The sequence below is a fragment of the Rousettus aegyptiacus genome, unplaced genomic scaffold (assembly GCF_014176215.1).
Source record: "Rousettus aegyptiacus isolate mRouAeg1 unplaced genomic scaffold, mRouAeg1.p scaffold_m13_p_13, whole genome shotgun sequence".
NCBI lineage: Eukaryota > Metazoa > Chordata > Mammalia > Chiroptera > Pteropodidae > Rousettus > Rousettus aegyptiacus.
The window spans coordinates 40,185,123-40,257,211 of record NW_023416288.1 but is presented as its reverse complement, the minus strand read 5'-3'; the positions used below and the strand labels follow the sequence as shown (position 1 = coordinate 40,257,211).

The following is a 72,089-nucleotide window of genomic DNA, read 5'->3' as shown; positions in this document are numbered from 1 at the left end:
CAGATGACATGACTCTCAGAAGTAAAAGTAAATGCCTCAGAGGACTCCATCTTGTGACTTGTTTTGGTCACCGTTCAGAAACACGAGGATGGACATTCCTGGCCAGTAGCTACAAACTAATCTGTCTACAGTCTCAAAGCCAAGATGCTAAATTATGTTTTATTTTATTTTATTTTATTTTATTTTTACAAATTTAGTCATATTGCTCTATTATAATGCCTCTCACTGGATAAGTGGATGAACTACTCCAATTAATAGACAAAGATTGTCAGACTGGGTTTGAGGGGGAAAAAAATTGTGTATGCCTTATTGGATGAATACCTGAAATATAAGAAACAAGAAAGATAGAAAATAAAAAATAATTATATATAATATATATAATATTTATATATAGTCTATGAAAACTAACCAAATGAAAGCCAGTATGGCTACCTTAATACTAAATTAAGTAGATTTTAGACCAAAAAAAAGTTACTAGAAATTAAAAATAGACATAATAATAAAAGGTTTGTTTCACCAATATGTACGCAACTAAAATTATGACCTCAAACTATATAAAGAGAAATTTTGACAGAGCTAAAAGGAGAAATAGAGAAATCCACAATCATATTTCTCAGAAACAGATAGTTTTTGTGATCATGTTCTTGGAATCTTCTGTATGCTTACACACAAAGATATGGAAAAACATACATATTAACAATACAGTTACTGACTTTAACCAATTTTCATATGTGGGACATGGCCAAATTCATGCCTTTCAAGCACAGATGGCATGTTTTTTAAAAAGGAAAGTATACTAGACCATAATGAAAATCTCATCAGAATTCAAGTGTTTGGAGTAATGTAGAGAATGACCTCTGAAAGCAGTTAAGTAAATCTAAAAATTAGACAATACCCACATGCTTGGAAATTAAGAGATACATTCTCTAATAATTGGGGGATCAAAGAAGAAATCCTAATGAAATCAGAATTAAGTATGAATGATACCCCCAAAAACCTACATTTAAAAACTTGTGAGCTGTAGCCAATTTTTAAGAGAGAAAAACATAGCCTTAAAATGGATATATTAGAAAATAAGAGAGAGAGATCTCTTGTTTTTCTTGATCAGGTTGCCAGTCAATTTCTTAATTAATTTTAAAAGTCTTTTCAAAAATAAACTTTTGGTTTTGTTGCTCTTTCCTATGGTATCTGTGTTTTCTATTTTATAGATTTCTGTTCTTTATTTCCTTTATTTGAATTTATTTTGCTGTTCTTTTTCTAATCTTCAAATAGGTGTTGGTTCAGGTTTGTTTCCTAATGCCCCCCTGAAAATAATGTGGTCTCTAGAGGAAGCCAATTGCAATTCACCTATCTGAGAACTAACTGAACCACATGTTGGTTCAACTCAGGTTAAAAGTATTCATCAAGAATTTTATTCTTTCCAAAAATAATTCTATTTTTCTAAGAAAGGAAGATAAAATAAGTGATATGAGAAGACTAAATAAATTATCCTTCATTCTAGTTTGAAAAAAGATTAAATCAGAAAAAAAATAACAAGGATTAAAAAAAAATCTGACAGGGAACATCACTGAAAATATCACTATTCCCAATGAAGAAACAGAATTCACCAGTTTTTGCACCATTGGGTGGGTATATCAATGAGTCTACCGCAGTGGCTTGAAGAAGCATACACTCTCTCTACCTCTCCGGGAACGTGGAAGTGAGATGATTTGGGGGCTCACTTGTGATTTTACAGAGACAGCCATTGACAGTTTAATATGAGCTCAATTTGAGAGTCAAATGGAATATTACCCACCTATGGCCTTCTTAATCATTTTCTAAGCTAATGATAAAAAAAGGAATCACCAAAAGCAGATGAGACTGTCTTTTCCAAGCCTATTAAGTCATTTCCCTTGACTCTTAATAAGTTTCTAGAGGTAATTAAATATTGCTAAGTTCCTCCATGTCTTCTAAGAATTTTAAAAGAAAATAGTTATTGATAATTGTCTAAGTACCCATCAACTGTATATGAAAAAATAAAAATACATGCTACCGTGAGAGAAACTGAGAAACCATAAGTATGACCATGTCCACAGCTCGTCACTTCAGCTTGGCAAAAGATAAACTTCTCTCTTGTAGATATTCAATAAGAAAACATTTCTTGGGTGTCTGTGGAGATAAATAAGTTCTTCTTAAAAGATGGCATGTCATTGAGAGTAAGGATGGAATATTAGAAATCTCGTTTTCAACTTTGTCACCACCAAATTACTCCATCCGTGTGTCAGCCAGAATAATTCCACGAGCTGCTGTAACAAACAACTCCCAAAATCTTAATAGCTTACCACTGTATTTCTCACCCACATCACAGTCCAACCAGGTGTCTAGACTTTGATGTGATACTTAGGGGTGCCAGGTCTTCCATCTTCTAGGATTTCCTGTGTCCATCACAGGATCTTTTGCATTCAAAAAATGAATGAAAAAAGAGGATTGTGCCAGGTTTAGAATTGCACATACCACTTGTGTTCGCATCCCGTAGGTAGTCATTTAACCCTAATGTAAACACAAATTTGGTAAAGGCAGTCTTCCCAGGGACCCAAGACAAAGAAACGAGACAGACAAGCATCTAGGCCGTCTGCCATAGTGAGGAAGCACATCATTCAAACACTCGGGCACTGACTTTATAATGATATATAAGATGAGTTGATGGACCAATAAGAACTCTAAGTTCACTCCCAGTTCTGGCATTTTATGGTTCTCAAATAGGAGACTATCCAGCTTGGTTTCACAGATATGCTCTGCACATTAGAGGTGTATTACCACTCTGCTATTACCTAAAACATTTCTTCAACTTCTCGATATTGCATTTTTCTTTAGAACTTTCAATGGTGTCCAAAAAAATAAGGGGAATGCACACGATAAAACTGAATGAGCAACCAACAGCAAATCAGGGGAGTTTCTAGTCCTAATATTCTATATAGTCCATTGAGTCAAGCTCCTCATTTAGCAGAGAAGTTGTCCAAGAATTCCTGAGGTTGAAAAATCCATGCAGGTGTTTTTCAATGGCTTCAGCTTTTACACGAGCAGAGCAACATGGTTATTGCTATGGTTGGAAGAGAAATTAAGAGACTAATGCTATAACTGGACTTAATGTTTGTGTTTTTCTGAAGATTTCCAAAGCCTGATCATCTCCATAGTTGGGACACATTGCTGAAATAAGCATAAATTAATGACGTGTCATCGATGTGGTTCTGAACATTGCCAGCAAGATCCGAGTAAGCATTTGAATCAGTAACAAATTTGAAATAAACTGTTTAACTACCAAATAAATCAGCCCAATGCCATCTCCCTTCATATCTTATTTCTTTGTTTTGTTTTACATTATTAAGATAAGAGATGTAGAATATAAGTCCTAATGACTTTTTCCACTTTACTTTATCATAACAGTTAGTCTAGCTCTGTTGTTTACATATTCTAAAAGTCAATATAAGAAAAAAGTTTAGATAAGATACCACATCGTTTAGCTAGTATGTCGTGATAAGAAACAGCAATTACATTTGTTAATAGAGATCAGATGTGGCATTTTCACAGCTAGAACTGTAACTGTGTCAGAAAAATGATTTTTATAGACAAATATTTCATTATGTGAGGTTAATACAGGAGAATTTGCAAATGATAATTGCTAATGTATCTTTTTAAAATCTCCTTTTCATTGTTTCGTTTCATAATTTGACCTTAGAAAAACAATTCTTTCTATAACATTTTTTATTCCAACATCTAATATATATGAACTGAGGTTTGCATGACAATTTTCTTTAGACAACCCTCTCTGGAGATTGTGCATGTTTTATCAATTCAATCAATTCTATGCACACATTACTGAATATTCCAGCGGATTAACAATTGACTGATATCACCTTGAACCAGAGCTGGGCAGATTGATTACATAAGGAAACCAAAGCACCCTGGCATAATTTGATGAAGTCCTCAACAGCACAGCTCTTTTAAGGATTTTTTTTTCATATGTGCATCTACTTACAGTCAGCTAAAAGTCAGCAATTATATTCAGCTAAAATTCTGAAATAAACTAAAGCATCACAGTATGTCATGACCAAGTTACCATTATCCTAAGAACGTAAGGGCGATTTATCAAGTAATACAATTAATTAAATTAATAATTCGAAGCAAAAAGGATAACATGATTATCCTCGTAGAGGCAAAAAAGGATTTTATTAAAAGTCAATCGTGCTTCGTGTTAAAAACTTTAAAAACTAGAAATAAAAAAGGTATTTCCCTGACAACTAGCAAAGAACAGCTTTCTCAGATCAATAACCAACATCAAATTAATGGTGAGACACTATAGCATTTGCATTAAAGTCAAAAGCAAGCCCAGGATTCCCACTATCACCGCTGTTACTCAACATTGTCCAATGGTTTTTTGCTATAGAAATAGGACAAGAAAAAAAAACTAGGTTTAAATGTTAGAAAGGAAGAGAAAAATATCAGGCAAGAGGACATAAACCCAATAAACGCCATCTCTTTTCCATTTGTCTCTGGGTCAGTGGTTTGTTCAAGTCGTAGCTCCAACTTCTAGTCTTTGAAGATTTTATATATATATTAATTTTATAATATAAAATTATATGTTACATATATATAACAATAATATATAATATACATATTAATTTTAAGGTACTTGGGCCTAAGTTGCCTAATGTGGGTTCTTTGGAGCACTAGTATTAATGAGTGTGCTATGGAAATGGGTTTTATGGTTAAATAAGTTGGGTGAATTCTACATAAAACCGACATTTTTCCTGCAGGACCTCTCAGAACCTACAATGTGCAGCTCTGTGTTATGAATCCCCAAGAGGGAGGATTACAGTGTGCAGTGTTCCCAAATGTATCTGACTGCAGAGACCACTCCCCCTTTCCCTTTCCCAAGAAAAGTCTCAAGGGATCAATATGCCATGAAATATATTTTAAGAAACACTCTCCTAGACTCATCCCCTCATTTCACATGAGAAAACTGACGTCCAGGGAGGGGAAGTGACTTGCTGAAGGCTCTTCGCTGACTCGATAGCCAGGCAGGGGCCAAAAGCCACGTTTCCTGCTCCTGGGCTGTGTTCGCTCTGCTGCGTCCTGCTGCCTCCCTGTTTGAGATGCTCCTGTAACAGCTTTCTGCCCCCACGACCCCACCCAATGTGCTTAGGTGCTGAATTAGTCTGCAAAGCACCAGAGACCGTGGGGTTTAAGCGGCAGGTTATTTTCTAATAGTTCTGAAGGCTAGTGGTTTCTCCTGAAGCCTCTCTCTTCGGCCTGCAGATGGCCACCTTCTTGCTGTGTCCTCACATGGTCTTTCCTCTGCGTGTCACGTGTCGGGGGCCAATCTCTTCTTATAAGGGCACAAGTCGTACTGGATTAGGACCCAACTGTACGACTTTATTTTTACCTTCATCACCTCTTCAAAGGACCTAACTCCAAATACAGTCACATCCGCAGTGGTGGTAGTGAAGACTTTACCATAGGAATTTTGAGAGGACACAGTTCACACAACAGGTGCCATTTCTCGGTGTTTCACGTGCCGTGTGCATCTCCCAGTCTTAGCACACATGTCATTGAGTGTATACAAATATGAGATGTGTCTCCTTTATTAATTCGTGGGATTGATTTTGTCAAATTCCTTGCAATTCGAGGACAAGAACTGTGTTCGTATTACTACAAGGAGTAGAGCTCCTGGAATACTGTAGATGCTCAATGAATGTTTGCTGAGCACAAGAATTATGAAGTCAGAGGACCCGGCTGCAAGCCTGTGCTCGCACCAGCAGTGTGACTGCTGAGACAAATGGGAATAATAAGCGTTTCCCCTGGTTTTGGTACAAATTCAATAAAATATGTCCCTGGCAAAGTGCCTAGCATATTAAGGAACTCCATAAATGTTAATTGAATCTGAGATTGTATCTTCTTCCAAGGTACCTATAAAAAACTAATTAATAGCAGTGATAACGAATGCTTAGTAATTAAATTGCTTTATAAAAACAATAATAATGAGGCGTGCTAATTGAGGCCACATATTACATAAAGGATTTGCCATCAACAACAATAGTCCACAAATTTTATCTCACAGGTTGAAGTCAATTTCTAATCTAGGTAATTAAAAGCCTTTTAGTCAAGGATTAGTTTCCTCCTGGCACACGATGGAGGACACTGTGTGACATCTTCCTGGGCAAAATAATGAATAAAATAATGGCCTGTCGGGGGATGGAATGTTGGGTGTCTTGCATTCTGGGTGTAGGCGCTGTAGTTAGCAAACAACATTTTAAAACTTTGATGTTATCCAAGGAAAAGTTTCCACTCTAGTTTTAGTCAAAGGGACATGTTTATGGTGAAGACAGGTAAAGTAAGTTCAAGACACAACAAAAACCCCTCCCTGGAGGCACGAAAACCTATTTGCCCATATGTATGAGTTATTTGTTGCCCCAATAATACCAGGCAACGAACCAACCTGAGCCACTCAGGTCTCCTGCAGTGGGGAGCAAAACTGGTTAACGGTCCCAGGGGCTGCCCTGCTGGACCCATCCCCAAATCAGTGAGGCCACACTTTCGGTGACTGAGCACAGTGGGAATACTAATGGAGGCCCCCTTCTCTGATATATGGGGCTCTTCTCATAGTGACTTGAGCTCGGACTCCCCGGCAGGCTGGCCAGGACTTCCTTAGCTCTGTGCTGCGGTCTGAGACTGTAACTAGTCCATCCTTCCTTCTCCCTTTCTTCTATAGGGGTTGGACCTCTCAGTCCGAAGTATCTCGGTGTGAAGGCTCTCCCCACCTTCTGTCTCCCTCCTCTCGGTTCTTCAACAGTGTTTTCTTATCCAGTCAATCTCCTGAACATCTAATGCCATCTTGAATCTGCTTCTCAGAAGACTTGAACGAACACACACCTCAAAGTTTAATCACTTAAAACAATGAGCTTTTTTTTTTTTTTTTTTTTTTTTTTTTTTTTTTTTTTTTTTTTTGCTCATAAGTCCACAGAGCGCTTCTTCTAGTCTGAGTCTGAGTAGGCTGACCTTGGCTGGAGCTGCTCATGCATCACGGTCAGGTGGCAGGTCACAGAATGATCTAGGATGGCCTCACTGAGATGCTTCACCTTTGATCTCTCGTCCATCCTCGTTGTATTCTCTCAAATAGATGGAGTATAAGCACACACTTATACTCTCACGATCTGGGCTTGGAGTGGATGTAAACTCATTTCCAGTGCATTGAATTCATCAACACAAGTCAAAAGGCCAGCCCATGTTTAAGGGTGGGGAAACAGACCTCCCCCGCCCTCCCCCCCCAGCATAGGAGAAACACTGCGACAGGCATGGCCATTGCAATTAATCTCTTACACCCCATCTCCCAGCGTTATCCCCGTTAACACATTGCCACATCTGTGCCAATAACTGCTTTGGCCTTTGGAGAACTACCCAGGCAGACTTACTTGGCCAATAAGCATCGCTGGTCTCTTCACTGCGGCTTAGCTGCCCATCACCAAGGCCAGCACTCTCCCGGGCAGAACCCTCAGGCCGGGCGAGCCATGTTAATTGATAAACACAGCCCTTAGAAGATGCTCCTAGCAGTCGGGTCTCCCTCATGGGGGACTCGAAAAGGTTTACTCTGAGTGCCACGAGGGGTCTCTTTCCCGTCTGTTCCCTGTCACCCCGCATCAGTTTCAGGTCAGAAATGCTAAAAGAAAACAGGGCACATAAGCATTTGAACTCAACCTTACTTTCCTGAGGAGCAAACTGACAATTAGGACCAGGACCCGCATCAGAAAAGAGCAACCCAGCGTGAAGCCCGTCTAATTAGTCATATGAACGGAGAACTTCCCCTCTGCTTCCTCTGGAGCATACGCTTGTCAGATCTCATAAGGGAGGCTTGGCTCCCTGACGTGGTGACTGAAGGGGGACTAGGGACAGGTAGCTTCCTGTTAAGGCCATGAGCGCCCCTCTCCGCGCCGCGGAAGTTTCCTCTGAAAAATCACTTTTCGATTTCCGTTTGGCCTTTTCAGCCGGACAGGAAGTTGTGGAGCAAGGTTTTTAATTATGCCGCCAAAGATGGACCGAGCACACTGTCCGGGTTCAAAACCTGACCTTTTTAATACCTTGTCTCGTGTTAATGGGAAACTGAGCAAGATGAAGGATTCAAGGTGAAGGCTGGACATGGTCTGCTAACCCTGGGAACGGGGGGAGGAGTTGTTTAAGCTGCCGCGCTTTAAAATTTTCTTCCCTTTAAAAGTTTGGGTGCCACCGAAGGTCACCGGGCCTGTCATCAGAAAAGATTAGAGAGGACATCTGCACGGCACCTTGCTCCGGGCCCTGCGGCAATGACTCCTACCTCGGAAGGGTCGTCCAGACCCAGACCTCGAGAAAGACAAGCTCTGCTGGGCGTGGTACCCCGCTGCCACCTGGACGCCCCCAGCGGCCTGGCTTTCCACCGTGCGTCTGCCTCTTCCTCGTTTCAAGAGTTGGCTTCTGGGCCAGCCACGTCTCTCTCTGCAGGCGGCTCCTGGCCCGAGCACCTTGTGACCACACGACTCTTCATGTGATCTGAGTCGTTTATTTCCCCATTTGGAGTTCATGATCATCTGTGTAAAATGACTCTTTACACACACACACACACATGCACACATGCACGCGCGTGCACACACGCACGCGCGCACGCTTTTCTATTAGGTGGGCGACGTGTTTGCTGCTGTCGGGCCCCTCTCCTGTCTCGAAATGCTCTCATCCCAAGACTGTGACCTTTCTGTGATGTAGGAGTTAACTTCAGTCTACACCCTAGTTTGTTAGCAGTTGAAGAATCCTGGTCAGGAATCCACATCCCAGAAGAATTGTGAGTGTGAGTGTGTGTTTGTGTCTGTGTGTGTGAAGCACATCTAGTATTGTTATTTAAATCTACATTAGAGAGTGTTATTTTGCACAAGGGCTGTTAAAAATCACTTAAATCTGTGAAAGAAAAGCTATAGGTAGTATCTATAAAACCACAATGGACAGGAATAAAATATTTCTGATATTGGAAAAATATTATATGTATAATCAAAATAGCATAAGTCATACTGATCTTATGAATTATGACATTAGAATAATTATTGTCATTATTAATGGGGACCATCTATTGAGCATCTCTTAGGTATTTCAGGCACTTTCTATGTATCATATAATTTTACTCATCACTACAACTCTGTGAGATAAGTCTTTTTATCCTCATTGTACAAGTAAGACAATAAGGCTTGGAGAGGTTAAATAACTTAGTTACGAAGATTCCAGTGGAACCAGGATTCAAACTCCATTGTATCTAACTTCATGTTCTTTCGAATGTGTCGTTCATTATTGTTAATTATTGTATTTTCACATTATAATATGAAAATGTATCAAATGACATCTTAAAAGTGTTAAATAAAAAAAAGTAACTCTGCCAACCTCGAGAAAATAACCTTCCAAAATAACAATGAAACTGTCAGTTCCCAGCCCCGTGGGCTTCCGTACAAGGCCACTCACAACGTGGCAGCTTGCTTCTCCCAGAGGAGAGACAGACAGGCATGAAAGCTTCCGTATTTTGTAACCGAACCTGAGAAGTGATTCACCATGACTTCTGCTGTATTCTATTGGTCACACAGGCCAACCCTAGTACAATATAGGAGGAGACTACACCAGGGTGTGAGACCAGGAGGTGGGTTTATCAGGGGGTGTCTTGGAGGCTGGCTACCCCAGAATCCATGATCAGTCACCAAGAAAGATCCGCTTCCTTCCGTTTTTGATATTACAAATATAAATTTTACCTCAAGAAAGCTGAGGCTAGAAGGGGAAAGAGGAAAATGGAACATGATTTGATACTAAAATAGTCATGTAATGTTACAGTCTCAATAAACCTATTTAAACCTTCTAGCATACCTTTCCTTAGAATTTATAATTTTCAAAAGGGAATTTTATATCCTCTATTTCATTTGGGCCTCACAAAGTACCATGATTAACTGAAAAGAAAACAAATACTGTGAAGAATGCAAGGCAGACTTTTTCCCCACCTTCCTAGATGAAAAAAATAGCCTAGCAGGCCTGCTGAGGTTACCCAGATAGCAACAGGAGAATTTGGTTTTTTGACTCTCAGTCTAGCAGGCTCTTTACTACAGTTTGCTGCTTTATCTTTGAAATGTAAACAGCTTCCAAATTAGTTTGGTTTTTGTTTTAAAACAACACCTTGTGAAGGATCCAAGATGGTTATTTTTACTAGTGTAAAATCGCTAATGTAGAATAAGACTCGTAATTGGCCTCGTGAATTCTCTTTCCAAAGCAACGGTTAAAGTGGTTATCTCTCTTTTAAGGGGGCCAGTCTGTGTACTTAGCAAATCCACGTAATTTATTCTAAGAGGTCTAAGGGGATTTTCATTTTCAGGTCTCTTTTACTCTGGGGCCTTTTAAGCTAGAAGGCTAATCATCTTGCATTATGGTAAGCCTCAAGTCAAGGATGGAAGGCTGTCTGTACTCATGGCCCCAACCCTGACAAGTCAGTTTATCAGAGTGGTTGTTGTGGGTCCCCACCCTCCTGCCAAGGAGAATATTGCTTTTCTCTATTGAAGCTAGCCCTTCTAAAAACCATCATCGTTAACTTCCGTCAACTTGATTTTCTCTTTTTCCTCAGAAATCCTGCTAATTTAAATGAAAATAAAAAATACCCATCAGGGTCCAATGGAAAGCAACTAAAATTTAAGTTAGTAATAGAGTCGTGGTTTCTCAAGGTGCCCTGGGCGTCTCTGCAGCCCGTACACGGAGCGTGACGGTCCACCCACCGCGTCCTCCCCTCACGCCCGGTGCCTCTCCCAGGAGCGGACGGCACTGACAGGCCTGGCTTGCATGACCAAGCGCACAGATTGAATTATAAAGCTGGCTTCGAGTCATTAGCAAGTATAAAAACAGAAGGAAACAGGTCGCGCTTTTCCACTCATGTGACCCGCAGTGCCCGCACGCTGTTTGCGCAGCGTGTCTGACACGCCACGCATCGTACCACAGATTCCCCGCCAATTAGGGGCAAGACCGTTGTGTTTCTACGGTTGCTCCGGCTCCACCTTTCTGGGCTCTCTGAAAGCCCCGAGTCCCATGTTCAGTGAAGGGTCTTTATCCCTCTTTGTTTTTTTTCTTTGTTTTTTTTTGTTTGTTTGTTTTTGTTTGTTTGTTTTTCCCCCTTGGCTCTAATATAAAAACTACATGCTTTTAGAAGTTTCATTTTTTGGAAGTGTAAAGTTGGAAAAAAAGATAAAAAATTTCAAGATGGATGACCTATCAAGAAAAGGAAAGAATGGGGCAGGGGAGAAGGAACGAGGGAGTCAACAAAGAAAGAGTTTAATGGGGTTTTATAGAAGGTTTGCGTTGCTACTGCATGAAGAAGAGATAAAAACCTAATCCTTGCTCTTTACACCTATCTGTATGTTAATAGATGCAGCAGGTCATAAATGCATAACTGAAATGCAGAAGACGGAGGGTGGGACCAGTTTGCTAGCAAACAATATATATACCTGGATCACTGTCTTCATGTGCAATAAAGATGCTGTGAACAGCATTCGCTCCCTGGAGATTAGCCAACGAATAAACAATCTTTACGCTGCAATAATTAGATGATTAATGGTATTTTTAAAATATCATGCTTTGTTGAACAAAAAGCCACTCAAATCCCACCAGCTCTGAGATCAGTTGTTTGGCTAACACCCAGTCCTCGATGAATTTGTCATTGAATCTCTCTGTTAATGCATCTACATCAAGGGATCTCAAACAGGATCACAGCGTAAGAATCCGCTTACATAATATGCAGATTCCTGTCTCCCTGCAAACATGAATCTGATTCAACGAGTGGGGGTAGGGAGAAAAAGTTCCTCTGAGGTTTATGATCAAGAATGGACAAAGAAAATGACTTTTAAAAATCCCCCAAATGTGGTCCACCTTGGAAATTGTTGAAATGTGGAATCTCTGGACTGACTCAAGCTTACAGAATCCGAATCTGCATTTTATTGAGATCCCCAGGTGCTCTGTAGGCAAGTGAAAGCTTGACAAGTACCATCCTAGAGTAAGGGCCAGCCACATTTTTTCTGTAAAGGACCAACTGGTAAATATTTTAGGCTTTGGAGGTCACATGGTCTCTATCACAGCCACTCAGCGCTGCCTCTGTACTGTAAAAGCAGCCAATAAAACCGGGGTCTGCAAAATACGGCCTGTGGGCCAAATCTGGCCAGTCACCTGTTTTTATACAGCCTGCCAGCCAAGAATGATATTTACACTTTTAAATGGTTGAAAAAAAAAACATATCAAAGAATCATATTTTGTGACGTGCGAAGATTATACAAAATCCAAATTTCAGTGTCAATAAATAAAATTTTATCAGAACTCAGCCACGTTCATTTGTTTACATATCGTCCATGGCTGTTATTATGTTACAAGGGTAGACCTGAATAATTTTGACAAAGACCATATGGCCTACGAGTCTGAATATTCGCTGACTGGCCATTTACAGAAAAAGTTTGCCAACCTCTGCAATAAAACTTTATTTTTGGACACTGAAATTTGAATTTTATATAATTTTCACAGGCCACAAAATACTATTTTTCTTTTGATTTTTTTCAACCATTTAAAAAGGTAAAAACCATTCTTTTCTCTTAAAATATGCAAAGACAAGCAACATCTTAGCAACCTGTGTTCTGTAAAGCTTCATTTAGGAAGCACAATCCAGGTTTCCTGAAAACGCACACAAACACACACACACCACACACACACACGCACACACACAACCTCTTATTAAGCAAAGTTTCCCAAGCTCAAGTATGGCCAATAGTAATCTCATTTCTCCTAAATGAAGTCACCCCTTTCCTGGTCTCAATTGTGTGGTTTGGGAAGACATCCACTACTCTCAAACTCCAGAGTGGAGCCCTGAGTTGGTTAAGCCAGTCAGTGTACCCCAATTCTTTGATCGTGATTTGGGGTCCAGGGTACATAATCCTAAATGGGGGCCGACAAGATATAAAGACATTTCCTGTGCTTTTTTCTCTGCAGGTGCTACTGAAGAAAAGAGACAATTTTCTAATAGGCACTAACAAAGAAGAATACAGCCATGGGACCTGGTGACAGCCATCCCGTGGCCCTAGGAGAAAGCCTGCCTAAAAATAGCACCAACACCAGGAAGCCAGAGATGAGAAATGGAGATTTCCTTCACACCATGGATCACGCTTCACCTGAAACTATACCAAACAATTTAAGTGGATGGGCCAACAGATTACTTTTATTGTTTAAACTAGATGGAAAAGAATTTCCCATGATTCACACCATCAACTATTAATTGATGCACACATTATCACAAAATGCTTTCCTTAAAATTTTGTTTCAAATACTTGCATTTTATGGGGTCATATGAAAATCCCCTCCCCCGCAAAAAAAGAGCAAATCGATCCTGCAGGTCTGTTAACCTTCAGATCCAAGGTGATTGTTACGCAACCCGGGTGACAAGGAACTCCTCAGGAAGTCAAATCCCTGATGTCAAGGGAAGGACTCCAACTTTTTTTCACTGCTCATGGCTAAATGAGGACATGTTGCAGAATTCAAATTTAATTCTGAGAGCAGTTGCATGGCCTCCTTCATGATCATCACCAAAATGCCCAATATGTGTGGGTCACGACTCACACACTGCATAAATCAGGACACCATGAGAGATAATGAGAAGCCTTTCTGACCCCCAAGGAAGCTCTTGTGTAAGGGGTCAGCGTTAATTCAAAGTCAGGCAAACGGGGTTCAACCAAGACATGGCCAGCAGCATGAGTTTGGGCATGTCACTTCCAGACCCAGCCTTCAACTTTCAATTTCCTCATCTATAAGATGGGGGGCAGGGGGGATGAATTTTAGCAATCCCGCTGAACTTTTCAAACATTCTGAAATGCCTTGGTCCCTGCCGTGGTCCGAGCTAAGGACCTCATATCCAACCATGCTGTCTCTGTGCCGTGTTCCTGCAGATTGTGGGGAAGGGACATGCTGGTGGCTTTTCTTTCCTCAGCTTGCAGACTCAGTCATACCTTTCCAGTTTTCACCCTTGAAAGAAACAACAGACATATCAGAACCAGAATCCACCCTTTCTGGTTAAGGGTGTGGTGAGAAATTAAGGAAGTTATCGGTTTCAACGTGGGACTTTCTGATTCATCACAGATGGCTTCTCAGAAGAGGTAGGGTGTTGTCATTTCAGTTTTGCTTTGGTCAAATCCAAAGCTAAATGTGGCCAACAGGAAGACTGTAGTGCCACAAGGCGGATGAAAACTTGGGGAGTTGTCTGGTTCTAAAGTACACTCCTTTCCATCACCCTCCCTGTAAGGCACCAGGGGCCGTGAGTCCAGTCACTCTGGGCGGAGCCAAGACATACACAAAATTCTTAGTTCCTCTGGATTCAGGTAGACTTCGAACCACACACTGACAAATCACTGTCGAAAGAAAATGTGCTTTTTCCAGAATGTTTAAAATAAACAATAGCCATTTCTAATAAAGTCTTACTTTTTTGATACTTCCAAATAATGTGGCTCATGGGATCATCACAAAAGCCCTGCGAAGCAGACAGTATTTATCACAAAATGAAATTTATTTAGTTTACAATGAAATGATGGATGTAAAGGCGCCTACCACACAGGCTCTGACATGTTAGGTCTCACTGTTAGTTTTACAATATAACTAAAGGCTATACAATATAAGGAGCATGCAATCCTTTTACAAAGAATAAACTGGCACACAGGAGAAGCAAGAAGGCACCCTGAATAGTAAAGGCTCTCGGGTCTCTGCTAAGGTATTCCAGCCTCTATCCTTAGGTGCCTCCTTAGAAGCAGAGAACTTTCTGAAGTTTTCTGTTTGTTCTCCTCTGGACTCATTGAGCTACCATCAGTTTCCAAGTGTTTTTAGAGCTGCAGAAGAGAAAGGGCTGAAAGCGCTGGGAGATGGGGACTTAGGGGCCTTGGAGAAAGGAGGATAAGAATTCAAACCTAACCTCCACCACCTATTAGCTGTGTGATTTATAGTAAGTTCCATGACTGCTCTGTGCCTCATTTCCTCATCTGTAAAATGGGGAAGATCAAAACGGATAATACAGGTAGGGTGCTTAGGCTATTCCTAGGCAAATACGAGCACACAAAAAAATAAAGTTCATCATTATTATGAGCCATGTGCTTTACACATCGGAGGAAGGAAACCGGTCCGAACCTAGGACTGAGCTTGTGGGGAGGCTGGAGAGCTGGGGTCAGTGCCCGCTGAAGACGGGCAGAGCTCTTAGGGGTTGGGCCGTGTGCCCAGCACACCCCACGCAAAGACTATTCACAGACATTCGCTATTTAGAAGGTCACTTTAATAATTAGTCTTGCTTTGCTAATTACACCTTACTGATTAGAAACTGCTGCTGACAATACTGGCGTTGCTGAGACTGCTCATCTTTTAGCAGCCATCTGCAAAGAACGGTGACTGATTTGGCTGCTGAGCTTTTATCTTTACATGGACCGTTGTGATGGGCATGCAAACAGGAAACTCCGGAGGCCCTGACGACGCTGTTGGGTGATTCACACTCCCTTTTCCGGAGTTCCCAAGCCTGACGTTCAGCCCTAAGCCCCTACCCCATAAATAACCCCCTGGCTCGTGAGCTTGCTCATAGGGAAATTTTTTTAAAAAAATCTGAAGTCTGTAGTTTGTAAAAACATTTTGTTAATAACAAATAACAACCAGCCTGTGCTTAAGGAGAGCCCACTCTGCACTCAGCAGCATCGCACCTCACGTACGTAGACAGATGACGTGAAATAGTCAAGGTCACACGAGTAGCAAGCGGCAGAGGCGACGCTCGAACCCAGAAGGTTGTGAGTAAAACCAGCAAATCCCTGAGTAATGGTTGAACTTCTCTGAAACATTCGACCTCCATCTTGCTCTTCGCCTCCTTTTTAATTAAAAAAAAAAAAAAAAGCCTTAAAAAAAAAAGACACAATTTTAGCGCCATTTGTGCGCGTCAGGTCATCCGAATAACACGAATGCTCATCCTTTTAGTTCAGAGTCACAACTTCGAGTTAAGCATCTATCCAGACCCATTTCACAGATGAGAACCTGGGGCGCAGAGAAATTCAATGATGTGCCCCAGTTCTGCAGAGTTAGTAAAGGTCGAATTGGGAGCTAGGAAAAATAAAAAAAAAAACAAAAAACAACAGTCTGATAAACTGTCAGGCCGAGAGAGGCTGGGTTGAAAAAAGGCCCACGCCGCCCCCAGACCTCGCGCCTCGGCCTTTCTCAAAGCGCCCCGAAGCGCTACAGCTGCGTCGCGCGGACAGGCGGCGGTCTGGGCACCCAGCCCCCACCCCGGCCTGCGCTAATGGGGGTAAAGCTCCGATGGCGCCATCCTGCAAGCCGAGTCTGATAATGGCCCTGATTAAACGGCGGAGCAGCCGAGAGCAGGCCTGCGCCGTCGCCAGCGCCGCGCCCGCCAGCGGCGCGGGCTCCGGCTGGGACGTCTGCGTCCCAGCCCCAGGGGTGGGAGCCGCGTGGGTCCGAAAGGGGCCCGAGAGCCGCGAGCAGAGAAGCGGGGCTGGGTCTGCCTCTCCCCCAATGCCGTCTTCCGGCGGGACCCCGCCGGCGGTGCGCCCGGAGGGGTCTTCCTCAGGAGTCAATGTCCTCCTCTAAAGTCACCAAGCAAGGGGACTCAATGGAGCCGGCCGTACGGCAGGCACTGTTGTCCCCGATACTCTGGGTTGACTTGGCCTCTCCAAGGCGAAGGTCTGGGGCCGCCGACGGCCGCCACGGATGCGGCGGGCTGGCGGGCGAGAACCAGCGGGTCCCCGATGGGAGGACCACGAGGGCGCCTTGCGCTCCGCGCGCAGGCGCCGCTCAGCTCCGGAAAGAATCCGCTTCCTGCGGTGTCGCCGCCCTAACTCGGGTCGCCGATTGCAGGGCGCTCAGCTAGCGCCGTACACTGCGCGTGCCCCCCTCTTCCCAGCTAGGGAAACTAAGGCACAGAGCAGTCTAAGGCCAGGGTCACACGGCCACCAAAGGACAAATCTGGCTTCGAACTTCCAGAACTTGGCAGCCTGACAATCTGCCTCCAAAACTTGGGGGTACGCGGGCGGTGAGCCGCACGCACTCCTGCGTGATCCCCTTCTCTCCCTGGGCGACCCAGTCTCCAACCGCCCTGGCCTGGGCCCGCGGTCCACGTGCGACACTGACTTTACTTTCTGCTTAGCGCGCCAGGAGGGTGGACTGTGAGCATGTGAGTCACACCTGTCCACGTTTGTAGGAATAATGTGACCGGTCCAGGTGCGCAGACGGCTAAGACGTTCTGTTTCCTGGCTCTGGGGCTATTTACAAACAGACCAAGAAAACTCAGCCCTCTCCTCCCAACTGCCTCTGCTTCCAAAGCAGGAAGCCAACCAAGTCAGTGATAGAATTCAACATGAGGTGGAGGTCAAGGCTGAGGAGTGAAGAGACTTAGGTTACAGGGCCCAAGGTCTCCTCCTGAGCCACCATGAAACTATCCGGGTGCCACGGGGGAAGTGAGTTACTTAGCCTTCCCAGCCTCATTTTCCACAACTTTAAAATGCACACGATAATGCTTCCCGATTTATATTATTATCAACATTATATATTTCTTGGACAGCCTAAGTGCAGCGCCTGGCACACGTTAAGGGCACAACAGAAGCTCTTTGTAATGCATTGAAAAACTGGCATCCAGAGCTTGAAATGTATCCAAACGCCTCCAAACTATGTGAGTTAGAAAGAGCAGGTGAGAGGCCGACTGTGGGTCTCCATCCTTTCCAGCCGGTGTTTGTTCACAGCGGAGGAACCACGTGACTGAGCATCTGCAGGAACCTGGCCCCTTCCTGCAGCACCTGAGTTTCTCTTCCTCCACAGAACCCCTGAGTGACACCCAGAGTCTCTTACAGACCCCAGAGAGAAAGCCGTTCCCTACATTCCTTGAGCATAGGGTGGCAATCGGGGCTCTTGAACACACTTCTTGATCAGATCAGATCGCGTCATCCTTAAATCGAAAACGAGGCCTTTTTCCAAGTCCCAGAGTTGGTCAACAGTGATACCTATGGAGCCCTTTGCCCTCACACAGACACATCTTCACAACGCACTTTTGATGTAGGTATTACCATCAGTGGCCACATTTTACAGATTTGAAAACAGAGACAGCGCAGTTAACTTTAAACCAGTGTTTCTGATGCCAGACCCAACACCTCTCCCCGCAAGGGTTATTAATAAAGTTGTTTGTTCTGCTTTATTTGTATTTAACATTAAGCCATTATGCCCCTACATCCTGAGATCTGTCTTTTAGCTCAGTCTGAAGGAGAATAAAATGTATACTTTTCATATCCATGCTCTTTAATACATCTGCAGCTAGGCTTTGAATCTTCGATGGGCTGGAATCACATGCAAATTATCCAAGCATACCCCTCACCCTGATAAGCCAGGGCCCAGTCCAGAATGAATGAATGCCCACAAACAGGTTGAATTTGCTGTCTCTGCTCCTTGTTTCCTTGTCTGTCACAATTTCCATTTCTTGTGGCTTTTACATGCTTGTCGCTGTCTCCCATCACACTGTGAGTTGCATAAGGCAGAGACTCTTTAGGTTTTCCATTGCTGGTCTATTCCTGGAACCCAGCACAGTGCCCGGCCCAGAGTAAGGATCAGGTGATACTGGACGAATGAACAAATACTCTGCATTCTTCACGTCTCATTGGAGGCATACATATATCTTTGCACCCTATGTAGTATGTGCTTCAAGTCGTCTGGAGCACGCTGCTATTTGAGAATAACGCACCCAAGCCCTTACTGGGTATATTTTGCCCTTGGCGGGAGATAAGACGAGCTTCCATCGATGGTTTCTGGGGTGACTCGCAAAGGTTGCTGCGGGCAAAGACCTCGGAGGACTACTTCTGCCTGTGTCTTCGCCACCCTGATCTCTCAAACCTGCGGATACCGACGTGGACGGGTAGCTGGTAACCAAACAGCCTCACTCCACCTCCTGAAGCAGCGAAGGCAGACGCGCCCCGCAGTCTCAGAGGGCTGGCGGGGCCATCTCCCGAAAGGCGGCGGTCGCTACAAGTTGCATTAACGTCTCCAGCTCGCGCTGCTTTGTGCGGGGAAGGGCGATGACAGGACAGCCGTGGTCGCTCTTCCACGGAAGTCGTCTCATTTGGGTTTGAGCTGAGTCGTTTTTCAGCATGTCGGAAACGGCAGCTCCGGAAGCGCGCTCGCGCCGCCAGTCTGGCTGCGGCGCGCCGCGTCCACGCAGGCCCCACGCATCCGCAGCGGCGGGCCGGGGCACCAGCCAGACGTCCATCCCGAAGCTGGGGACCGTCCTCGGTCCGCTTTCTTCCACCTAGTGGGAGTTCCCGCTTATTCGGCCCCGCGCTCGCGGCAATGGTAGGAGCGACCCTTTCGAAGCTGGAGATTTGCGTCGGAATCCCCTCCTCCCCCTGATCATCAGCATAATTTCGATCAAATTCTTAACCTTCCATATGGGGACGGGACTAGGGTGAGAGCTCGAAATTTATAGGGGCGCAAAAAAAAAAAGACACCTCAGTAATCAATAAATCATATTTGAATGTAGTAGTTTTAAAAAGCAAAATTCATGCAACAAATTCATGATGGACAAACTGTCTAAGCTTCAAATACAGACAGGATGCTTGAGCAGCGGGGCGGTGGGGAGGGGGAAGGCAGCGAAGTCCCAGAAGGAGGACCGCAGGAGAGAGCTCGGGAGCACGCGCGCAGGAGGGGGTCGGAGGGCGAAGGGGCGAGGGACAGTGGTCTGGACTCCTCCATCGCAGGGTCAGGGGCACCTTCCTTTGCCGTTCTTGGGATCACGCTGCGAGTTCTGCACCCAGCTCCAGCGCAGCGGCTCCTCCCGGGTCCGAGGAGGCCCTGCAGCCGCGAGCTCCTGCGGGAAGAATGAGGAAGCGAGCGGCGGCGGGGTGGAGCGGGAAGGGCGCAGCGCAGAGGGAGCATCCAGGGAGGAGGCTCGAGGCCCCGCGCCTGACCTCCGCCCCCAGACCGAGGGTGGCGCACGGTGGGGACAGGCGGAGGCCCTGCTGAGTAACCACCGTATCCCCGGCTCCGGCCTCGCATGACCTCCCCTTCACCACCTGGAAATGGGCGCAACCTGTCCGAGGCCCACGTGATACCCCTTTCCTTGGTCCCGCAGCTGGGCTGAAAGCGCGCACATGCACCACCCGGGCCCGACAGATGACGAGCTCCGGCCGTGCGCTTCGAGGAGCTGATCTTTGCCCCTTCCTTACAGCCGGCTTTGGGCGCGGGCGCCTGCAGCGGCCCGGCGCGGCGGGGCCCGGCGGTGGGAAGGAGGCCCGGGCGTTCTGGGCCGGCGCGAGCGGCCTGGGATGGAGGGTGCGCATCTCAGGGACCACTGGGGTCACGAAAACTTAACCCCGCCAAGGCACGTGTATGAGCCTCGGCCTGGGCTCCGCGGATGGAAGGCGGGGACCCGCGCTCTCGCCGCGCGGTGCAGTCCGAGGCCGCGCCGCGCGCTCCCTACCCGGTGCGCGGGCGCGCGGCGGGGACCGGCTGCAGGGGGTCGGAGCCGGCGCCCCTCCCTCCCCACGCCGCTTCGAGAATTTAGAAACCCAAAGGCTTTTAGAGCGTTTACCAGAAAGAGCTGGAGAGAGGATGGGCACGGGTCTCCCGCCACGTTCGGGAGGAGCTGCCCGCGTGCTGAGAAGGCCTCCTTTCCCACCTTCTCTCGCGCCATCACCCTCGGGTGCCGGACGGCGCTCTCATCCTTGCACCCGGCCCCAGCGCAGCTCTCCCGCCAGCGTCAGCAGGGGGCCGGCGACACTAGCCTGGGACCGGACGCTGCCACGGTCCGCAGAGGGTTCCGCTTTTGCGTTAGTTAAGCGAGGAAACATTAGCCCAAAGCGGGAAACTGATTGCTTGCTGGACAGCTCTCGGGGGCGACTAAATTTGAGTTCTGAGAGGTTACAAAGAAGAATCTGAAAGGGTGACGACGTGTGTAAGAAGACACCTTCCAGTCGCCCATATAATCAAAGTCCGTATAGTAAAACTCGGATGTATAATAATAATAATAATAAAAGTAAAATCCTAGGCTCCAAAGTTCAACAGGATTTAAATAATGGTCCATTACTACCCCGTGGCCCCAATCCTCTGCGTTCATTCTAAAACTGAATGCACAGTTAACTTGACTGATCACGCATGGTACATCTCTGCGATTGCGAAACTGCAGTTCAGAAACTAAATTTAATAAAATCCTGTATTATGTTTCACTTACATTAGGGTAATCGTTAAGGTTACTTATGGTTTAGGCCCTTTCTGTATGTTACCTTATTAATCCATAGAACCGCTTCCCAAGTTCTCGGCCCTATTTTAATGTACATGATGAAACTGAGGCTTTGAGAGGTTTCGGTAGCGCGCACGAAGTCTCAGGGCTAACGCGGGCTAAAGCCAAGATTCAAAGCCTTCTCCCGTCCAAGGCACGTTCCAGTATCCGAAAGCAGCGCCCACCGCCTGCCGTCAGCCCGACTGGGGCCCGGAGGGAAGAGTCAATGTGGTCACTTCGTTCCGGAACCCTCGGTGCCTTTACCTATTAACCGAATCGCCCTAACACGGGGGTCGTGAAGGGACCTCAGAGTTTGTCGCTTTCCGCTTGGGGAGGGCCCCGAATCACCTTCTGACAGCACCTCTCTGCCCAGCGCCGGTTCCCCGTTCTAACAGCACCATTCTGATTTGCAAAGCCAATACATCTAAGAGAAGGGACAGTGTGACCCTCGATAATTATGTTGTAGCATACATTTTACCGCCGCGGTTTCAACACCAGCAAGATGCATCGCGTGTGAGGGATCCCCAAACGGCTCACCTCTCTCGCCCCGATTTGTTTAAAGCCGCCTTTTCGATTCCTCTGGTTTGCGGCCCCGCCCCGGTGTGCTCGCTAAGCTTTTTGTTTGCTCGCTTCCTACTTTACTTTAAATAGGATGGATGGACAGAGTTCCCTGCGCACAAGAGACCCAAAGCTGGGCTAGGCCACGATGGCCGTTGGAAAAGGAAGCGGAAACCGATCGGGGGCAAGTCAGCTTTCCCCTTGCTCTCCAAATTTCCTACAAATGCCCCTGTCCTGGGATTATTTAAATTCCTGTCTGAACCATTAAGACAATGAAGAAATCACACGGCGTTTCCTCTGTACAGAAATGCAATAGCAAGTTTTATCATTGAGGTATAATTCCACAGTAAGTTTTTGAAAACTAAAGCTAGAGGACAAGGTCTTTGATGCCCAATAGAAACATAGTTTAAGTTCTAAAGTAAACATGACTCCCCAATTCTCCCCCGCCCCCCGAAAAAAACTCTCTTGACGTAAATTTTTCTTCCTGACCAAACACTAGTATTTGGGACAGGAAAGGAACCCGTGTGTGTGCCATACACTCGAAAGGGAATTGTCACTGTTCCACTGAGGCGAGATGCGGGGCGGGGGGGGGGGGGACTTTAATAACCGACGAGTCCTGGTTGGGTCTGGATTGTCCAAAAACAGCAAAGGACCAAAGACTCAAGGAGGGAAACGCATCCTTAGGCGCCCTGGTGGTTTAGCCTCCTTAGCGCGGTTTAATTGGAAAGCTGCTCTCAGCCTGCGCTAGCTCTTTCCAGAGACTTCGCAGGAGCCGCCCAGGCACACCTGCGGGGCGGGGGCTGGCGCGGGGGCGGGGATCAGGGCCGCGGCCTGGAGCGCGTGTCCGCAGCTCGCGTCTGCCTCTGGCTGGGCGGCCTGCAGGGAAGGCGCGCCCTCCGCCACGCCGGACCCGGTTTTTCTCTCTCAAAAGGAAATAAAGACGGGCTAGACGACCCCTTCCAGCACGAAAGTCTGTGGTTTTACGAAATTTCCCCATTTACGTATATGAACCTTGTACATCAAAATCGGTTGCAGAAAGTTTCTCAGTCATCTTCGCGCAGACCTAGTTAGATACTACTGATATGCGACGTTAGGACAGTCTCGAAATCACGACTCTCTCAGATGACATAGTTTTACTTACACAAATGTTGTTTAGGGTTTTTTCCCCCGTAAATTGATTTCAGGAGCCGAGGAGGAAGTTGCAGTGGAGGGAGTAAAAGGCTGTTTTTATTTTATTTTATTATTTTATTTTAATCCTTCAAGACCCACCAAGAGGCTTCTAATCGCCAGACCAACTGGCTGAAAAGGAGAGCAAATATTTACACGTACAGCTTGAGTGTGTGTGTCAGCCTGAGTTTACATGGCTCCGAGTGAAGCGGATTACCCTGTGAATTTTGAGAATTTGAGTTATTCAAGCTTAAGAAGGCCAACAGGACGGCCTCCCTCCCCTCTACCCCCCTCCCCGCCCCCCGACGAGGCCGTGGGACGTCCTGGTCGCCGCAGTGTCTGCGAAGGCAGCGGGTTCTGCATCCACCAAGTCCGGGCGCTGTAAGGCTTGCACCCACCCACTGCGCGCCGCGTGTCCCCTCAGGGTGCCGCACCCCCGGCACCGCGCCCGCCTCTCGCCTTCCCCAACGCTCGAAGCCCCACTTTCCAGAGCTCCTTTCGGGAATAGGAACCCCGGGTGACAGGCGCAGGGGAGTCCAGCAGAAACCGTGGGTTCCGAACGCAGCATCCTTTGCCAAGGCTCGCAGCTCTCCCTTGGCGCGTCTCCTGCAGGTCTGGCTTCTCAGGCCCCCTGCCAAGCAGACAGACTCGGGAGCCCAGCGGGTGCTGGGGACCCAGCGCCGGGGACCGCCCCGCCAGGGGGATCTGGCCCTCGGGCTCCAGCTCTGAGCGCTCCTTTCCGCTCTACTTGGCGCTTCCCAACTTTCTTTTGGAACTTGGAGCACGGGTAAGAAAAAGGATGCAAGAAGCAAGAGCTCCGGGACGTTCCTCTGGTTCACGCACCGCACAACTCCCGGGACTTAGGAGTTTAGGTCGCGACCGGAATGCCCCTCGCGACAGCGCGCACCTCGCTCCCGCCCCGGGGCTGCAAGGCCGGGAGCCCGGCGTCCGCCGACGGCTGCACCTGCCTCGTGGCGGCACCACTTTGGCCCGGCGGGCGCCGGGCGGCGAGCGGCGGCGCGGCGAGGTCGCGCGGGCTCCGGGCGCGGGGCGCGCCCTCCCCGCCCAGCCCCGCGGCCCCGCCCCCGGCGGCCGAATCAGGAAGCAGTGACGTGCGGCGGCGCTGACTGGCTGCGCGCCGCGGGCACCGCCGTCGCCAGCGAATTAAGGCGCGGGGCTGCGAGCGCCCGGGCGCAGTGTCTTCGGCGCGGCGTCGCGCTCCCGCTCCCTGGCGTCCGCCTGCGATCCGTGGCGCGCGGCTCGTCTCCGCCTCCCTGCAGCTTGGGCCGCTGCGGCGGTCCCCAGCGGGAGGAGGGAGGGAGGACGCGGAGCGGCGGCCGCCGGACCCCGGGGCGCGGCGCGGCCGATGCTCGTCTCCCGCCTGCGGCCGCGCAGCCTGTGGTCCTACGGCGCGTCCCGGCGCTCGCGCGTCCGGTCGAGCCCGCGGTCGGTCTGCTCCCGCCCTCTCCCGCGCGTCCGAGGTCCCTGCGGCTGCAGGGCTTTGCGGTGCGGGCGCGGACAGGCCAGCGTGGAGCTCTCAGGAGGCTGGGGCTGACTCATCTGGAGTCCCCGGCCGCGCTGATTGCGCTCGGAAACTTTGCGCTGTGTCTCGATCTTTGTCTCCCTTGGGGAAGCTGGACAGCAGTTCGGCAGGCCCCGTCCCTGGCCGGGACCACGTACTGGGGGCCATGGAGTTCACGGCGTCGCCCAAGCCCCAGCTCTCCTCCCGGGCCAACGCCTTCTCCATCGCCGCGCTCATGTCCAGCGGCGGCTCCAAGGAGAAGCAGGCCGCGGAGAACACCATCAAACCCCTGGGTAAGTCGGCCTGCGCGGCCGTCCGCCGTGGACAGAGGCGGGGTGCTGTGCATCCGTCCGCCCCTCTGTCCCCTGGCTGCGGGAGGCTCGCGCGGCAGCTTCTGACCCTCAGGCCAGAGGCCATACGTCGAGAGTGGGAGGTGATTTTCCTTTTAGGCCAAAGTTTTCTTTGGGAACGCCACAGTCTGTTAAATATAACTGGTTTCGCATCTTGTATATGTGCTAGTCACTTTCCCTAATTGTGTAGAATCCCCTGTCAACTCGGACATACGGGGGTGGGGTGGGTGTGTAACATCGTTGGGATAAAAACATTCAGGGATAAATAATAATAACCCCCCCTTTAAGACTCAACAGGATTTACAATGCGTGTAACACCTGCTCGTGCATTTGAAACCAAGGACACTCTAAGCAACTTCACAAGAAACTAGTTTAATTTGTTTCCTCCCTGATTTGATACACTAAACAGGTCAGTTCCTTAAACCCACGGTCAAGCGCTGCAAAATAAGCCGGTTCTCCCAGCATGACCCATTTTCTTCACAGAAGCTCTAGACTTATCAGTAAGACATTTTATAACTGCTGTCATTTTTAGTAGAGGCTGGCAAAAACATTACCCAGTAACCATTTCCCAAATTCCTCAACTTTTAGCTATACTGTTTGTTTAACAACCTTTACCATTTATAGAAGACAGTAGGCTCGGAGTAAAGGGAGAAAGGGGATTATGTTCCACTTATCACAAGTGACTTGTGTGCGAGAGAAACTGCTGGAGATGTGTTTTAAAGTCCCTTTACAATTGAGGGAGAAAGAAGTGTTCTCGTCAGCCCCTCTTGGGTCCCCAGGAAATAAGTATTCGATATCGTGATCATGTGATGCTTTAAACCAGGGGAAAACATCACCTAGCAAACGGGGTAATATTTCTTTTTACATCTCCCTATGTTTTTCTTCCTTCTCCTTGTCCTTCCCAACGCACTAACGTCTCAATTGAAAATAATAATAATATGAAAGATGAAGCATCAGAGAACAAAAATAAGGGGCCTGAGCAGAGAGAGAAAGAGAGAGAATTAAAAGCCCTGCAGCAACTCGGAGCCCAGGGAAAAGCAACCGGAAAGTCTCCAGAAAACATGTCAACAGGTCCCTCCTCTCCGGCTTTCACACCCTTTCCCTGGTTTGTCTCACCCACCTTCCCATCTCTTCCTAACCTGCCAAAGAAATGCAAACAACCAAACAAACTCCAACTGTTTAGAAAAAAAAATTAACCACCGATTTCGAAGTTATGTTTGTGGGACTTCCCACTCCTGTTCCTAATAGACGACCCCAGCGCAGTTTGGGAGCTAGCAGGAAAAGAGGATTTCTGCCAGAAGGACAGGCAGAAGACAGGGACACACGCCAGCTTCGGCTCCACTGTTGCTTCAACATTGCTCCCTTTCCTGTTTTTCTGAGGAAAAAAAAAAAAACACCTATCTAAATTCTAAATTATAAAGCTGTTCCCAGCTCACAGATGGTCTGGAAAATGACTGTCCCTCCTGGGCCTTGGGAGATAGACTCTGAAAGAACTGGAAGGCATTCTCGTCCTTTGCAGGGGCCAGTTCTACAGAGCACGAGTAGTGACTATAAGCCAGGGACTCCCCAGTGAGAGAAAGACGTAAAGGTTCTGTCTGGGAGAACGTTGTACTTTGAAACCCTAGTGAGATGTGGAAGCCGCTGTAGGGCGGGGCTCAAAAATGTCTCATAATCACCCATTTAAACACATTAAGTCTTTTTAGAAGAACTGTCCCAGACCACTAGAGCATTTCATTTAAACAAAATTTTTTTTGAGCTATAATTGACATTTAACATGTGTTAGAGCATTTCTATTTCATTTTCTTCTTCCTCCACTTCCCAAGCCTGACACACTGGTTCCTCTGGGGCTTGGGGAGTTTGCGTTTTTCAAAGGTCAGAAAATAGGAAAATTTCTAAGACTACTTGTTAATTCTCCTAGGGAATGGGCGCAGGATGACTTCTCCACAAATTGTTCTGCAAGAGACCTTATCTGCATGTGCTCCTAGAAATATTAGCAGAAACTAAGATTTTGCCATAGAATGGTTCTCTTTCTTTGAATTCGAAAATATATGGAAAAGATAATTAATTCGCTGATTCTTAATTTAAAATGTTTCTCTGTGTTGGATTGTTATTCTGAAAGAAGAAAAGGTAAAAGTTCTTTATTTCCTGTGTGTCTGCCCCAAGTCAAGGAGAAATACAGGAAATAAAACATCTTATATGATATATGTGTGTGTGTGTGTGTGTATAGTTACACACACACACATACATACCTACTTTTAGAACTTGTTTCAGTTCCTTGAGACCACTTAGAACAGTTGTTTGGAGATCAGTTTCACATTGCAGCTTCAAGTAGTTTCTTTTTTAAGGGATGCGAGATAATTGGGGTAATTACAAAAGTCCCCCTGTATTCCATCAAAGTGACTGGTGTAGTCCCAGGCCCTTATCAGCTGTGGAGGAGAATGTGTGGTCATAGGCAGCGGTATTGCAGCCTGGTGGTGGACGGCAAAGCCTTCTTCCTACTTTAAGACTCTTGCTAGCCTCGGTTTTGGGTTGTTTTCCTTACTTCTAAGACCTTTTTTTTTTTTTTTTTCGGTCCAGAATGACCTAGAGAACACACGCATGTGATTTAACAAGCTAAATGCTGCAGGCTTTCATAAGATCTCAGCCTGGGAGAGATATTGTAAAAAAAAAAAATACCCTAATTTAACATCTTAAAGCCTGGGAAACGGAGAGCCAGGCAGAGAAGCAAAGTGAATTACTTTTTTCCACCACTCGCCTCTCCCTCCCACCTTTGGGAGAGGCCCTGCCAACCCCAGGAAGGCTCTAATCTCTCCCCAACCTCAGTCTCCCGAGAAAGGTCCCTCCTGGTTATGACAGGGGCCGGACTGGCGCCAGATCCGGGGAGCTGCCGCCACGTCTAGAACTTGGGAGGGATGACGGAAGGATGACAAGAGCGCCGTCTTTAATTTTTATCTTTCCTCGCATTTCAAAGTTTTCCTTAAATTTCAATGGGAACATTCGTTAGAAATCTGGACCCATTTCATCCGACATCCATCGAGCCTTCGTGGTCACCACCTTTCCCTTTATCTACGCCTCGCATGTTTATTCTCCAAAGTGGGTTTCACTGAGGGTGACAGCCCGCGGCTCCAGAACTCACTCATTTGGTTCAGGAAGCAAGCGGCGGACATGGCACTCGGTGGGAGCTCACTCCTTGCTTTATAGAATGATGGGTTCTTGCTGCCTTCTTGGAGTTTCTGAACTTAACTGCCAAGGTCAAACCCAGGGACCTATTTTAGTTGTGCCATTCTCCTCCCTGTATCTTTGCTTGACAGCCTTCGCTGTCATTCTCCATTCTCTTGCAGAACAATTTGTGGAGAAGTCATCCTGCGCCCAGCCCCTAGGCGAGCTGAGCAGCCTGGATGCTCACGCGGAGTTTGGTGGCAGCGGCGGAGGCAGCAGCCCGTCTTCCTCCTCGCTGTGCACGGAGCCGCTCATCCCCACCACCCCCATCATCCCCAGCGAGGAAATGGCCAAAATCGCCTGCAGCCTGGAGACCAAGGAGCTTTGGGACAAATTCCACGAGCTGGGCACGGAGATGATCATCACCAAGTCTGGCAGGTAGCGTGCGTGGCGGATGAGGAGTCGGGAGATGGGCATGGCGCCCTGGGTTTCCAGGAGTCTGCTGGTCCTGAGCGGAGAGAGGAAGCTTCGTCCGGGGAGGGCATCTTTCCACCGCTGGCTTTGGGAACGAGCTGCTCGAGCTGCTCGGAGAGACATCCGGGCGTTTGCTTTCTCAGACTCTGGCCGTGGGAAGCCCCTCCCCGGCCTGGGCACAGGAACCAGGGAGCCCTGCCTGCTGCAGTCCGAGAGAGCGCTTGGGGGTGCAGGGTCAGCATCTGGAAGGTAGGGGAACTCGAGTCCAGGATGCAGGGCATGCGGCTGGGGCTCGAAAGAGGCAGGTAGCTTCCTTTTTATCCGCCTCGATTTGCTAGCTCTCATTAAAACTAGAAGTAAAACCTGGCGGAAGAAGGAAATTCGAAACGACCCCACTCTGGGGAGGACGGAGCACAGCTGGGCGGGCTCCGGGCCGTCAGGAAGCCGGGGCGCAGGCGCTCCCCGGCCCGGGGCAAAGGCTCCCGAGGTCGGTGGCCCGAGGCGCCTGGTCGCTCCAGCTCCCAGGACTCCGCGTCCCCAACCCGAGAGCGGCGGGCGCTCTCGCTCTCTGTGGCAGGAGAGAGTTTTGTCCCAGCAACGGGAGGGGGGCCGGGAGCCCGACCGGCTTGGTCATAGGTTGGCTCCTCAGGCCGCGTGCGCTCCTGCCGATGCTCTTTGTCTCCCTGTCTCAGGAGGATGTTTCCCACCATCCGGGTGTCGTTTTCGGGCGTGGATCCTGAGGCCAAATACATAGTGCTGATGGACATCGTGCCGGTGGACAACAAGAGATACCGCTACGCCTACCACCGGTCCTCCTGGCTGGTGGCCGGCAAGGCTGACCCGCCGCTGCCTGCCAGGTCTGTGCCTCCAGATTTCTCGCCTGAGCGAAATGCGATTTAACCCTGCTGGCAGAAAGTGTCCTGCCCTGGTTGTCTGAATTGCGAGCAGGTCTGGTTTCCCAAGCCCTGTGCTCTGGGTGGAGATCATTCCAAGCCCAAACACTCCAGGACTAACGATGCGAAACATGAGCTAGTCTCTGAGAAAGGCAGAGTTTGTGCCTTTGATTTTCTTTCCTTATATTTCAAAGTTTTCCTTAAATTTCAGTTGGAATATTCATTAGAAATCTGGACCTGTTTCATATGCCATCCATGGATTCTAGTTGGCTACTTAACAACAGACCGCTTAAACCCACTGATGAAGTGGTTGCCTCAGGATCCTTTTTTAGAAGAATGCATTTTAGCAAAGTGGTTGCTTATAGTAAATATTGTTAACAACGTGGTTATATTTGCACATAATACATATCATTTTGGTAAAATGTGGTTGTTTTTGATTGGTCAAGGGCTCAGAGATTTTTAAATCAGAAAAGCAAAGTCTTTTTCTCTCCTCTGCATAATAACTTCAGTGGGTGAATATAATTCAGCATCAGGTTAATCTTCTTTTACATAAAACATTACTCAATTAATATATATTAGAGATCGTATGTGTTTATTTTTGTGCTGTTCACTGGTAATAATGTTTTTCCAGAGAACCCTGCTTAAAAAATCACATGCAAACCTTTATTTTTGCCGCTTTGCTGAGCTGAGCATGCAGGGGTAGGGGAAGAGCATGTATTTGCTTATGTGAATAGTAATAGCTGAAGTTACAAGACTCTAACTACATATTCTAATACCAAAAAAAAAAAAAGAATTTTTTTTTGTTCTATGACTATCCAAATTTTGTAATTGATCAAAAGTTCATATCACAGTTCATATATATTTATTTACATATACAGATTTAGGAACGTTGAAGTTATGACTGGTTCCTTCTAAGTATCTCTCTGGAGCCTCTGCAAAGGCACAGAATCAACACAGGCAATTTACACACACCATTCAGAGAGAGTCTTTAGGTTATTTAGTAGTCGATCACATTACCAAGCTTCGGTATATTAAAAAATATATTAAAGTCAGGACGAAGAAAAAAAATTTTAATCATTACTTATTTTTTTTAGTTGAGCAAGATTCACCAGTTTACAATAGATATTACAATGAATATAATTAGCGTTCTCTACTATTATTATGAAATAGCCAATTCACATTACTCGTGAGCTTTTAAATGAGAGAGAAGTTTAGCAGATTCCTAACCAGTTTGACAAACTCTTCCCCCCCCCCTCCGTGCGCCCCTTCAAAGTCATTCCTCTAAGAAGTCGATCACTGTCTGAAGGGGTGGGGAACTGGTGCAGGCCAGGCAGACTTTGGGAATATGACATGCCTTGTTTATGTTACTAATCTGTTCTGCTTGGCGAACAGAGCACGTACCAATACACTATCTTAACTGAAGCATGTTTAAGCTATTGCTGGAATTTTAAGTCCCAGGGGCCTTGAGAGAGGAGGGGCTTCCTGTATGCTTTCTCATTCATCCTAGTTCAGCTTATTTATATCGATATTAGATTGAAATGGTTATAGGATAAAAATATTCTATGTAATTTAAGAATAATAATTTATCACTATAAAAAAGAAATGGTTTTATATTTTCTAGCTCCAGAAAGGAAAGGTGAACTCAGTAGGTGATCATTGTTGTACTGATGGTGGAAATGCTTTGTGGTTCTAGTTCTTTGAAGCATCTTATTTCAGACCAAACTTCGTCGGTCAGTTGTTCCTAATAAGGAGAAATAATGCTTCACAATAACAATAGATCATAATAATGGGCAAGACATTATACGTGCTCTAAAATACTGCTATTTTTTTGTGTAGGACAGTCCCTTGAAAGCAACTGATATTTAAGTCAGGTAATCTTTATTAATGTAATTATACGTGGTGAATTGATACTTAAAGAAAGAACATTTCATCAACTTCTAGGGCCTTAAATGTTTTCGATGTGGCGCTGATCAGGGAAACATCTGCATGCCTACAAAGTTAGAGTACTGAGGAGTGATACTTGAAAAATTATTGTAATTGTATCATCAAGGAATAGTTCAATTGAAGAGCGAATTTGAGCACTCCTTAAAAAAAAAAAATCAAACAAACAAACATCTACATCCTTTCCGGTTCTTGCTTGGGTGAAATAAGAATCTCTCGTGCTGTCAGCCTTTTTTATGCGTTTCTGGTAGGCCTCATTTCAGCGTGCGCACCCAATTCTTCTAGTCTTAGTCCTCTGTGTGACAAACCATGGCACAGACTTCTTCTTGGTTACATGACTATTGCAAGGAAAGGTTTTGCGACTTTTTCCCTCGCCTTTGTGCCAACCATAATATTTATATTTAATTATAGTCATAAGGATCCTATACACATTTTAAACATAAATAACCTATTACATGGATAAAGGAATTTGCCTTGTGGAATCGAGGATATTTTCTGCTCCTCTCCTTAGTTCTATGGTTTCCCCTGACGTGAGAAAAGCTCGCATCAAGTAGCTACCAGGGCTGTGATTTATAAAGAATTGTACTTAGTGTTATAGTCACAGGAAGGACAAATAGCCTGCACTTAACTGTGAGTGAGTAAAAGATTGCCTTGCACATAGCAGCTAATCAATAGATACATGTTTGATAAACACATTTTTTTTCCATCAAATTTTTTTTTTTTTTTGGCTTAGGCTCTTTACAAATAAATACATTGAATAATTTGAAGCTTACCCAGCTCTTCTTTAATGAGCACTTAACTAGGAGATGATGAAAGTAATAATGTTTAAGGTACTGGGAAGAGCAACAGACTATCATCCATGGACTATTAAAAGTTCCCCAGGTCACTGTATTAAAATTATTCTGTCTCGCATATATAAAGAACAGACTTTAAACTCAGTCACCTTCAAGTTCAAATGAGTGAATTCTCTAGAATTATTTCCTCTTTTAAATTCTTTCTGTCTTCACTGTTTTTTAGCATTGCTTCTACGAGGAACTCATTATGTAATCAGTATAACCTAGTCTTTCTTTTGAAAATACCTATCACAATAAGATTTTTCTACTTGACAGAAGTAGTCCAGTAGTGTAATTGATAGAAAAAAATCTTTAAAAAATGGCTTGCTCAGCAGATAATAGAAAATTTATTAAGTAGTACCCCTTTTAGATCATTGGTACATGACAAAACGCATTTATGTGGTTTAGTTTAGAGTTATTTTGATATTGCTGTATTATTAAATTTGAGATTTTATGGGGTATATAAAATTCACTATATGAGTTTTTTATGTTCCTTTAGAATTAGAGTATTTTATAGCCCACAGAGAACAGATTTTTAAAAAATGTACTGATAAAATCTCTCATAATTTTCCTAGGCTGTATGTACATCCAGACTCTCCTTTTACTGGCGAGCAGCTACTCAAACAGATGGTGTCTTTTGAAAAGGTGAAACTCACCAACAATGAGCTGGATCAACATGGCCACGTGAGTACAGTACCTTGGACTATGGATTCCCTGGGATGAAATTGAGAAGTCACACAAAACTTCCTCTAAGTCTCTTCCTCCTCTTGCTCTGCCCCTCCTACCCTATGTGCCCGAATCATTCCACAAGAATATTATGTGTTCTTCGGGGAGTCAGGACTGCTCTTGTCCAGAGGCCATTTACAGGGATGCTATGTGCCATTTCTGTGCAAGAGGCCTGGGGGCAGTCATCACCATGGACTTCCTAAGACGTCAGCAACTGCTTTTCTACCTGTACCAACTAAACCAAGGGCATGTGCACTTTGGAGGCTACTACAGCCCATTTTGGGGTTAAACATCTACATTCTGTCACTGGTATACCAGATGACAGAGCATAAGGGAATAGGGCAGAGACCTCCTTCCTACACGTGATTTTCCTAAGTGTCCTCTACAGAAAACATTCACGGGAGATGCAATAACACATGGGGGTTTCATGTCCAGATAAACTTGGGACAGTGCTGTTTACTCATTGTGTATCCCCTGTGTAGAGAGGCTTAGGAATATTAAAGCACAGAGAAGTCTTGCAATTAAAACAAAACAGTGTGATTTTGTGTCCCTAAGGAGTTTATCCAAATGCAGAAAAAAGAGAAACTGAAATTCTGAGCTCTTTTCAATAGTTGATAGAACAAACAGCCACGGCCACAGGCTTTTGCGTGTATGATAACACTGCTTTTCCAGGAACTATTCGTGATGCTATTTTATGCTCTTAAGATTTACAGAAACATTCTGTTTTAGATTTTATACTAAGAACACTTCAGGCAGACTTGCATACTTCTTTTTGATGAGGAGAATACTGTTTCTTCTTCTTCTTCTTTTTTTTTTTTTTGCCAGACAGCACATTAGTATTTTCACAGTGGCTTTCCTCAGCTTAGATATTCTAATATCATTATTCTCTCACTTATACCCCTTTTAAAAGCTCTCATTACTTAAGATTTTAGTTTTTGTGGGATCTATGCACTTTAGGAGGAAGAGTTTCAAAACTTTTTTCAATAAAGATGATTATAAGGAGATAATAAATCAGAGAGTTCTACACGTCGTTTCAAATGGATGGATTGAAACTGAAACCAAATAAATCGCTTCAGGCTCCTGTGTGAAGCTCTCACTTGTTGCTGCCATCCATTGGCCCACGGGAGACCTTGTTTGTCGGGACCAAGTCAAAGTAACCGGGTTAACTCACGACTGTACTGGTGGCTCTGTCAAGATGTTGGAAGTAGATTAACAGGTTTCTGTTATTTTGTGTATTGGGAAAGATAACTGACCTTTATCTTTAAGGATGTTGGCATAATTGCCCTTTTTTTTTTTAAAGATGTTTCTATTGACAACATTTTTTTTTTTTTAGATTAAAATCTATGAAGTATCTGAGAGATGTTTTCTGTAGGCCCATGGTCATTCTAAATGTTATTCACATTGAAATTCCTTGGACTCTAATCACTATGCTGTACAATTGAAACTAATATAGTATCGTGTGCCAACTATAATTGAAAAAAAAATCATTAAATTGTACGATGTAAATATGAGCAACTAATTGTCTATTATGCTTCAGTAAGCTGGGGAAAATAATAAAAAAAAAAGAGAGGAGACAGATCTTGGGTAGACAAAGAACAACGTCGGCTACAATACATACTAAAGTCTTTATTATCTAGAAAATAAACTTTCTTGGGCTCCACTGAAACCTTTGCAGGGAGAAATAAAATTTTTTAATGGTTCTGGGATTTTCCATTTGTGAAGCTTCTAGAAGAACTGGGTCTTTCCAGGAAGACTTGAGAGTTCACGCTGAGATCCGCTGTCTAGAATTCGATGTGTTTTCCTTTTAGCCTCAGCTTCATGGGTGGGAATCGCACCAAACTGCATTTCAGGAGCTCTGGGTTCTAGTTTGATTTTGCCAAGATTAGATTTTGATAAATTGTTTAGTTTTAGATGGTTATTAATATCCATTTTAGCTTTAAATTTTCATTATCTATCTATCTATCTATCTATCTATCTATCTATCTATCTATCAATCATCTACCTGCCTATCTATCCATCCATCCATCCATCCATTTATTTTATGATTACAGCACCTGGTCTTCCTAGGTGGTCTCTCATCCAAGTACTAACCAGGCCCAACCCTGCGTAGCTTCCAAGATCAGACAGGATCGGGCATGTTCAGGGTGGCGTGACCGTAGACTTAAATTTTTATTATTTAATAGGACCCTTTGCCACCAGAAATAGCGTGCTCTGAAAATTACAAGGGAAGATTTTTAGATCCCATGTTGTTTGGCCAAGTCCTTTAAATTAGTCTTGAGGAAGCCTGTCTTACTGATGCATTTTAAGTTTTAAAATGGGAAAAATGATTACTTCCAGGAATTAATTTTGAAGTAAGATGAAGCAGAGTCCATATTTCTGTTGGTGTCCCTGGGGCTATCATAGGGCTTCAGCAGAGAGTCAAGGAGTCCTGGGCTCTGAGACTCAGTCTGGGGTCTGAGTCTGTCTGGCACCCTTTCCCAAAGGAAATTGACCTTGGGGTGGAGAGAGGGGCCTTTTTTCTATCTTCTTAGTAAAACATACAGTGAATGCTCAAGTTTATATATATATATCAGAATTAGGAGGCAAATGTTTGCTTTTGTCTTTTGAGTTTATTCCAGCTTTATGACTAAGCATAGGTATCCTGAACTTATACTCACTACACAAAGAGATGACTTTTTAAAGTTTATTTCAGTTCATTGAAAGCTCTCATTTGTTTCAGTTAATCTCTATTCGGGTTTGGGATCATAAAAAGAATGGCACATACAAAATTCAATACCAGCTAATGCCCTGTATTTTCAAGATGGCTTACATCTCAGCACAGAGAGAGATTGATTCTATATTGATTATCCCACAGTGACTACTGTTTGACTCTGCAAAAGTCAACTATCAGGAACACTCCTCCCCTACACCCATGTTAGTCAAGAAAACAAGGGAACTGTTAGTTGCAATAACGCTGTTTGCAACTGAACCTGGTCTTGCCACAGTATTTATAAAACACCTCCCCCAGGAGCCAGGCTCTCTGCTAGGCCCTTGGGATAAATGCCATATGGAGTGACTCCTGTTATGCCAGAAAAGACAGACCTAATTTTGCAGATTTAGGTAGCTGTCTGGATGGCAGGTGTGGGGAGGATATTTTATATATGAAAGTCAATTTGTTGCTCAGATTTCATAATGGCAAATTATTACATTTAAAAAAAATACATGAAAAATACTGCCTTGTTAACTGGGTTTTGTTTGTCATTATTAGCTATGGAATAGAAGGTGGCCCTCACTTTCATTCATGTTTAGTTTATACTTGGAAGTGAGGAATCAATGAAGCTGTCAGAAAAAAATATAATAATAATAACAATTTTATATTTACTGAGCATGTCCTATTTGCTATGTGATTTACAAGGGTTATATCATCTAATCCTCACCAAAACCCTAGGAGGTTAATACTGCTTTTGCATTTGAGAGAATGCCATTGGGGAGGTGAGATCACGTGCCCCAAGATTAAAGAGCTTGACAGTACCAGATTCATCATTCTAACCAAGGTCGGATGCCACACTTTCTCTCTAAACTGTTTTATTTTCCCCTCCATACATAAAAATCTATCCTCCTAGAATATATAATTTCTTACGTTAGAAAATTTAGACATACATCCTTTGGTCTAACCAAACTAACAGACAAAAAAATAATTCGAAGACTCGATTTAAAAATAAACGTATTCTCCAGGTGACTTTCCCCTCATCGTTTTAGAAAGGATACTTGAAACAGCCAGTGTTATTTGGAGTTGTGGTAAAGCGTGATTCACGAGGATGACTCTGCAGTATCTTGTGAAAGTGACTTGCTTTGAGAATGGGCAGGGTAGGTCCTGATCTTGAAACTCGATTTGAAACTGTAGATTTTATGGTTCTCTCATTGTAATTTGGCCTGTTTAGTCATATAAATACTTAAAATTCAGTACTCCCCATCTCCTCGTTGTAGATAATTTTGAACTCAATGCATAAGTACCAGCCACGGGTGCACATCATTAAGAAGAAAGACCACACGGCCTCGTTGCTTAATCTGAAGTCTGAAGAATTCAGAACGTTCATCTTCCCAGAGACAGTTTTTACGGCCGTCACCGCCTATCAGAATCAACTGGTAAGTGCACTGCTCACAATTTTTTTCCTAAATAAGATAAGGATTTAGGAGGGTCTTTCATTTTCTTGGCGAGAAGCGCTACCCAAGTACTCAAAATCGAAGTTTCCTTTGGAAACAGCAGTCAAATATCAACCTGGGACCTCTGCGTGCTGAGTTAGGAAGGTTGTGAAGGTCTGTTATTACGTCGTCTTTTCTAGACTCTGTTCTCTGGTCAGGCTGTTCACTGCTTTCTCTCCCACTCAAACCTGCCCCTCTCTGGCTTCTCAAATGTTCTTCTCGAGAAAATTACCCGTTTTCTTTCCTCCCCCTGTTCGAGCCTGACAGTGTGCATAACCAGTGTGCATACTCTCACTGCTCCATAAAATTTGGAAGTTCAGTTTTTTTGCTAAATTAGCACACATATGCTAGCCAACTTCCCCGACAACTGATACTGTAGATATTTTGTGAGGTGTATTCAGGTGTAATTTAGGGTCCGATAATTGCAGTAGAATTACTTTTAATGTCTAGTATGTAAGCAGTGTGTATTTAATTAACATCAAGGTATCTAATTTATAACACTGAGTTATTCGTTTCTATTCCACATCACATTTTTGATTTATGCATTTGTTCATAAGATTTAGTTCAGTTCGACAAACATCTGTCTAAGTCTTCCTAAGGACTAGATGCTGTTAGGTCCTTCCCCCAGTTTTTTTTGTTTGTTTGTTTGTTTTTGTTGTTTTGTTTTGTTTTGTTTTTCCCATGGCCAGCCCAGCCTTGGACCCTGGGGGTGACAGTAGCGTTCCACAGGGGCTAAGTCACTCTTCCACAGTCAGGAAAGACCAGAAGTAGAATTCCTTCTGCTTCAGTAAAAGGAACGCACATGGTCAGTTTCCCTGGCGAATTCAGTTGTTTGCACCCTCCCTAGATCTTTGCATCTTGCTTTTATCTGGTCAGTGCTGGGCACCCCGGAGTCCCGCTCTCCTCTTGCGTTGCTTCATATTTTGGGTTCTGAGTGAATAATTGTGAGGAGCTCCCTGTTCCAGGGCAGCGTGGTCAACCTGAGCAGACAGGGCGTTGAGTCGCTCAGGAAAAGCCAGAAGAGGAAGCCGAAAGCCCAGGTAGCCCCACACTAATAAGGCAGCGGGAGCCCAGAGAAGGGATGTGGGCAAAAGGCCGGGGTGGATGTGTGTCTGCAAGGTGTCAACACCTGTCATTTCTGTGCGACTGGAGTAGATTTCACTCCACCACTGGGGCTGCCATTTTCCGTACCCGTAGATGGGGGCTCAGGATCGCCCAGGCCATGTCAGGGAATTTCTGGGTGGATCAATGAGATACTGAGAGTAAATGTGACTTTAGAAAACATAGGCGCTATCAAAACGGCCCGTGGTTATGATTGGAGAGTCTCTCGATTGTCCAGAGAGGATCTGTCGCCATTTGGATTGTAAAATGTTAGGGAGATGTTTTTAATGAGATAAATAAATGCAAAAATGCTATTATAATTATCATCTGAAAGTAGAAATTCAAAGTATCATACATTTTGAATTATCTTAAGATTAACACTAGAGTGGAAATGTCCAGAGAATGCCCAAAATTTGGGTACAGATTGAAGCCAACAAAGGCCTAAAACACTAATGCTATTTCTCTGAGTATCTGGAACACTGACACGGACAATCCCATTTCTAATTTATTTGAAGAAACATGTAATTCAGATATGGATTCAGAAAAGATTTTGAAACGTTCAATTCATTTTACATGAATTGAATTTATAACATTTACATCGTAAAACATTAATTTATACTATAATTACTATATTTTTATAAGACATAAATATATAGTATGTATTTATACTATAATATATTAATATAAGAAACTCTGTTGATGTTTGAGAATGAAATAAAAACTTGTCATGTGAGGAAACATCATTGCTTTTATCAGAATTCTCTGTAAAGAGATCCAAAGCAGGAATAGGTAAATTGATTTTTTTTTTTTTTTTGGTGAAAATTACAGACAGAACAAAATTAAAGGAAGTTTCTAAGTATAACACCTTCAATTTGGTTTAATAGGTGAAGGAGCAATCCTGAAAAAATGGGGGCAGGGCCTTGGAATAGGAGACGATTATCTACATAATTATAATAACAGCTAATATTTTGGGTACTTCTGATATGCAAGGCACCACTTAAAGTACATTGTCTTATTTAATCTTCACATGATATGTGATAGGAACAATGGTATTTCTATGTCACATTTTACAGCTGGGAAAATGGAGGCACAGAGTTAAATAGCTCATCCGAGATGGCCTTGGCTCTCCCGTCACAGATCTGAATCCAGGTGGTTAGGTTCAAAAGTCGGCATCCTTAACTCCTAAGCTTTCGGTACGTGGTGTCCTCTCAGCTCGTGACCCCGATGGACTCTGAGGCATCCTTTTTAGAGGATTTCAACTCTTCCTGTTCATCTTTTTTTTCTTTTCAACAAGTGCTCGCTGCTTACCTGCTGCGGGCTCAACAGCCAGCGTCACGAGACAGCAGTCCTAACCCAGAGGTGGGAATGTCGGCTAGCAGCAGCTGCGTCGATAGGCGCCATCTGTTTTAATGGCATTATCTCATTTAATTCTTTTTTTCTTTCTTGATATTTTATTTAGGAAAAAAATCTAGATATCTAAAAGTTAAACAAATGGTAAAATGAACCCCGCGTACTCTCCACCCAGATTCAAAAATTAATATTTTGACATATTTTTACCTCCCCCGCCCCATTTCTCTCTCTCTTCATGTATCCATACTTTCCCCCTTCCCGTAATCATCTGAAACTAAGTTGCATGCCTGTAAATACTTCTACAAATATTTACTGACAATAAGAATATTATTTGTGTAACTATAGTATCTTTATTGAAGCTAAGAAAATTAATAAGAATTATTTATTAATATCGCCTAACATTCAGTTCATATTAAAAATTTCAGGATAGACCAAGAAATGTCTTTTACAACCATTTTCTCTCCTCTGAACTAAGATCCAGCTGAAGTTCATGGTTTGGATTTATGACTTTTAATTTAGAAAAATCTCTCCATATTTTTTCTCAATATCTCCCTTAATTCCGATGCTAACATTCTGCAGAAGGCCCCATGAGCCCCATTTCATAGATGAAGAAACTGAGGTTCGGAGTAGTTAATACACTTGTCTGACAACACAAACCTGCTAAGCGACAGAACCATCTCCTGGGTCTTAATCCCTCCTTTTTGGGGGCGTCATGCTAGATTTCAGTGTCAAGTTTTGGAAACGAAAGTTTAAAATGTTGCCCAATTAAAATAGCTTATTTCTATAGAGCCATCTTTCACACCAGATTCCCTAACACAATGCCATATATATTCTAAATTCAAGTAATAGTCAAAGATTTGATTTGTTATACTAATACACCACATTTGAAATAGTTTATAAACCTTACATGACTAATTAAAATTCATGTTCAGTAACATATATGGAGTGAATAAATCAATATGGGGCTTAGTATTTTCATTAGTCGTTACACAGTTTTTGAAAGTTATCTTTGATTTTTTCTAGGTCTCTCCACAATCCACTTTTTCATTATTATATCAAGTTTGTGTACTGACTTTCCTATAGCAAACACGTAATAAAATATATAGGAAATAAATATGTACCAAGTATAATATAATACTAGAACTTTTCTATGTACAAAGAAGAGAAGAGAGAGGAGGAGAATTACAAGTTCGTATCCAGGATTACCTTCATCTCTCTTAAGCTTTAGATAGAACTGTTATTTTTATATCTAGTAAAAGTCAAATCAAAGTTTCCAATAGAATTTGTGAAAAAGCTTCTCATTAATTGTGGCTGGTAGTTAAATTTATAAGTAATGGAAATGGAGCTTTTTTACTGTTTTTTTCTCTGGTTTTGGCGAGGAAATGATTGCATTTGTCTACATTATTAGATAAAAGCTAAATACATTACACTTTCAACAAACTGTTTTATAATTTAAGATTTAAAGGTCATACGTTGTTTTTGAGCAGGCAGACCACTGCTGTAGAGTTGAAGTGTAGGTCAGGTTTCATTTTCAAATGCCTTCGGACAGATCTTTTCCTGATAATTGGAGAAATGGTCTCTGAGGGCCAATTTCACCTTGTGGCTGGGAACTCCCGCTATATTTAGAGTCCCGTGATGTTACATGGAATGATAACCACTGGAAAGGTCCCCTTCTCTTTGTTGTGACTGGCAGTGTTAGGACATGCATTTTGTTCTATGTTATTAAGATAACATCTGAAAAAATGAGTATCTCTAGATCTGAATTAGTCTGTAGTTTACATATACATAGATGCACACTAAAGGATTTCTTAAGCACATACTGCTGTCCTTACTTAATGCTTTTTCCTCACAAAACGGAAAACATTGCTGCTTTTAAAATTTGTTTTTGAATCATGAGCCATACTTGCGGTTTGACTTGTACAACATTCTCTACCTGTTATGTTTGGCGAATAGCCGTTTTTGGATTCTTCTTTTAGTATCACCTTTGACACTGTCCAGCAGTGTTCCGAGCTGCAGGAGTTTTGTATGGGGGAACAGGTGAAATGGTGTCCAGCCGAAATCACTGTCCGGAGCTCGGGTCCCTTCTCTCATCCGTTCTCGGATGCGTGATTTCCTCAGCTGTCCCAAAGTTCCTGAAGAAATGCGACACTACATCTTCGGAAATGAATGTCTTTCTTTATGACTCCTGGTTTTTGTTTAAATATCCATGGAAGAAAATCTATGCCTACCTTTGAAAATGCGTGATTACCAAGAATGTTAATATGTTTCTATTTAAAAATTATTTTATCTTAAGATAGAAAACAAAATAAAGTGCTTTTGATGTATACTCAAGAAGAGGTTCACCTCGTCTGTAACTGGTAAGAAGGTGAAACCAAACAAGCGACTGTTTGCTCTTGAAACGAAGCTCGGCCAGCGTTTCTGGGTGTTAACTGTTGACACTTCAGTGGACTCAGAGTCTGGTAGGATCACAAAGAGCGCACAGTAGGCTCATTCGGAAGTCTGAGCTGAGGTCCCTGGGCTGTTACTCAGCACTCCGTAGAGCCGACTCAGACTGTGGTGTTAATCCAGGGCCCCCACACGATTTTAGTAGTAGGAGAGGCAGTTGGCTTTTCCCCTCTAACTTCCAAAAGCAGTTATTTTCCCTGGAATTAGATAAAATAATCCACAGAGAGAGTAAATACCTCAGTATTGTCTTGAGCGCCTTTTCTAATTGGTGCTATTAGTGAGAACACCTTGTACTATTCTCTAAACTTTCCTGTAGTTTGAAATGATGTATCAAAAATGTGAAGAAAAGAAAGTTAGCATCGACAGCCCTGGGGGCTTATGAAAGAGAGACTTAAAAGATATTGGAAGCGGAAAATTCTAATAATGAAAGAAAATTCCCAAGAAATCTGAAAGGTACCTGGGGTTCTCTTGCAGATGCTTCCCAACCATGTCTTCATCTCCCTAGGATCCTTTCAGCTCTGCCACTGAGGAATTTAACAAGTCGAGTATCTTCCAATCAGCGTTTTCTTTCTTTCTTTTTTTCTTTGCTTACTTTTGTTTCGTAACCTAATGCATTTTTTTCTTGGAGGCGCAGCGCGTATGAATTAATGGTTCTTTCTACATTGATAGTAATACCGTGGGACTATGGCTAGCACAGCATAGACTCTTAATACTTCAAACCACGATTCTTATTAGGAACATTTTTTTTTTTCCGTGTAAGTCTATAAATAACATTGTATGAGAGGATAGTAAAAGATTTGATTCTGTTTAGATGGAAGATGGAGCAGATGGAAGGGGAACGTGACATACACACACGTGTCTCAACCGCATGTCGAACATGAAGCTATTATTAGCCATTCTCTCCTCTCCCTCTCTGTATCTACATATGCACATGCCCATGGTATGAACAAATGATGTTGCCAAGTCAGCGTCAGGCAGCGTTCTTCTGTGTATTCCCCGTTACCCACCAATGCTGGCCTTTTTGACAGCCCCCCCCAACCCCCGACTCCCCAGTGGAGCCCTGGCCTTTCACTACTCTCTTGAGCACTTCACACAGCAGCCACACTGCTCAGGAAAGGCCCCCATCACTAACTGCCTCTGCTCATTGACCCCCGGCCTGTTCTCTAGGTCCTCAAACGCCTCCTCTCTGAGGCCTTTCCTGACCATCCCACCAAATCCATCCCTTCTGTGGACTTCTCCAGCAATTTCCGCCTTTCTCGCGATACTGGGAGACTAGATATTCTCAGGAGATGCCCTGACGGGAAAATGAACAAACTCTCTCTTTCTGATTTTATTTCCTTGAGCTCGGAAATGATATTGTTTCCTCACCCATTCTTCCCTTTCCAGATAACCAAGCTGAAAATAGATAGCAACCCTTTTGCCAAAGGATTTCGGGATTCCTCCAGGCTCACTGACATCGAGAGGTAATGAGAATTTTCTGTTTACTTTTTTTGTCCAGATAAGATAAAGAGAAGAGCGAGTTTGTAAGAACACACTCCTTTCAACACCAGAGAACCATAACCTTGCTGTCCATAGTCTCCAATTCTCTCGACTCCCCTTCCCTTCCGGTTACAAACCCTGTAGATATGTAAGTGCTTAAGTTTTGGCAGCTGCTGCAGCTGGATCTAGTCTATGCTCTGAGTGAAGTGGTTTCTTTGGTCAGGACTTGTATTCAACTGTAAAAAATAGGTTTTCTTTGTTATCAAAGACTCAGTCCTTTTGGCGACGTTAGGCTCCAGATCTTGAGCGGCCAGAGAAGTGGAATCTGGATGGCCTTTCCTTACAAAGTGGACGCATCTGCTAACACAAGGAATGTAATGGTAGCTGGGAATTTTGAAACAGGGAGATGTAATTTAATTCAAGGTACATAATTTACTTATAGTTTAGACTGCTTGTATTTCGTGGGAGAGGTATCAGATCTCAGGCCCTTTGGGAAGACAAATGACAATCATGTGCCTGCAACTTGCCCCACTGTTAACTGAAAATGGTTCACACAGTGTGAGACCGCATGTGTGATAAGTAAAGACTATATTGAGATTCACGGTATACCTGGTGAGAAAGTAAAGACAAAAAAAATGTGTTTTCAAAGGAGATTTTTCGACCGGATCATTTGTATCTCTTACACATACTATGTAACTTTCCGTCCTTATTATTTTTTTTTTTTTGAGTAAGAACAGTTAAGTTGTACTCTCTTAGCACATTTCCATTACACACTTCAGTGTTATCATTTTATTAGACATTAGATGCTCAGACCCTTTTCATCTTTGGTGCTTATTCTTTTGTGCGGCCTGAAGTCTTTATGACAGGTGGGTACCCTAGCATCAGCCCTCCGGCTTATCTCCAGATCTCCGCGTGATGTCCTCGTCAGCTGCTACAGTTTGCCACACTCTTTGTTACTTACCACGTGGGGCACGTCTTCTGAGAAAGGCGCTTCTCCCCAACCTGTCCTGGCAACTCAGATTAGGGGACAATTACATGCGTTATCGATGTCTGTCTGATCCTTTCCTAAGCCTTTCCAAATGGCAGAGCATATAAGGTGGTTTCAGTTTGGGGGAGCAGATATGGAGGCTTGGTGGGGAGACTGAGAAGCCAGCAGGAGAGGCTGGAAGTTGGGCAGAAACTGTGGGACCTGAGTAGAGAAGAAAGACTAATTAGTTGGGGAGCTGCACAAGTATTGAGATCAAGGAAAGGAGCTTGAGCTTGAGATTGAAGATCCATTGTAAAATCAGAAAAGGCTAAGAAACGGGCCAATGGGTCATAGCCTTGAGACCCGAGTCAGTGAGAACGTGGTATCGGCCGTGTGGGTAGCGAATGAGTCCATTCACAAAGGCTACTTTTATTTAGACATGACCCTTTTCATCTATTCTAGAGAGCCAGAGGCACTGACTCAGACCGGGATGACGCAGGTGGGATTAAAATCAGGGAACTTTTTTCCGTTTTAGTCCGGCGTCAAGCAGGAATGGAGACGTTGGCTCAGAGGGGCTGCAGCGACGTGCTTTTCCAGTGTACCCCATTCCTTCTGTCTCAGATAGAGGGTGAACATGTTTAATTCAGAGACGAAGACATGGGTCAGAGTCCCAGCTCTGCCTTTCACTGGCCGAGGGATCCTGGAGGAGTCCCCTACCCTCTGAATCTGTTTCCTCATCTAGAAAATGAAGACAGTAACCTTCCTCGCTTCAGAGGTTTGTTAGGAGAACCGAGGAAGATGGCATTTATGAAAGCGGTTTATTAATCTGAAATAGTTGTCAGTTCCCCATCTTATTAGAGGAGCATCTTTTTTTTGTCTTCTCCTAAGAGTCTTACTAAACTACTCCTAAAGTAAAAACAGCCCTTCAGTTGCAAGTGCGCTCATGAGACACAAGGACCCAGACCAACTGCCCTTTAGCATGACAGATTTGATAATGCACATGGCACATTTTCTTTCCACTTATTGAATAAGCATCCTGATGGGAGGAAGGCACTCACGTGTTCACAGAGCTAAGGCGCTTTCATGGTCTGAGGGCCAAGAGAGCATCTTATGTGACTAGCTGAAAGTTTGCAGGATGACCTAAGTAGTGTGAAATTGGCCAAGGTTTTGGATTTCATTTCCAGGTATTTAAGTCTGAATTTTTCCTAAACAGCCTTTGGGGATGGGACAAATCAGATCAATTGATCTTTAGAGACCTACGGAAATTAAATTAGTCTGGAGTCAGTTACTGCACTAAACCATCTAGTAATTGAATTGCTCCTTGTAACTGATTGAAAACAGCCCTATCTGTAATAATATAGGGGACTTTTCTTTATAAGGGATCTGAGAGAAAAACACATCTTTTTATGACATGATGACAGAAATTGTACTTTTCTAACTTGATTGAATTTGATGTTATAAATATGTGACCTCAATGATTTCAAGTTTCCTGTTCCAGGTTTACAACTACTGTGTGGGACACCCCAACAAAAATGGCTTCAGGATTGGGGTCTGTTTGCCTTACACCTCCAAACTCACAGTATTAACTCAGTAGAAGTACACTCGCACAAGCTTTTGGGATACTCCAAAGGGCATTATGGTTTTCTCGCTCTGGTTTCACTAGGCTCTGATCGCATATTTGAATGTCTCGCATACTTCGTGTGTCGCCTTGGACAGCATCTCCCTTGTTTGTAAAAGGAAATCCATCTCATTAGCCAAAATAGGAAGCATTTGCATTAGACGTTTTGCACACACACCTATAATAGATAGCTAAGAAGCAAACCAAAAGCCCGAAGGGATTTCTTAATATAATCTAATTTATAGTTCTTTAGTTCAAGGAAAGAATTATCTGCTGGTCCCATATAATAAATAACCTACAGTCTTGTCAGTTGGCCTTTTCTGTTTTTTTTTGTTGTTGTTGTTGGAGGGAGAAAGGAGGGGCACTTTGTATAGCAAGAGAAGGCACTGAGAAAGGAAACACAACAAGGAGGGTTTTTAATGTTGTTTTCAAAATTGTTTCTTTTGTCAGTTTTCTTTTTTTATTTTTAACAAATAGACTTTCACGCTCATTGCAGAAAAAATACTGACAATAATAAAAAGAGTAGAAAAAAGTAACAAAGTCCCATTCGCTCAGAGAAAACCACTGGCAAGAACTTACATATTCTCCCAGGTTCATTTTATGCATGTGCAAACATTTACTTCCTTTAAAGTTTATCACACATACTATTTTAAATCATCAGTATAGACATGTCACTGTGTATTTTTATAAGTGACCCCAATACCGTGTATTTATTAACATATTCCTCTTCTACGTGCTTATAATACCCAATTATCACGTGCTAAATTATTGCCTATAGTAATTTTTTCATTCTCTTTATTGATCTGCCAGTATGGTACTATTGTACTTTTTGTAAATGGATAAAACATATGAATATTTGATGATACTTAAAGATCTGATATACCAAACTCCAAACCTTTTTACTTGTCATTTTCAAAATCTTTGACATATACGCTTCCAGTCTTTGAAATCATTTTGTCAAGTCTTTCCAAAAAAATGTCATTGGAATTTTGATTGGTCTCGTATTGAATGAAAATAATTTGGGGTAGAAAATTGGTACCTTTACAGTAGTGAGATTTCCTTCTAGATATATGTCATATATCTGTCCTTTTACTGAAATCTCTTCTTATGTTTTCTGGAAGTTTTGGTATTTTCAAGTTTGTAAGTTCTGTACATATTTTCTTAGGCACGTAGCATGAGCTGTGGGGTCACTTATAAAAATATACAGTGGCATGTCTATACTAGAGCTACACTGTCCAAATTAATAGCCACTGGCTGTAAATGGCTAGTGAGGATGTGAAATGTGGCTATTCCATATTGAGATGCATTATAAGTACACACACACACACACACACACACACACACACTGATTTTGAAGGCTTAGTACAAAAAGGAATGAAAATGAATGAAAATATCTCAATAATAGTTTTAAAATATTGATTAGATGTTGAAATAATATTTTGGACATACGCTAGGTTAAATAAAATATGTTAAAATTAATTTCACCTTTTTAAAAAAAATGTGGCAACTAGACTAAGATTATTTGTGGTTCACACGATCCTTTCTATTGGAGGGTTTTGTTGGGGAGAGAGGACCTGCTTTTGAAAATAGAATTTTAAATTAGAACTCTGCCTAGTTTAGTCTGTAAAAAGCTATTGATTCCTATACGTCTGGCATCCTGCCGTTTTACTGAACTTAAAACATTACTTTTGATATTTTTTCCTCTTAGTCTCTTGAGTTTTCCAGTTATATTGCTATATCATTTGCAAAAATGATAATTTTATCTTTTTCTTTCTAATAGTTATGCTTTTAAAAATGTCTTTTTCTTGTTTTATTACACTGACTAAAATTTCCAGGACGCTATTGAAAAGTAATGATGATAGCGTTTTCTCTTGTTCTTGACTTAGTCATGCTTCTATATTTTATCATAATATTTGGTTTTCATTGGCTGTTGGTTTCAGATGGATATGCTTTATAATTTGAGGTAATACCCTTCTATGCCTAAACGAATAATTTTTTGTTACCTGAACGCTACTTGAGTTTATTATATTAAGTGGTCTTTTAATATCTGATGAGACAATTTTAATTACTTTTCTATTTTTAAATAACAGTATGATTAGTTAGTCACATTGTCTATGTTGAGCCATCCTTGTATTTCTGGAATAAATCCTGTCTGGATTGTATCTATTTTTCTTGTAATATAGTGCTAGATTTAATTTACTCATTTTACTTAAGACTTTCTGTATCAATCTTCATAATAAAGATTTGATATTGCTTCTTTTTTCCTTTGTCAGTTTTTGGCATCAGGTTTCTGCTAGCTTGTTCAGATGAAATGAAACATTTTCCTTGTTTTTATTGTCGGGGTCAGTTTAAATAGTAAAAAAGCCGTTCTTTATCTCAAGATTTTACAGTCTTGCCCATAAATTCATTTGGCTGCTGGATTCTTTTGGGGGAATACTTCTTTAACTACTTTTTAAAGTTTGTTCCAGAGTTTATTAAATATATATTAACTTCTATGCCACCAAATACTCTTCGTCTTGATTCTAATTTGTCCAGTTTTGTACTGCTATACTTTTTAGTTTTTTGCTTTCTTTTATTTGTCTTTCGATTTTTAAAAATCTTTGTCACTACAGCAATATATGCCCTTCTCTCTTGCATCATCAAATATCCTGATATTTCTTCCATTAAGGAAAAAGACAATCCTCCCTTGATCTCATTTGTCTCTTGAGTTACCATCTCTCCCAGCTTTTGCTCCTTTATATAGTAAAGCTCCTTAAAAAGTGTGAGCGTTCTCTTTATTTCTTCAACTGTGCCTTTTAAACTTTCACCCCCAGGACTCCACTAGTCCACCCTTGTCCAGGTCACCAGTGGCCATCCATTGCTAAATCCAGTGGCCAATTCTTAGTCCTCATTTTACTTGACCTATCCATTGAGTTCGACACGGTTTTTCATTTCCTCCCTTTTCCTCTTGGCTTCCAAGACCCCTCACTGTTCTGGTTTTCATTCTATTTCATTGGCCATTCTTTCTCCATCCTCCTGGTTCGTTCTTCCTCTTGTCCTCCGTCTGTAAACAGTGATGTGTTCCAGGCCTTGGTCTTTAGACTACTTCTCAGCCTGCCGCTCCTCCCTGGGTGATCTGACATCCAGTTTCATGCCTTTAAATACCGTTATATACTGACTGCTATCAAGTTTGCATCTCTGTTTCTGGCCTTTCTAGAGTCAAAGTTCTGACCGGCTGTTTCTTCTACTTCTCCCCTAAGGGCACTGCACATGGCACACATGGAAAACCCAGTGACGTTCTTCCACGCCTCTCCCCTTAACGTTCCCATCTCAGCTGCTGGCCGCTGCGTCCTTCCCATCGCTTTGGCCAACAGACTCGAGGCAGCCTTGGCTCCCCTTTTCCTCCTGCTGCCCACACCCGAACAGGCAGCTAGTCCTTCCAACTATGTCCTCTTTCACTTTTTACTGATATAGGGAGAATTTCTAATATGTCTTCTAATTTTTTATTTTGTTTTCTGAAGCATCCGGGACTCTGTTTACTGCCTCTCCTGAGTTCTTTCAAAATGTGGTAATTATTATTTTGTCGTCTCCAGCTACACACGTTCGCATTTCTAGGTCGTTTCCGTTTCATGCTTCCTGGTCCCTGTGTCGACAACACAGGGTCTTCTTAAGTCTCACTGAAAAAATTGAAGGCGAAACTGAAAATTAGAGGCTTAAAATATTTCTTCCGGTTTCTTGGAATAATTCCGTTTCAAAAGAGACCATTTGTTCAGCGTTTTAAAATGTGTTTTCTTCTTGTGAATTGCTGAATGTTTGATAATGTCCCATTATTTTTTCCTAGCTCACCTATGGAATAGGATGTCTGTTTATATAATGTCAGGAGCTGAGGTCGATTTTTAGTAAAAGGGAGAGGATTTTTATTAAATCTCTCAGGTGCACACCAAAGATGGGTAATCATTTAAATTTATTGTGATTTTGCCAATGTGGAAGTATCGTTATTCTGTTTGGGTTAGGGACTTGTCACAGCTGGGTGGAGATGGCCTGGAGAAGGGAGTTTTTAACTTTGCAGGAAGCTACCTTCTCCAACTGCTCAGACGCTGGAAATGAGTTGCTTCCTCCCCACACCCAGCAAAACAGCTTCACGGCCTCCCCCCAGAGCCAGTCATGGTCATGGCCTCACACCCGCCAGTGTACCAGAAACGTCATGTGCTAGCGGAGGGCGTACTCATCTGCTGCCTGTCACCTGCTCCAAGATCCGCCTTTGTCATTGACCTCTGTGGCTTCTAGGTGGGTTGAGGCGAAGCTCTGACAGAGGCCTTTTTATCTATTCTCTCGCCTGGTAGCTTTTACTTATTTATTTACTTAGTACACCTGCAGCACCTGGTCTTCCTAGGTGGTCTCCCATCCAAGTACTAATCAGGCCGGACCCTGCTTAGCTTCAAGATCAGACAGGATCCAGCTCGTTCAGGGTGGTATGGCCGTAGCCCAGGTAGCTTTCCTCTTTGTACACGGATGAGTGGCATGCTGGCTGATGCTTCCTTCACTCTGTTCCTATTTGTGGCTAAAATCTCCCAATAAGTCGTTGGCAGACTCCGGAATTTCTTGAGTTCCCCTTGTTTTCTCAGGCATATCAGTGAGGCAGAGAATTAAATACACAGGCTTATCTCGCCTTATTGGTTCAGGATTCATACTGAGAGTCTCTATAAAATATGTTTAAAACGCCTGGCATCGAATAAAACTTTCAAACAAATGAAGTTTGGATACACGCCCAGGGCGAATCAGGCCTATTTTGTTCAGAGCTCAAAAATACTCTATTAGTTTACACAAGGAAGGAAACTTTAGGAAAGAAAGTTGCAAATCTAATATTCTGGGAATTTATAGAAGTTTTATGTACATCAAGCTGCAGAGAAGCAAGCGTTCTGGCAGATTTTCTAAAGAGGTTCACAGTTTATGGATAATTTCTAGGTCTTTCGTAATGATTATATTGGTAAGAAAAAAGTAGTGTTTGATTCTGACACAGCCCTAAGCCGGCTTGTCAGGTTTCTGAGGCGGTGAGGTTTTAGGAGGAGCATGGGGTCAGTGCAGCCATTTCTCAGCAGGTAAATGGCTTAGATTAGAGGTTGACAAATCACTATCTGCCACCTGTTTGATACAGCCCACGAGCTAAGCATGTCTTCACATTTTTAAAGGGTTAAAAAATTATAAAAATATTTTGTGACATGCAAAAATATGAAATTAAATTTTATAGTCTACAAATAAAGTTTTATTAGAGCACAATCATGTTTTTCAGTTTGCATATCATAAGTGGCTTTCATGTCACAATGACAGAGCTGAGTATATGACAGAGACCAGAAGGCCTACAAAGCTTAAAATAGTTCCTAGCTGGCTTTTACAGAAAAACTTTGCTGATCCCTAGCTTAGGGCTTTAAGGGGCTTTGAAAATGCTGGCAGCAAGAAAAACGACCCAGAAATTTCACCTCTTTAGGATGAGTTTTCCTATTTCTGGGTCAAGATGAAGAAACTCAAAATTGCATTTTGAGGCCCGCACGGTGATGCTAGTTGAAAAAACTGGTGAGATCTGATCTCTGCCAATACCTCATCCTCCCCGTCTTTACAGTGGCAGTTGAGACATGCTCTTAGGGTCATTTTAACACTTGTAGTTCCATCCAGGAGACAGGTGCCATAGTAGGATGACAAAAATAACAACTTGGAGATGCATACTTTTTAAAGATTCCCTTTAGATTTTAATTATCTGTGTTATTTTTGTCTATCTCTAATTTTGTGCCTCCACTATTATGAATAATTGAAAAATAGGTTAATTTTTTTTTTCTTTCAGAGTACTAAACTTGTAAAGCCTTCAGGGATCAGTATGAAAGGTATTTGATAAAGACTCCTAAAACATCATCCAGTTTATTGCTAAGGAATTAGAAAATACTTTTTCCAGTATTTCCCAGATTTGCGTTTTAAAATGGCAAAATAATGTATGAAATGTGTAAGAAGTGATTACTCAAATTTTAAGTGAAGTGTGAGCCTCCACCTCCCAGAATCCCCCTCTCTAGCGACAGTCTCTGCTCTGTGTGAAGAGTGTGTGCACACGCCAAGTGCACTTCAAGGTAAAATCCAACAAGTTTCCATACTATTACTTTCCATTTAAATCCAGGACGATAAGGTTTTTACTTAACCCGTTTGACCTTAAACCTTAAACCTGTCTCCTCTCATGCTGAGAGTCCGGTTCTCAATAACGCTGGAAACGACAGAATATTCCATCATTATCCATTTGCCATATCTCACAGTATAGAGATGCACAGAATAATCTCAGAATATGCTCATCAAAAAACCTCCAAAAATGTGGCAACTAAAAATACTTTGAAATCTTTTTGTGGTTTTCCTTGTCTTCAATGTAGCTTCTACTAGACACTCTACAAGAGTATTTTAGATTCCACCCCCCCCCCCCATTTTACTGCTAGAGTGTTTTAAAGTCACTTGGAATCATTCAAGTAGTTATGAACTAACCCAGCCATACACACCTAGGTTCATTTGTTTCATTGTATTTTCTATGTTCTGGAATTTCAAAATAATACAAATGTCTTATATGATTATTTAATAAATGATTTACTTGGTTTTAAGACAAACCTACAGAACATGGCTTATATCAAAGGTTCTATCCCTATCCCCCCCACCCTAACTCTTTCCTCTCCTACCGATAACTATTTAAAAAAAGTATTGTTTATTATTCCATTAGGTTTTCTAATATAAGAAGATACATGTTACGTATTCTTCTTTGCCATTTTCTTAGGTAAATTTTAACATACTCTACACACGTTTCGCCTTGTTTTCATATAACAATATACATTAATATTACACATATGTGCTATGTGAGTATATAATACATATATAAATATGTGTGGGTTCAGTTGTGTCATAGTGTTATTTTCATAGATATACTATCTGGTTTATTTTATTAGCAAACTTTTTTCTTTATTTTTTGGTACTATTTGGTAAGCTAGCAAGGTTCTTACTCTCATTGAAATGTTTGCCTTTACCCTAACACCTTCTAAAAATGCCTGTTCTCCCACTTTCTGACTTTCTGTAGGTCCCTCACCATGAGCAATATTGAAATTAGCCAGAAACTTCTTTTTTCCTTTGCCTCCTTTCCCTCTTGCTCAGCATCTGACTTGAAGTCATTTCTCTTTAATCCCAGTTAATAAGTACAATCAACAACCTTATTTTACTCACCATCTTCTCGCTCCCTCCTACCCTGATTTTTCAGAATTGTACTTCATCTACCTCGTCAGAGTATGTAATCATTCCATACTCTATTCTTTCTTATAACCATGGTTTAGTCGTAGTTCTACAAGTAAAAAATATATTTAATGCCTACTAACATCATCATATATGAATGTCTCTTTTGGGTGTCTGAAGCTCATTCCCGACTAGATTCCTCAAGAAAGCCTTGTGGGACCAACGTTCCTTGTATTTTGCATGAATATGACAATTTTTTTTGGTGGCCATTATTCGCGAAAGTCAGTTTGACTGGGTAGACAGTTCTTGCCTCATATTTTCTTTCCTGCTGTATTTTAACTATATTGTTACTTCATTGTCTTCCGGAGTAAAGTATGGCTGTCAAACTCTGATGACAATTAATATTCCTTCTCATGGAAGTGACCTAGTCTTTTTTCCTGGAATGACCAAAAGAGTTCTTTCTGTTTCTTTTGTTCTTATCGGCCCTGATCAATGCGTAGAGGGGGATCCCCAGTTCCCAGAGGGTGTTTGTCTGGATTTGTTGCTTCCCTGTTTCTTTCACTCACAGACGTTGTAAGAGGCAGGAAGGAGGTGGTATCAGTCCTGTGAAACATTATTCATCTGCTCCTCTGCTGCCACATGCTTCTTTTTAATGAGCAATACAATCCACGTGGTACAACCCACGTGGTACAATTCAAGATTTCCCCGATAGTAAATTCTAGTTAGCATCCCAGTGGAATCATGTGTAGACTGTGAAAAGCTCTGCTGGCAACTTCGGGGTCAGAGAGGAGGAAATTCATGGGTGAATCGAAATGAGGATTACGTGGATTTCTCTTCTCCATCGGGGGTGCCACCCGGACGGCTGGCACTCGCACCGTTTCGTGGACTCAGCAGGAGAGCAGAACAGACATCACGCTCAGCACTTTCTTCAGATGTCCTATAGGAGAGGCGTTTCTGTAAAAATCCTCCTCTACCTCTGAATGTTGGACACGTGAGTCACTTTCTTTCGTAACGTTTGTTCCGGAATGAGACTTTCTGCACTTTCGTGTACTTAGTTCATCTCTTCTCTGTGTCCTCACCTTCCTCACTTAGCATCCTACTGCCTGCCGTCCGGGCTACGTTCCTCTAAGCGTTCCGGCTAGCTTTGGAGGGGCGGGCGTCGTGGAAACTGACGTTCGAGGCTCCAGAAGAAGTCATGTTGGTTGTGAACCGATTAGTTCCACCTAAGAGTAGTTGCCCAACTACTAGTAATTAGCCAACAACATAAGTTCTTATGTCACTCTTACCTTCTATCTTTAGGAGAACACTAGCAGAATAGATTTAGGCAAAGGAGAGAAATATCTATATCTATATCTATATCTATATCTATATCTATATCTATATCTATATCTATATATAAAATAAATGGTTCAGGGAAACCGTAATGGCTGAGAAAATAGGTGAAACTTCAGCCTAGTAAACAGTGAAATGGTAATAGCTTATAATTTAGTATGCTAATTTAATCTTTATTAAATTTAGTAATTTAGTATGCTTCTTTAATCTTTCAAAAATACAGCTATATTTGAGTGTTATGGAGACTTTTACAAAGTAGATTATGTAATGTCTGTAATAAAGCAATGTTAAATATTTTTTCAATGAAATCTAATATATATATAACACATATATATATAACAAATATATATAACAAGTATGTGTTTGATATATATATATATCAAACAAATATGTGTTTGATATATATATATATATATATATATATATATATATATATATATATATATAACAAAAGCAAAAAACCCTGGATGTTAAGGGCCAGCTCCTCAAAACTGAAAGTACTAAAGATAACAAATAGCAAAAGCTAATGACAATGGTCTCTGCCCTTTGGATGGGCCCCTGCTCCCAGTGACCCAGAGCGTTCCCCTGGGACTCACATGCTGTAACAGGAGCCACAGAGCTGCCCACAGCGTCTGAGACAGGCACAGGCAGAAGACACCTGCATTACCTCTGCCTGGAGGGACGAGCCTCAGAATCTCCACGTTACTCGGAAAGAAGGGACAGAAATCAAGGAGTTTAAAACCGAATTTTGTTTCTGGGATTATTGAGCAACATACTATCCCAACCTTGTATAAATAAGTTAATTTTATTTTAAATTATTGGTATATAATTTATTCTATCTAAAATATAGATTAACACATAAGAAGAGTATTTTAAATTATATCATGCGTACTAAAGTGCTCCCTGATACTTGATGTTTAAACTTCCAAAAGAAATTTAAACTTAGCTCTCTAGGAAGTGTTTATTTTGAGGCTCAAATGATCTGGGGAGCCACCCAGTTGACTTCTGTCGTTATGCCGGCGAGGCAACTAAGGCCCAGAGAATGGAAAGTGATTTACCCAAGTTATACAACTCGTTAATAGATGGTTTGGAGTTACCTCCCAGGATTCTTTGCAACTAGAACTGGCCTCTTCCAAAATAGCTATTTTTAATTTTGATACGCTTGTAGACTCATTAATCGTTGGCGCTGTAGTGAATCTCGGAGGTCATCTAACCCAGTTCCCCACCACAGCCTCATTCCTTAGAAGAGATCAAAGGCCACGTACACGACTTCTTAGGAAAGATTTTTTTTTTTTTTAAATCATCTCCAAGGAAGATGGACTTAGTCTGAGAGCCTACATGCATAAAATAAAAGCAATTTTGTTTGGTAACCAGATTAAAGTCCGCTTTAAAATAAAATCTATTAATTTAATAAATTAAAATAATCAACTGCCGGTCATTTATTAGCAGCTTCCGAAAGGAAGCACTTAACGTTACAAAACAGTGTCCAACAAACCAGTGAGCCCCACAGAGTGGCAGTTACATTTAACTTAAAGTTGTAAGTTGCCCTCCTTTTTTTCTTACTTGTGTGTGTCTTTCCGTGTATGAAGAATACTTGTTCTCGGCCTCACAAGTTACTAAAGTTTACTCAGAGGCTGAGTAATCTGTACTTTGAAAACTTTCTCCTGGTTGTCATAGCCGTTAAGACCTAGGAAACTAAACTATTAGCTTCGGGTTTATTCAGTTACTGTTTTGTTTATTTAAGTTGCTAAAACTATAATGGACATTACTACTAAAAAGAAAAATCAGTAGGACTAAGTTAAATAAATGACAATAAACTGAAGTCTAAAAGCTCTTTAAAAGATTAGAGTTATTTTGTTTTCCCAAATTGGACTGCATAATAAATTTCAGTTCCAAATTAAAATTAATGATTTATAATACATTTCAAATTATATTATCTAAAGTTTTCATTTATTAAGTACTTTGTGGAAGCTACAAATCTTGATATATTGTCTTCCAGTAATTTATAACATTATCTGCGTCAATCTTTGGAAAAATATTGTGACAAGAGTTATTTACGAAGGCCCAGTAAAACATGATATAAACACGAGCAAACTGATGAGCAGGAGCAACTTTAAATATTTTGCTTCTTATAAATTAGATTTGATTTTAATGGATTTGACATTTTTCTCTCTGAGCAGTTTTTTTTTTTTCTAGGTCTACATTTAGGAGAGAACATTAAAAACGTAAATTGAAATAACATTTAACTGTTACTTAATTTCCTTTCTTACATATATGTTATAGGACGATTTGGATGAAGATGTATACATAACTACTGGAAGTCTCAGTTTTACCTAAAATGGTTATGATTATGTAACCAGCTTTAGGGACACATGATCTTGATACTGAATAATAACAATAATTTAATTTTGTTACCTATAAACATTTATCGAGCACTTATTATATTCCAGGTATCAATACAAGCACTACGTATATCGATTCATTAAATCTGAATCATAACCCTAAGAGCTAGGTCATAATAACATCCACATTTTACAGATGAGTATACCGAGGCATGGAGAAGTGAAGTCATTTGCCCACAAGCACATAACTGGCAAGTGACGGAGTCGGATTTGTGCTAAGCAGGTTTCAGCACTCACTGTCCTAACTGCTAAGCTCGGCCAGTGGTTCTCCCAGTCTGGCCGCCCAGGTCAGCGGCTCCAGCGCCACCTGGAACACACTGGAAATCACATTCTCAGGCCGCACCTCAGACCTACGGAGTCAGAAATTCTAAGGCCTGACACTCTGTGTTTTGACAAGCCCCCCTGGTAACTCCGATGCCACACTGTCTTAGTCTGTTTGGACCGCCGTAACAAAAATGCCGTCGACTGAGTGGCTGACAGAGCAGACATTTCTTTCTCCCAGTTCTGGAATCCAGGATGTCCTGGCAGATTCAGCATTCGTCGAGGACCAGCCCCCTGCCACCTTTTCACTGTGTCCTCGCCTCGCTGAAAAGCGCAACAGCGAAGCAAGCTCTCCCGTCTCTCCTTATAAGGACATAAATCCCATTTATGAGGGTTTTACCCTCAAGACCTAATTGTCTCCAAAAGGCCCCACCTCCTAATATCACTCTGAGGGGTTAAGATTTCAACATATGAGTTTTGGGGGGACACAAATATTCCGTCCATAACACGCACTAAAGTTTGAGAATCGATGCCTAGATAAAGCGTTGTTCTCTGCCCCGTTCAGAGGTCCGCAGTGTAGTAGGACTGACCGTCATGCAAACACGTATTTCTGTCAACCTAGTAAGTGCATAAAAGAGGACTCTGTTAGGCACAGTGGTGCTGCAAAGGAGAATGGGAGAGAAAAGGAAGGTTTGGCTTTCTGACATTGAGAAATTTGCCCTCTAGTTCCAAAGACAGAGCAAGGGCGGTCAGCTCCAAAACAGAGTCTGTTGGTTTTGCTTATCCGGAGTTTGAACAAATAGTTCAAATGACTTCAAATGGTTCTGAACATTTTGGCAGGATCCACGTACTGCAGCTCCCCTCTATCTTACCCGCCTTCTGGCTGTGACCGTGCCTCTCACATGTAATGTGTTGTTCTTGGTATCGATGTAGTCAGAAGAAATCTGTTAAAGGTACCCAAGGTAATGGTGTGCTCCCTTGCCTAGAAAAATAATTTAGCCTTAGATATGAGAAAGGCCGCCCTTCAATAACGGTACCCATTTTATTTACCTATTAAATTCAGAGTAAGTCGACTAACACTACCATCTCTAACTCTGGGAGGTGATAGCACTGAGCATTACAAGGCGCTACCAAAGCTTGTGTTACGTAAATCACGTAACCCATTGGGGGAGTCAACCCTCATTCTTCAGGGTATGGTATTTTACAAATCCTCCCAACAGGCTTCCAGGCTAAACGAATGCTTTGCACTTTTCATTTTGCTGGAAACAGGGATTAGACGTAAAGTAAACAGCATGGGCTCTCTACTCGGTCACATCTTTGAAGAGATGGCCCTGATATGCACCACTGTTTTCAATCACTTAAAAGGCAATAATTCAATTATCCTTTACATAAGAGCTGCCATTGCTTTCAGTTCCCTCCCAGACCTGAGACAAGCAAATCACTTCAACAGGATCCCTTTTTTTTCTCCCTCCTAGAGACGAGAATAAGTAATGATACCAGTGATCTACCAAGGACACAATGAGTATAACGTACTTTTTATAAAACAACAAAATATTTCACAAAGTAGTTGATGCGCTGTATTGTTTGGAAAACGGTTTTCCTTGTGTGTGTATGTGAAAGATGTTTAAATGGTTTTATATAAGGGCACTTTTTTGGTGAATACTACACTCTGCTTTTGAATTTAAATGCTTGGATTGAGCAGTTTATGTGGCAAAGATGGGAAGAGGAATACACTCGGCAATTCAGAATTTGGGGCACTGATGGACATTCCTTTATGACTATACAAAGAGAAAGTATTTTCTAGGGTATTGGGTATTTAAGGCAAGTTCCCTCCTCATGTAAAAATAACTACCTAAACCTTTTCTAAGTTGATCATAAATATTAACAGTCCAACACATGGCTCAGACTAAAAGGACATCAGCTTGAATGTATGTCATTATTAAGGTTTGTCATTTTATTAATGACAAACAGCTCACTTGACTTTTTCTTCATGACCCAGATTAATTACCCACAAAGACAGCCACTCTCTAATATTGTAGCGATTTAAGTCCTTGAGTAAGTGATAGTAAGCTGTTAAGGCTGTGGGAGTCCAACATCATCAGAATGTGGGCACATAAAGATTAAAATATATGACAGTTGGCCAGCTGATTAAATATGATCCATGTCATGCCAAATTATCCTTTTCATTAGCTTCTGCTTTTACTATATTTACTGGTGCCTCTTAGTAAATGATAAAATATTTTCATTTCAACAAGTCTAACTCAAGGGATTCAACGGATCCATTCGATGGATTAAAAATAGGTTACACTTTTATTTTATTTATTTATCCACCTCTCTATTTATTTATTATATTTATTTATTTTTAAATAGGTTACACTTTTAAACAAGTAATATGGACTCACTTAACATTTTATCTTTGTGATAGATGTAATTTTATATCAGGACTGCCAATAGCATAGTCAAATTCTCTGCTGAGTTTGTCATTCAATCACTGAGAAAAATTCTCTGTTTGGATCACATTATTCTGAATTAGGATTATTCAAATGGGTAGAGTAAATTGTAGAAAAATATAACCTAATAGACTGTAATATTTTTAGTTGCTGTAGATATACTTCGATAGCGCATTATATTTACAGAGTGTCTCCTAAGTTCCAGACGCTATTTGGGGCAATTCAAATGACTTATCTCATTTAATCCTCATAGTACAGGTTCGATCAGTGTTCTCTGCTTTACCTTTATTTTTTTCATAGCACTATTATCATCGTCATCTAATATACTACATATTATTCTATTGTCTTCTCTCTCTTTTTTCCCTGTAGCCCCTCTCCCTCATTAGGCAGGGATTATTACGTTCCATTTGCTGCGATCTCCGCAATTCTCAGAACAGTGCCTTGTTCATAATAGGTTCTCGATCCATATGTTTTTTTTGAATGAATGGCCCAGTGAGGCGGGTATTTTGCTCTCCAATTTATAGACGAGGTGTTAAGGTGGTAACAAAATTAAAATGTAAAAATGGCTCTAGGTGGTCCACCTACTCTATTCATCCATTCAATGAATGACTTTAAAGCTGATGGTATTTCCATTATACCACACTGCCTCCAATACATTTACTACATTAACATAAAAAATCAGCATGATAATGACTATTTTTATCAATTCCTTATAAGGTCCCCAAGTATCAGTGTTAGACCAGCAGTTCTTTTCTTTTTTATTCATTGGTAGGTAGTCATTTCTCATGATATTTAATAATCTGTAATTAATTTCGAATGAACAAGCCATATGTCCAAAGTTCAGATGGTACAGAGGTGTGTGTGGTGAAAAGTACCTGTCACACACCTCTCCTCCATTCATTCCTTAACTTGCCTGCCTGCTGGAATCACTTGGTGAGCTTTAGCAGTTACCGAAGCCTGTGTCTCACCCACAGAGGTTATGACAATTTTACTGGGTCTGTGGGTGTGGCCTGAGTCTTGGTATTTTTAAAAGATCCATAGGAGAGACTTTACTTCAGGTGAAGGTAAAGCAGCAAGGATCAAGTATACCCTGTTGCCATAAGTAACTAAGACACACAGAAAAAATATGAAATAGGATTTTTTTTTTCCTTTTCATTTTTTTTGTGTGACACTGGACACCAGACAATAAAAGACAATAATCCCCAAGGGATGGAAAACAAATGACGTGAGCCCTGTGATGGCCCCAGTTTATAGTCTGAGAGCATATACTGGCCATGCCACAGAGAGAAAAAATTCAGGCAGAGCCTGGCGGTCTCCCTGAGTAGAGCAACCGGAGCCGGGGGTTTGGTGAGACCAAATCAGTGAGAATCCGTAGGACAGGCGACAGCGGAGGAGGGCCCCGGAGGTCTGCGAGGCGCCTGCGTGCTCAGCTGGGACGTGACCAGCACGTGCACGTCCGGAAACTGCGAGGCCAGGTGTTTGGTTTGTCCTTCTTCGTTCAGCACACCTTTTTTTGCTCCTTTCTTTGCCCTTTGGCGTCGGTCTCGAGGCCACAGCTATTCCAGAGTTGTATGCTGTGTAAGCTAACCTGTTACCAATTTGCACTTTTGGCAAAAACTCATGCTTTTTTTTTTTCTTGTTTAAGTTAATGTACTCTAGTTTATAGACTGCTGCATGAGGAGGATGATCTTCAAAGACGATGGACTGATTTATTTGGGGACCTCAATTTACTAATGGCTGTGTGTACATGTCCCTCACAGTGTCTCTGTAATTTTCAATCGTAAAGCAAAAGAATCTTAGAATTCATTATTCTAAACTACCCATATTGTCATATGCTCTACGGAGTTACTAGTTTCGTTAGTTGAACACTAGGTCTTTTTCTGATTAACGATATTTTGAACATTTTGCCAACATTTCATCGCATGTTGGATCAGCGCAGTTCATACCAGCTGAGTGTTTGTTTTGTATTCATTAGCTGATGAAGTCGGTGAGATGATTCTTTGCAGCTCCTTGCACTAAATTTGCTTGCTCGCCTTTCACGTAACTAAACTCTGTATGCCTGTGGTCAGGTTTCAGAGCTCCCCGTTCATCTCTTTGTCCCTCACTTTGTAGGATTTCAGGGGATTGTCGCTACCCTATTCGGTTATGTTTGCTTGTATTTGTATGCCTAAGGTCATGTTTCTGAGAAGTCTACGGTGGAATAAATATACATGTTTTGAATACGGTCTTTCCCTAAAGTGGTGGTCTTTTGGCTGAGAAAATGTGTTCACTGACTCGTAAATTACCTTTAAGACCCCTCTCCACCTCGGAGTCCTCTTTAGTTTACTCGGGATGTACTGCTTTCTAACCTAGGGAAAGTGTGGAGAGCCTGATTCAAAAGCATTCCTATGCCCGCTCGCCCATCCGCACCTATGGAGAAGAGGACGTCCTGGGAGATGAGGTTCAGACGACACAGAGCCGAGGTGAGACAGCCTCCCAGCCCTGCAGCTGCTGGGAGCGTCAGCACCCAAAGGAGAATTTAGGCAGGTAGCACATGAGGCTTCTTGTCCTCGGGGCACACGCTGCCCCCCCCCCAAATATTTCAAAGGCTTCTTCAAGAAGTAATAGCCCCTGAGGCTGATTTTCATACAGTTCATAATTCTGCTTCTGAGTCATAAGTGATTTATGATGCCTGAAGGTTTCCTGTGGTTTTCTTTTCTGGTAAAAGGACATGAGCCCCTGACTCAGGGCTAAGGAGTTACTTACCAAGGAACTGTAGGATGTCAGGGGCCGTCCCTCAGTCTTTCTGAACCTCAGGTTTATAATTGGAAAAATCAAGGACTACATCAGTTCCACTTAGGTCAGGAATATCTTATTAGGATAATGGCTAAAACTGAAAACACTTTTAAAAAGGAGATTCTCCTAGCGAAGGGCACTACACAGAGGCGGCAGCCCCCGTGGTGAGAGGGGCGCTGGAAGTCCCTCTGCGCCTGGAGTCCAGGGAAGGATGACCAGAGGGTGACCAGGCGCAGGGATGTTCATATGGGGAGAGAGCCCCTGCCATGTTGCCATGTCCCTAACGTGGAACAGCATCAGGCAAAACAGAGGGCATCTCTTATGACTAAATCCAAGTGAGCGCCTGGTAATTATACAATTGGAAAAATCAATGTCAACTCTTGTTTAAACATCTGGATGCTATGGTGTAAGAAAAAGTAACTTTGTAACTTGTCAAATATTTTATAAGGGATCATGGAATCAAAAACAAACAAACAAACAAACAAAAAAACACACACTGTGAGTTCTCACAGTGGCTTTTGAAGCCTGTATGTCCAGACCTCCTTTGGGGATCTGCAGAGGTTAAGACAGTATCAGCTCCCTGGAGCTCCTTTGAGGGGAATCAGGTAAGACTTTCAGTAGAGAACCCGTGTTTTGGCTACTCTCTGGAAGTCTGTAGGCCATCTGATGGGTTAAGTCTTTTCTTATTTAGTAAATCCTCTCTTCCATACACGGTGTAAATGATGTCTCCTTATCTGGAAAGGTCGATCTGCCTCCTGGTTGACGTGTCCGTCTCTTTGGACTGCAGATCTACTAACGTATTGCTTACATCGATCTTTACAGATAGTATAATTCTCGACTCGCACGTCGGAATAGAGTTCCCAGTCTAACGAGTCCTTTCGCCTTCCAGGGTCCGCCTTCACCACGTCCGATAACCTGTCTCTCAGCTCCTGGGTCTCGTCTTCCCCCAGCTTCCCTGGATTTCAGCACCCACAGTCCCTGACCGCCCTTGGCACCAGCACGGCGTCCATAGCGACCCCCATCCCGCACCCCATCCAGGGCTCCCTGCCGCCGTACGGCCGGCTCGGGGTGCCCCTGGCGCCGTCCGCCATCGCCGGCTCCATGCAGGGCAGCGGCCCCACCTTCCCGTCCTTCCACATGCCCCGGTACCACCACTACTTCCAGCAGGGGCCCTACGCCGCCATCCAAGGACTGCGCCACTCCTCCGCGGTCATGACGCCGTTCGTATGACTCTTCTAAGAGCGGGAGAATCCGCCTCCGCAGCGTGCAAATGGGTATGGAGATTATAGGGCAGGGCTGGGTGGGCGGGATGTGGGGTACTGGACCTGGGGCTCTCCAGGAGACATGGGACCTACTGAGACGAGAGCTGGACACCGCGACACGTGCTGCCCAGGGAATGAATGCATCGCGGGCCGGGATTCATCTGTAGTTGTCGGGGAGCTCTTGGGTTTGAGAAAGAATCAGTGTCACGTTCTCAGCCAGCTTAAGTCCTGCAGCTGATAGGACATCGCTTGACCCAGGAAGTTGAATGCTACAAGGCAGATGAATCCTCAAGTGCGTTCATCCTAGTGGTTGAAGATGCTGTGTCGATGCGGTAACGTATAGAATCAACGTGTATAGGTTTTCTTTCTGCTTTCCACAGGTTAAAAGAATCTTCAAAGAGGCAATACTGTATTACATACCGACCATAATGTGTAATGACTACCTTAAGTCCATTTCTCCCTGTAGACAATGAGAGCCCATAGAGAGATATTCGTAGAGCTGTAGCTTAAGCATGTTTAGTTTTCCTTCGTTGGTTTGCTGGGAGAGGAGCTGAGAATGCTAACGCATCCTGTTTTGTGGATGAATACCTACTTGGCGATGACTTTACAAAGTTCCTTTTGAAAGGCTGGAGGACCAGTACCAGACAAGCTCTTTTTCAGTCCTTTCTTCTTTCTTCCTAATTCCCTTTCTTGCCATTACTTGCCATCTCTGTAGGGAAAATCTAGATACAATATACCAGAGGCTCTTTGTGTTACATTGTAAAGCTGAGGTTTTACTTTCCTGGGCTGCGTTCTAAATACACTCCTGACCTCTTCACTGAGGAACACTCTAAAGCCTCTACAGGGTGATGCGTGGCGCTTTCTTTCACTTCAGCTGCAATAAAAAGCCGGTTTTCCTGTTCTGAAAGAGGCTTCTCCAGCACAGGTGCCGATGGCCCCTTCAGTTTTTGTCAGCTTTGGGAGACCTTACGGATGTTAAAATGCACCAGGCCAAATCCTCACTTTGGGTCAGTCTGCTTTGATGATACATTAGCCGCTGCTGCTAATTGACAAGGATTTGTGAGTGGCCATTCTAAGTGCCTGTGTCTCCAGCCACCTCTAACCTGTGCTCATGAGGGGCTGTGTGCCCATGCATCTGATTTTGTCCTTTTTTCTTACTGTCACGTTCAGTGACTTCTTTACCATTTTTCTAGCCTATTATATGAAATTACATGTTAACTCGAGGACTCCCTGACTGAAGCATTGACAGTGCTTGCGAGTAAATCTAAAACATGTATCCGCTTCATTTTCAGCTCTTGCTGTCTCTTTCGAAGCCTTATTTTAATGTCGTACAGTAATTAATTATATTTTAGTTATATATAATCTCTATATTATTTTGGGCAACATATAACGAAACAATTATGGTCAGGGTAGTATATTTGGGTAGTATATTTGGTGTTTTGCAACAGTTCGTTTACTTATGACAAAAATTTAACGAAGTTTATACTCCTTCAACTTTAGATGTAATGCATTCTAGCTGCAGAATATAATACGTCTTCTTCACGAAGCTCCCCCAAACTTGATTTTAACTGAATAATTTTGTATGCAATATTCCTTTTACTCTGTCTGACTACAACAGCATTAAATCTGTTTACTGCCTGGTCTTTGGGAAAAGAGATGGGAAATGCTGCTGCCGTGAGTAGAGGTGTATTTGGGAGTGAATGCAATATCCTTATCACGTCAGACTCCACTGGGATTTTACTTGGTCATTTTAGTGTCAGGTTTTTCCACATCAAATGCCTTTCTTGGGCATTTCCAGCTCACGAAACATGGCAAAATGGCATAGCCTGGCTGTGTGAGGCTGTCACTGGACTTGGCAATTGCTGTTCCCCACTGTATCCCCAAGTTTATGTATGGAGCAGCATGGGCTGTGTCAACCAAGCATCTCAGAGTCCTGTGGAAGGCACTGTTGGCTAATTTATAGCTTCTGGCATGTTATGCTATAGTATACACAGGTAGTTTGTTTTCAAACGCAGCACAGATGTGCATTTCCTTAAAAAAAAAAACGAAACGGTTATGAGTACTGTTTAACTATCCACAGAGATTAGGGTAGGGGGTTAGTATTTAATACTTGGCCCATCACCAGTGCTCCTTTTAATGTACAGTACTGCTGCTCGAAGAAGGAACAACAAAAGTAGATGCTATTTTCCATGATGCTAGGCAATATTCTGGTAAATTACTGGTCTGCTGGAGTAAATCGTATCTGAATTTTCTTTCCAATGAGAACGAATGGATGATTTTAATACTATCTTGATATTTTCCCCAATTGGTGTATCTCAAAGGACAGCTGTACGTTTTCGTTAAATATGGTTTTACACCGGTATTTCCCGACTTCCTAACTTTTGCGATTAAGCAATATAAGAATAAAACAAGAATGCTTAGAGGAAAGACTGATATATCAAAAGCGTGCTATTGAAAAGCCACACCCGGAATTCTAAATTGGACATAGTTTGTAAGTATTTGGTTTTATTTGAGCCAGAAACAAAAAGCACAAGTGAAACGGAGCTCTCACCCCGATGCGAGTCACTCTAGCCATGAGGGCCAGGGGTGGAAATTTGCCCCGCCAGGGTCTTTATGAGCTATTCTGGATGTTGATTCCTACTTCACTCCTTGGGCATGTAAGATGTAAAACTCTAAAGTCGATTTTGCCAAAAGTAATTGCAAGAACTAGATAATTAGCGGACAAGCCAACTGAATAATAAAGAGCATGAGGTATAGTACATTTAGAGTAAATTCAGGGTTTGTCCTCCAGGTATATTAATTACAATATCAAAAAATACGGCTGCTAAAAAGAGGCCCCGCCAGCACCTCTTTATCTAACCCGAAGAAATTGATTCACACAATTAATTAATATTAATCACATAATTAATACGTGATTTGTTTTAAAAATATTTATCGATAAATCTGAGTCAATTCAATTATTTCTTTCACTTAGTAACTCCTCCGCCCTTCTCTGCCTGCCCCTTAGCAGTATAAGGATAAACACAGGCAGCTCTCATTGCTGGTTCTTTGAGTTTACAACAGTGGTATGTTGTCTGGAAGGTCTACCACCGTTTCCAGTAGGTGGACAGAGTAGGAATTAAGAAGCTCCTTGAAGATGATTCATCATCTAGCAAAACCCCTGTGTAAGGGCTGTGAGGTAGGAGTCACACTGATTTCAGGGGTATTCCAAGATCTTCCCTCCCCCTCCATTATCCACATCTCTATCATTGCAATTTTCCAGCCATGACATCTACTCCTCCCCACCAAAAAAGAAAAAGGAAACCCTCTAAAAGCCCCCTAAATAAATATTCTTATAAAGTATCCTCATCCCATACTGCCTATGAATTTTTTGGTGAGATGTTAGGATAGTTATCCCAATGCTGAATTTCACATTAGCTTTTCAGGCTGCTCTGCTTATGTTTAAGCTGAATTATATTGAGAAAAATAGCCTCAAATAAAGTGGATAAAATGACTTTACCACCCCCTTAAATACACAGTCAAGCTTAGCCATGACTCAGGTACTAAAGTTCAAAAATTCAATAACATAATGAACACGGTCAAAGATTGTAAGAAAATCAGTCTTTTTACACAATCTCCCATTGATGACATAAGGAAAACTTTTCATTTTTAAATATGTATGGACTTGATAATTATTACAAATAAAGCAATATTATACCCTAATCTAGACTGCATAGACAGAAATAAAGCACTAGATGGAAAAGATTTTTAGCTGTACCCTTTAGAGTTGGGTGGAGGATGGATTTTATATGTATGTTATTTCAGAGCGCAAGGATTTTATGTAAACAAGCAAAGAGGAGGTTAAAACTTTATAAAACTAAACATCCTTCACTACTATTCATTCCATGCTAGTTATCAAATATTCCAATACTTATCTTTCTTAAGCGTGCTTAAATATGCACAGGTTCATTTATATACGTTTGACAGATTATTTAACCCATAAGTATTTTTCTGGCCCTTCTGTCTCTGTCCATTTCTTAAGTAATTCCAATCCCCTCCCCTGATGATAAGGAAGTAAAAACATTTTGGTGAAATAATACATCTGAACAAAAATACAATTTATTGTGTTTTACTTCTGCTACGTTAATATACTGTATTTAGAGGTTGTGTTTTCCTTAGTTTCAGAAACCTGAAAGAAGATCTTTGAATTCCCTAAAGGAAAAAATCGAATTAGCCTTCTTAGTAGACTCTATCACGGTTCTATTGTTTGCTGTGTTCATCTGCTTAATGAATTGCGTGAGAACAGTCATTGTTATGGAGTGCGGTGTGCTGGGGGCTGGGGGAAGGGCGTGGGAAATGCTTTATGGGAAAAGAAGTTAGAAGCCTAATATTATGAAGTAACATCTAACGAAGTTCTTTTTAAGTGCAATATATTTATTTCTGCTAGAAATGTATTATCGACATTATGTAATATTTGAAGCATTACATGTTATTTGTAAACAGCTTAAAATTATATATTACCCAAAATTGTACAGAAGTACAAATGTGTGGATGTTAATTTCTTTCATTAAAAATGGTGTGTTTTTGATATATACACACACATTTACACCTTTCGTTATCCGATACACTTTGCTTTGTGACTTTTGCTACCTGTTTCCTCACCTGAAAAAAAATGATGGGGGGAATTAGGTGAGATCAGGGGCCACAAATGGCCACTCCTGGACCATACACAGCCATGGATTACTACACAGGACTTGGTTTTGTCTTTTTTTTTTTTTTAACTTTTTAACACCTGCAGAACCTGGTCTTCCTAGGTAGTCTCCCATCTAAGTACTAACCAGTCACGACCCTGCTTAGCTTCCAAGATCAGACGAGATCGGGCTTGTTCAGGGTGGCGTGGCCATAGACTTAGCTTTGTCTTTAATGGCATTTGAGAGCCCATGGAGAAGACACGTCTCTAGGACCCACTAGTTTCCATTTTCCTGCTCCTAGTCCCCCTCCCCTCATTCACTCTACCCGATGAACCCTTTGGATGGTAGGACTTTGCACCTTCTGGTACTGAGTGATACTGAAGGCACCATAAAGCTTAAAGATCTCCTGCCTCTCACTCCAGTCATGAATGTGCTGTACCGATATCACACAGCACGGGCTGTCACAAAGTAAGATTAGCCAAAGTCAAAGTCTTAATTCTTCTTCCACAGGACAGTTCTTCAGAATATGTGACGTTATCATATCTTCTGCTTTCAGAAGCCTACTCTGTCATCCTTAAATTTTTATGCGTGCCAAACACCAACCTTTAAAAAATCTTTTATTTGGAGTGAATCTAAGCTTATGAAAAAGTTGTACAATTATTATAAAGAAACCCTGTGTACCCTTTATCCAGCTTCACCAATTACTAACTTTTTGCCCCATTTTAGTTATTTTCATTCACACTGAGTAGAGCATACACACACACACACGCACGCACGCACGCACGCACGCATGCACATTATACAAATTGTTTTTCTGAACCATTCGACAGTTTCATATATCATGCCCTATTTTCCCAGTATGTTTCCTAAAATCAAGAAAATTCTATGAAATAGCCACAGCAGAGTTAGCAACTTCAGGAACAATAATAGCACAATACTATGATCTAATATATCTGTGCTCCAGTTTTGTCAAATGACTCAATGATGTCCTGTGTAGCATAATTTTTCCTTCAGTGTAGATCCAGTTCAGAGTACATATTGCATTCAGTTGTAATGTTTCTTTAGTCTACTTTAATCCGATACAGTCCCTCAGCCTTTCTTCATCTTTTATGGCAAAAGAATTCCTATTTTCAGTAGTGTGTAATTTCTCTCCTTAGTTATCTTGATGCGCAAGTCATCCTGGATTGGGTCACTGGGAGAGCCCCTTAAGCCGGCTCCTCTGTCCTTTTTATCGTTCAGCATTTCATCAGTTTTTGGCATTACACGTCATTCCAGGCTCATCTCGTATCTTTCCTGCCCCCAGTCCTGGAGCCAGCCATTTCTACGAGGAGCTCAGATTCCTTTTAGCTGGAAAACTGTATTAGAAACCAAGATCTGGGTGCCAGATGTGCTCATTGGAGTAGATTTGCATCTAGGTCATTTCGGCTGACAGGAAAGCACATATGTATATAAACACACACGTTCAAATATATGTGCGTGTGTGTAAACTGTGTTAGAAATCATGAGTTTATGCTGACATCTCCAATTCCAATACACTACCCCCCCCCAATAGAGTCCTTTTTTCCCTCGCTTTGCCCCATTCCACATCCGTATCCTCCTTCTTCCACACTGAGAATCCTGGTTCCCAAGAGCATCAACATATTATTTACTCGTTTCTACCATATACTTCCACAAATTTCATGTTGCTTCACTTATACAACTACAAAAGCACAACTTTTACAAAGAGTTCAAGACCTGTTTGCAGTTGTCTTAACCCTATTCTCCACCAAGGGTATGTTGTTAAAGGATGCATTTTGCAGTGACTTGTGTTGGCTCCTTTTTTGCTCCTCTATGTGGTTAAGTTATTCATGGCAATACAACTGGGTTCATTTGTTCAGATTGCTTAGTTTTAAAGTATTTTTCCCCCCTCTCATTCTTACTGATTAAAAAAAAAAACCAAACAGAACATTAATATGCTTCCAACAAAAAAACTCAGAACTCATAAGCAAGTATAACTAAGTGTAGGATATAGGGTTAAAATAAATAAGTCAGTTGCTTTCCTATATACAAGCAATGAACAATTGGAATTTGAAATTAAAAATATAACACTATTTATTTACATCAGCACCAAAAAAGGGGGAAAGAAATACTTAGATATAAATGTAATAAAATCTGCACTAGAATCTATATGATGAAAATTATAAAACTCTGATGAAAGAAATCAAAGAAGATCTAAATAAATGAGGAGATGTTCAATTTTTGTGGCTAGGTAGACTCAACATCGTCAAGATGTCAGTTCTTCTCTACTTGACCTTGAAATTCAACACAACCGCAACCAAAATCCCAGCAAGTTTTGTGGCTATTAACAAACTGATACTAAAGTTTCTATGGAAAGGCAAAAGACCCAGAATAGCCAACACAATACCGAAGAAGAACAAACTTCCAAACTTACTATAAAGCTACAAGAATAAAGACAGTATGTTGGTGAAAGAAGAGACAAGTAGATCAACACACATTGAGCCCAGAAAATAATACCACACGAATACAGTCAACCGATCTCTGATAAAGGAGCAAAAGTTCTATGTAAACAGCAAAATGGATGGCAGATAAACACGAAAAGATGCTTAACATCATGTGTCATTTGGGAAATAAAAAAGCCATGAGAGACTGTGACACATTTTTTAGAATGTGGGAGTGGTGGTGATGGTTGCACAACCTGATGAATATGTTAAAGTCACTGAATCCTACGTGTAGAAGAAGGCATGTTATGATACGTGAATTATATCTCACGAAAGCTGTTATTTTAAAACAAAGGAAAAAAGCTATCTGGAAACTATTTTATTTCCGTTCTTTACAGCCCAAGTTGTCAACTTCGAGGACTTCCGAAAGATTGGAGGACAAATCTTTGGACTCGTGAGTTAAAAGTGAGCCATCTACGATCTTCTCCCCACTTCGTTTTTTCACTCTGTAAAAAGAAGAGAAGGAGCAACCAGGGGGATTGTTTTATAAACTATATGAATGTCTAACCAATGTACTGTATACATGAATAAAATAAAATAAAATAAAAATAAAGAAGATAATACTGCCTATTTGATAGCATTGTGTGGCCCTACGGTCTTAATTTACGGTCTTAATTTAGTTTATTTTTTTTATCCCTTCCATCCCCCCACCTCAGAAGCATTGTAGCTGGTTCTTTAGACTTCCTGGGAAAGAAAAAGATAATATAAATAACCCTCCTCTATCCCGAGCCTTGACATCATAGTAATTGCTACCTTTCATAAAACATTTAGTATATCTATACACTTTAAATATAGTGTCTTATTATAAATAACCCTATACTATATCTACATCTATACACTTTAAATATAGTGTCTTACTTAATCTTTGCTAAAACTCTATGAGGTAGGAGCTATTTTATTCCCACCTGAAGTATGAGAAAACGGGCTGAGAGTAAGTGACCTACGCTAAGTGAGAAAGTCAGGATTCAAATCCTGTCTCTACTTATAACTAAGATGCTGCATTAACCTCTTAAACAAATATTTCTAAATTCTTAGAATTAAAAAAAAAAGTCTATTTTGTCTTTTTCTGAACCCAAGTACATGGCCTTAATTGAGAAATGTTACTCATAACTGTAATAA

The 72,089-nt window shown here is 42.4% G+C and overlaps 1 protein-coding gene and 2 pseudogenes across 1 annotated transcript; 1 reads left to right on the top strand and 2 right to left on the bottom strand.

Annotated features, from left to right (window-relative positions):
* The first annotated feature begins 24,466 nt into the window (after positions 1-24,466).
* Positions 24,467-65,847, top strand: TBX20 (T-box transcription factor 20). Its single transcript, XM_016159983.2, has 8 exons — positions 24,467-24,874; positions 28,273-28,528; positions 29,257-29,421; positions 32,807-32,915; positions 36,924-37,082; positions 43,422-43,498; positions 62,118-62,227; positions 63,430-65,847. Exons 1-8 carry the CDS (start codon positions 24,748-24,750, stop codon positions 63,768-63,770), a joined length of 1,344 nt encoding a protein of 447 aa, XP_016015469.1. The 5' UTR covers positions 24,467-24,747; the 3' UTR covers positions 63,771-65,847.
* On the bottom strand, positions 35,000-35,118 carry LOC118610990 (annotated as a pseudogene).
* Positions 50,447-50,564, bottom strand: LOC118611243 (annotated as a pseudogene).
* Positions 65,848-72,089: the final 6,242 nt, after the last annotated feature.

What these genes read in the sequence shown, in the direction of transcription:
- TBX20 (XM_016159983.2), top strand. Translation starts at nt 24,748, where the DNA reads ATGGAGTTCACGGCGTCGCCCAAGCCCCAGCTCTCCTCCCGGGCCAAC. An exon ending in GACCCGCCGCTGCCTGCCAG is followed by an intron (nt 29,422 to 32,806) that starts GTCTGTGCCTCC and finishes TAATTTTCCTAG; the next exon opens with GCTGTATGTACATCCAGACT. An exon ending in CCGCCTATCAGAATCAACTG is followed by an intron (nt 37,083 to 43,421) that starts GTAAGTGCACTG and finishes TTCCCTTTCCAG; the next exon opens with ATAACCAAGCTGAAAATAGA.